Raw genomic sequence first — 72,089 nt, 5'->3', positions numbered from 1 at the left:
TCAAAAGTGGTGACCTGACATCCACTCACCTAGCTATGAAAATAAGTGCTCAGTTCAGCAACATATTCACATACATTTTCATCTGCCTTGTGTCTATGCTCACAAAACTTAGCAAAATTCATTTAAAATGGGTGGTGAAAGCCAAACACACTCTGGCTAGGCTGGTAAATGCCCTAGGGCAGATAGCCTAGTATGAACCTATGAACCTATACATTTCAGGTGTTAGCTTAAAACAATCTAACAGACATTTATTTACAGCAGTATAATCGAATTATGTATCAAATTCTATTTGACTAGGCTGGCAGCCTTCGCCCATCTTTCCCCAATCTTAACAATCACCAACATGGGTGAGCAATGTTCCACACCGGAGGTCAACCCCTTGCTGGTTAGATCTGACCATAATCAAATTACTCTGGATATCCACATTCCGCCCCCACCCCCGTACAAGGAAACCACCGTGAAAAACTTTTCAAAAGCAAACTTCACGTTACTTAAGACCGAGGTGGAAAGTTTCAAAGCCCCCATGCTAAAGGATAATGCTGTCCAAGCTGAAAAATCCTTTACTAATGCATTCTATAGGCACCTACAAGACTGCATGGATCATGCTATCCCAAGCAAAACCAAGACTCACTCCTCCAAGAAAAGGAAACCAGTCTGGTGGACCCCTGCCATAAACACGCTATACAATAGAAGGAGGAAACTAGTACAGAAAACAGTAAAATCCCAAGAAGGGAAGACATCCCTGATCAGTATCAGCAAGAAACTACGATCCCTTAGAAAATCATCCAAGGTGAGCTTCTAAAGAAAAATTGCCAAGGTCTCCAAAGATAACCACAAGGCATTCTTTAGCTATGTCAAGAATCTAAGTGGCAATGCTCAGATCTGCTCAGAGTTAGTGTAGAATAGCACAAAATACACTGAACCAACCGATATTGCCAGAATCCTGGCAGACAGGTTCAGTGCAAACTTCACCCCCCTCTCACCCCCAAAAGGGCCCATAACCATCCCAGAAGAATGTAGAGCCCCTGAAATCACACTCAGGTTAAAACAGCCCTCTCCAAAGCCAAAAACACAGCATCAATGGGACCAGATGGTGTCCCAGGCTGTGTCCTACTTGAGCTCAAAGACGAAGTAACCCCTCACCTAAACACAATGTTCAAACTCAGCCTCAACACAGGCGCACAACAACGGTTATTCTGCTCCACAAAGGTGAAGCCACAAAAGGTCCCGGGAACTATCGCCCTATAAGCCTGACTAGCTTGGTCTGCAAGGCTATGGAGCGCATCTTCATGGAACTCATTAACAGAGACATTGGGAACCTCCAAACACTGGGCCCTACCCAGTTCAGCTTTGTTAAGGGCAGATCATGCCTCCCAAACCTAGTGGACTTCTTTGAGACAGTTACCAAGGCTATAGATGAGGGAAAGGTGGTACACACAGCCTACCTAGACCCTGCAAAGGCCTTCGACACCATTCCCCATTCTGGTATTATAGACAAGCTCACCAGCCTGAACATAAACCACTACATCACAAGATGGGCTGCCAACTGGCTCAAGGACAGAACCCACATGGTGAGAGTTGTGGGAGCTAGTTCTGACTCTAAACCAGTTACAAGTGGTGTTCCCCAGGGCTCAGTCCTAGGACCCCTCCTATTCGGCATATATTTCTCAGAGGTACAGGCAAGCACAGGAGGACTATGGCTGACCAAAGTCGCAGACGACTGCAAACTAGGGGCTATAATTGACTCTCCGGCTGACACAGGCATCCTCCAAAAGGGTCTCACTGAGATGGATACCTGGTGTCAAAATCATGGCCTCAAGCTAAATGCCAAAAAGTGCATAGTCATCCCCTTTGGAAAAAACAAGGTACACGCAAACTACCACATAGGTGGTAGTCCCCTAAACACAGAAGACATAATAAGGGATCTGGGGACCCAAGTAGATAGTAATCTCTCCTTTGATAATCACATTGCCAAAGTGGTTAGAAAATCCTTCTATGTGGCCCACCTAATCACAAAAGAGTTCGCATCCAGATCAAAAGAGGTCATTGTGCCCCTCTACTCATCACTCATCAGACCCATCATAGAGAACAACTCCCCATTTGGGATGTACCTTACAAGACACCTACAACAGCTGGAAATACCACAGAAGTACCTCACCAAGAGGATCACTGGCCTCAAATAGATGCTCTATGCAGCTCTACTGAAGAAACTCCAGCTGTGCTCAGTTGCATACTGCCTACTCAGAGGTGATCTCTGCCTAACATACAAGGCCATGTCCAAATCAGAATTGATGGACATGCTCCACCTAAAGAAAACCATATCCCCTTGAGCCACAAGCTCTAGGGATCTAAACCTCACCACAACAATAAATAGGACATGCTGGAGGGATATATTCCTGTCCCAGAGACTTCCCATTCTTTGGAACAAGATTCTAATCTACATTAGGCAGAAGAGCTCGCTAACACTCTTCAAGAGAAACCTTGGCAAGTGGATGGGAAACAGAAAGTTTACCTCGGGGATCACTTCAGTGGCTCTCCTGGACAGAGGCACAGGGAACTAATCTAAGGGGGCGGCGAAAGCCAACACATTCTGGCTAGGCTTTTAAATGCCTTCGGGCAGATAACCTAGTACCTACCTATGAACCTATGTGGTGGATCCTGGCACCCAACAGGCAGCTGACAGTAACTTTCTCCTTGATTAGCCTGGTGAGTGGAACATCAATGTGCCTGACTATAGAGTCACCTATGACTAGAGTGTTGGGTACGTTGTTATGCCTTATGGGCTGTGGTTGGGTGTCACACTGAGTTTGTGGGCTATGTGTCATTTGGGTTATGTTGGGGGGGGTGGAGGTTGTTTGTGTTTCTGATTTGGAGGTGTCTGTTGCTTGGGCAGATTTTTATTGCGAGCCTCCGTGAATGTAGGTGTGTGTTTTGTGTTTCTATGTGTGTGTGTTTTGGTGGTGTAGGTTTTGAGGGACTATTGTGATGAGTGTTGTATGGTGCAAGTGTTTACCCTCTCCTCTTGACTGTCTAGTCCAGTCTTGGGTGACGAGAGCTTTGCTTCCAGTTTGGCTATATAAGTGCATCTCTCACAGGTTGTAGTGTTGGGTGGTAGGAGCAGAGGGTTGTCTGTGTACATGAGGCAATTGCTGCATTGCCCCAAGATGCCCAGATTCATCAGGTAGACAAGAGAAAATACCAGGAGCTGACCCTTAGACATGCCTGGATAGGTGCTTATTTATTAAGTACTAAAAACTGTTTTCCTCTAAATAAGTGAGGAAAGTTGAGTGCTGTAGTAATTTGTAGCTTATTTAGTGCTTACAATGAGTTCTGAAAAAGTGCTGAGCTCAAAGAAACAGGTTTGAGTGCTAAAACTAAAAAACTGGCTAGTTCTAAGGGAAAATTTGAAGAGCAGACTTTATGGCACTGGGAATATTTTAACCCTAGCTAAGCGGCGATGCATAAAGTGTATTTTTTTTTTATATATAACAGTAGCAAATGAGCAAACTGATTTAAACAAATTAACCAATTAACCAATAAAAAGCTAAAAACTGAGCCCCATTCCAGCGAGTGGTGTGGAACCTCTGACATTTACTGGTATGGAACCTGTGACACATAGTGGTATCAAACCTCAGACACATATTGATATGGAACCTCTGGCACATAGTGATATGTTATCTCTGGCATATACAAGTATGGAACTTCTGACATATAGTGGTATGGAACTTCTGACATATACTGATTTGTAACCTCAGACACTTAGTGGTACGGAACCTGTGACACATAGTGGTATGAAACCTCAGGCACATACTGATATGGAACCCCTAGCATATAGTGGTATGGAACCTGTGACACATAGTGGCATAAAACCTCATACAGATACTGCCATGGAACCCCTAGCACATAGTGGTATGGAACCTGTGACACATAGTTATGGAACCTCACAGACACATTCTAATATGAAACCCCTAAAATGGAACCTCTGACACAGTGGAATGGAACTTCTGGCACATAGTAGTATTAAACCTCTGCTATATAGCTGCTGTAACATACCATCTCACAGGCAGATTCTCCAGATGCTTTATAAGGTACTGACAGCAAATAAAACCTTCCACAGAATTTGCAGACCCTAAGTTTTTCAGAGTAGTGTGTCCCAAAGGAGAATGCCACCATTGTCAGTGACCCAAAGGAGAATGCCACCATTGTTAGTGACCGGAATAAATAGGACAGGGAATGAGCTGACAAGACTGCACCCTGCATCCATGGTGTCAAGCTAATGGATGTGTCTAATGCACTAAAAATTCTGCAGGGTGCTAAGGATGATTCTGACCTTGGCATTGGGCACATAGAGATCGGTGATGCCAGGAATGTATTTATTTACAGGTCTGTGGTTATTCATCGAATGATAAAAGCATCGAACAGCATTATATGCATTACATAATAAATGCTGTTCATCTAAACCTCCTCATATGGGGGGGCTGCCCTCCCCACACCCCCACTAATTATATATACCAACTCCGAGATCACACTACAGTGGGAAAAGGGGAAATTTCCTTATCTCTATCATACTGAGATCTTAGTCAGAATGGCTCAATGAACACTATGTTCAACGATATATACCCTTCGATGCTTTATTTTTTGATGAATAACCATAGACTGATACAGCATAGCCAACATGCTCCAACAGGGATACAGCAAAGCCACCATGCTATAAGGGTGATACAGCATAAAAAGGCTGCTCTCTCCACATCTTTATATAGGTTCATAGGTAGGTACTAGGCTATCTGCCCAAGGGCATTTATAAGCCTAGCCAGAGTGTGTCAGCTTTCACCGCCCCATTTATTTTATTAACTGAGCCTCTGTCAAGAAGAGCCAATTAAGTGATCCCAGGGGTGTATTTTCTGCTACCCATCCACTCGTCAAGGTTTCTCTTGAAGAGTGTTAGTGAGGGGCTCTGCCTAATGTAGTTAGGAATGTTGTTCCAAAGCATGGGGGAGTCTCTGTGACAGGAATCTATCCCTCCAGCATGTTCTATTTATTGTTGTGGCGAGGTTTAGCTCACTAGAGCGAGTGGCTCGCAGTGACTTGGATTTCTTTAGGTGGAGCATGTCCATTAATTCTGAGATGGACATGGCTTTGTAAGTCAGGCTGAGATCACCTCTGAGTAAGCGATATGCAACTGAGTACAGCTGAAGTTTTTCCAGTCGGGCTGCATAGGACATATGTTTGAGTCCAGTAATCCTCTTGGTGAGGTACTTTTGTGGTCTTTCCAGCTGTTGGAAGTGTCTTGTGAGGTACATCCCAAATGGGGCATTGTACTCTATGATGGCTCTGATGAGTGACAAGTAGAGGGGTACTATAACCTCTTTATTTCTAGATGTGAACCCTTTAGTAATTAGATGGGCTACATAGAAGGATTTCCTAATTACTTTGGCAATATGATTGTCAAAGGAGAGATTACTATCTACCTGGGTCCCCAGATCTCTTATTACCTCTTCTGTATTAAGGGGGCTGCCACCTATGTGGTAATTCATGGGTGTTTTGTTTTTCAAAAATGGGATGACTATGCATTTTTTGGCATTTAGCTTGAGACCATGACTTTGACACCAGGTGTCCATCTCAGTAAGGCCCTTTTGGAGAATGTCCGTGTCAGCCGGAGAGTCAATTATGGTTCCCAGTTTGCAGTCATCGGCGAACTTGGTTAGCCATAGTCCTCCTGTGTTTGCCTGTACTTCTGAGAAGTATAAGCCGAACAGTAGGGGTCCCAGGACCGGGCCTTGTGGGACACCACTTGTGACTGGTTTAGAGTTGGACCTGGAGCCCGCTATTCTTACCATGTGAGTTCTGTCTGTAAGCCAGTTGGCAACCCATCTCATGACATAGGGGTTTATGTTCAGGCTGGTGAGTTTTTCTATAATTCCTGAGTGGGGAATGGTGTCAAAACCTTGGTGAGGTCAAGGTAGGCTGTGTGAACTACCTTCCCCTCATCTATGGCCTTGGTGACTATCTCAAAGAAGTCAACCAGGTTTAGTAGGCATGATCTGCCCTTAACAAAGCTGAACTGGGTCGGGTCAAGTGTTTGGAGGTTCCCAATGTCTTTGTTAATGAGTTCCATGATGATGCGCTCCATAGCCTTGCAGACCAGGCTAGTCAGGCTTATGGGGCAATAGTTACCAGGGTCAGTTGTGGCCCCTCCTTTGTGGAGCGGAATAACCATTGCTATGCACCATTCTATGGGCACGTAGCCTGTGGAGTGGCTGAGGTTGAACAGTGTGTTTAGGTGGGGGGTTAGCTCATTCTGTAGTTCATGCAAGACGCGGCCTGGGACACCATCTGGCCCCATTGTTGCTGTGCTTTTGGCTTTTGAAAGGGCTGTTTTCACCTGTACGTCTGTGATTTTCGGGACACTACACTTTTCTGGTATTGTTGTGGGCCCTTTTGGGGGGGGGTTGCACTGAATCTATCTGCCAGGATGTTGGCAATATCAGTGGGTTCAGTATATTTTGTGCTATTTTGCACTAGCTCAGAGCATATCTGTGAGTTGCCACTTAGATTCTTGACATAGGTAAAGAAGGCTTTGTGGTTATCTTTTGAATCCTTGGCTATTTTTCTTTCGAAGTTAGCCTTGGAGAATTTTATGAGGGACCTTAGTTTCTTACTGATACTGTTCAGGGATGTCTTTCCTTCTTCGGATTTGCTTTTTTTCTGAACTAGTTTCCTCCTTCTATTGTATAGCCTGTTTATGGCAGGGGTCCACCAGACTGGTTTCCTTCTCTTAGGGGAGTGAGTCTTGGTTTTGTTAGAGATGGCATGATCCATGCATCCTTGTAGGTGCTCAGAGTGCATTTGTAAAGGTTCCTGCATCTTGGACACTGTTATCCTTTAGCGTGGGAGCTGTGAAACTTACCACCTCTGTCTTAAGTAAGGTGAAGTTTGCTATAGTAAAGTTTTTCACTGTGGTTTCCTTGGTTGGAGGTGGTGGTGTGATGTGGACATCCAGAGTGATTAGTTTATGGTCTGATCTAACCAGTGACGGGTTGACCTCCGGTGTGGAACACCTGTCGCCCATGTTGGTGATGACCGGGTCCAATATGTTTTCACCTCTGGTAGGGGAGTTTACCAGCTGATCCAGGGCATTTGAGTTGATAAATTCCAGGAAGCGCTGGACCTGGGAGTTTTTACTTGAGTAGTTTTCCCAGTTAATGGTAGGGTAATTGAAATCGCCCAATATCACAGTGTTCGGTAGGACCTTCATATTTTCCGGTGTCTCCAGAAAGGTGGAGTGGTGGTCCTGGGTCATGGAGGGTGATCTGTAGCAGGCCACAATTTGCATTGCAGATTTGCCTGATGTTAGTTGCACATGGATGATCTCGGAGGTATCATCCTGCACCACTAACCTGGAGGTGTAGGTATCCTTGATGAATATGGATACACCCCCTCCTTTTGTGTTTCGGTCCATGTTCTGTGGTATGTGTGGTATGAGTTGTAGCCCAGTAGTGCTGGGGTGCTCTGTGGAGCCTTGAACCAGGTTTCAGTTACTGCATAGATGTCGACGTTCTCCATACTGAGGAGTGCTTTGAGCGTGTGCATTTTGAGATTTAAACTCCTGGCATTGAGTAGCATAACCTTCATTTTTTATTTGTGCTGTTTACAGAGGTGGGTTTGACTTTTGAGCCTTGCCTAAAAAGGCACTATGGGGGCAGCAAGAGCCTTGGCCAGTATTCAAAAGCCTAGGGGTGACAGGTGCAAGCCATCTCTTGTGAAGCAACGAGGCTTGTCGAGCATGTCGTCCCAGGCTGAGAGACACTGGATCCCCTTTGAATGACACCAGAAGCTTAGCCAATTGTTGAAATTGATCATTTTTTTCTTTATACTGCGGTATCATTCTTGGTGAGGGCTGGATGCTACTCAAGGTCAGGGTCATACCTACCTGGGCTACATGATCAGAGAGCTTTTCCATGTCTCTTTTCATGTAGTCCAGGGAGGTACGTCTCAGGTCATTCACACCAACATGAACAATGACAGAGTCATATTTGTACTTGTTCTGGAGTGACCTGAGTGCTTGTGTTATGTGGCAGATTCTGGCTCCCGACAGGCAGCTAACAGTAACCTTGTCCTTGTCCAGCCTAGTGAGTGGGACGTCAGTGTGCCTGACTATAGAGTTGCCTATCACTAGTGTGTTAGGTATGTTATTTCGCCTTAAGGGCTGTGATTGTGCGGCACACTGATTTTGTGTTTTATGTGTTGTCTGGTTTGTGACGGGAGGTGCAGGTTTTTTGGGTGTCTGCTTTGGATGTCTGTGATGCTTTTGCAGGTTTTTATTTGGAGCCTCTGAGTATGATTTTGTGTATTCATGTGTATTTTTTGCCAGTGCTGGTTTATTATGTCTATGTGAGGCTAGAGCTGTGGTGCAAGTGTTAACCATCTCCTCATGACTGCCTTTTCCAGTCTTTGGTGGAGAGACCTTAGCCTCCAATTTAGCTATATAATTGCATATCTTGCATATGTTAATGTTTTGTGGTAGGGGAAGAGGGTTGTCTGTGTACATGAGGCAGTTGTAACATTGCCTCAGGATATCCAGGCTCACCAGCTGTGAAGTACACAAGACCCATAAATTGAATGGCACCAAAATTTGGAGGGTTAAACTAATTGCATAAAATAAGTGGTTTTGTAGATGATGCCTGACAAGAAGGATTCCGCTCACATATGCATTGGGGAATATATGTGAGCCACCATTCTGTATTGCAAGTGATAATTTTCAGCTCCCTGCCCAAGGGGTATGTATTCTGAATAGAAAATTTGTCCCATCTTTGGTGCAGTTTTTAGGCATGGATAAATGATGGCCATCCAAAACTGACATCTAAGTAAATTAAGTGAAGATGGTTCTCCTTAGTAGGGTCATAGGTCAGTTCATGGGTAATTACAAGGCTACTGGTCTGTGAGGATCTTTAGAAGTGTTCATAGGTAAGTTCATGGGTAATTACAAGGCTATTGGTCTGTGAGAATCTTTAGAAGCGTTCATAGGTCAGTTCATGGGTAATTACAAGGCTATTGGTCTGTGAGGATCTTTAGAAGCGTTCATAGGTCAGTTCATGGGTAATTACAAGGCTATTGGTCTGTGAGGATCTTTAGAAGCATCCATAGGTCAGTTCATGGATAATTACAAGTCTATTGGTCTGGGAGAATCTTTAGAAGCATAGCCACACATTCTCAACAAGTTCATAGTTCTTGTATTCCCCTTGAATTTTAAGTATGAATAACTTAGAATTAAGCAGATATTTATATGTTGTCCCCAGTCACAGGGGGACAAAGATGCCAGGAACTAGGAATGAATCTGCAGTTTCCCAACCATTTGACCAGATTACACTCGAATGGAATAGAATACATACTTTGTTTAATGAGCAGAGGAAGAGAATCCCACAAAAGTTGTATTCTCTGTGATACATATCTATCCCTCTCACATGTTCTATTTATGTTGCAGAAGAGATTACGATCTCTTGAGTGGCCACTTATGCCAGCATTGGTCTTGAAGATGTGCAGTAGGTTTGAAAGGATGGAGTCAGCTGAGCTCTGAAAGTGAAGCAGAGGTCACTCCTCAGTAGCCTGTAAAATATTGAGAAGAGAGACGGTGCTTTGAGGCAGCCAGTATAGCTTTTATGATTTGGGCCCTTGGTTTTCTTAGTTAGAAAGCACTGTGGCCATTTAAGTTGTGTCAAGTGTTTGAACAGGTACATAACAAAGAGAACATTATACTCAATGGTCAGCCTAATAAGTGCTGGACACAGTGGAATGATCATATCCCGTCACCTGGATGCCAATAAGCTGTGTAACCGGATGCATGGTGATTGAAGGACAGTCCATTGTCTACTTAGGTTCCCAGGTCACTAACTACTGGATCATGTCTCATGGGGATGCTGTCAATGTGATAGTTACAGGGTAAGTCATATTTTTGCTGAAGGATGCCATTAAACCTTTTAGGTTCATAGGTTCATAGGAGGTTACTACACTATTGGCCCTAGGATCTTTGTAAGCCTAGCCATGTTATACCCTTGTTCTTTTATTGACCAACTTGTATGGTCTATATTTGCAGCTTGAGTCAATAATCATCACTAAATGCCCTTATCCAAGAGGGACATAGGTGACACCCCCAGGGTAAATTTACAGTCTCCCATCCAGTTGTCTAAATTATGCTTAAATAGGGTCATTGAGGAGCTCTGTTTTACGTGAATTGAGAGTTTGTTCCAGAGGAGTTGCAATCTCTGGGAGACATACCTGTCTCTCCAGCATGTACTGTTAATGTTGCAGGCTAGGTTAGGATCCCTAGAGTGAGTGAATCTTTTCCCATTTGACTTGCGGATGTGCAGCATTTCCATAAGGGCAGGGGCCGAGACTGCTCTGTAGGCCAGGCACAAGTCGCCTCTCAGCAGTCTATAAGATACAGACTACAGTGACAGGGCCTTCAGTCTGTCCATGTACGTCATGTGTTGAAGGATTTGAATTTTCCTGGTGAGAAACCTCTGATGTCTCTCCAGCTGGGGTCTATATTATATGTTCGAAGTTTGAAAACTTTGAGCATTAAATAATCTAATTTAAATGTTCGAAGTTTCAAACATCGAGCATATAATAAAAAAAAAAAAAAAAAAACACAAACGTAACTTACCTAACCAGTCTAGGCAGGGGGGCAAGCAACCCTGCACCCCCCACACACCCCTGCTCTTTAAATATACCAACCCCAAGACCGCACTATAGTGCGGTAAAGGGGAGATTTTCCTTACTGCACTGTAGTGTGGTCTCTGAGTTGGTATATTTAAAGAGTGGGGGGTGTAGGGGGTGCGGGGAGGCTTGCCCCCTTGCCTACAGCCGTTAGTTTTGGGTTTGTTTGTTTTTTTTACATATGTTCGAAGTTTTATAACTTCGAACATTTAAATTCGATATTTTAATGTTCAAAGTTATAAAACTTTGAACATATGATATAGACCCCTCCAGCTGCTGCAGGTGTCTGGTGAGGTACACACAAAAGGGAGCGTTGTACTCTATTAATGGTCTGATGAGGGATGAGTACAGGGGAGTTATAACATCCTTAGCTCTGGATGCAATGCCCTTACTTATGAGATGTGCAATGTAGAAGGTCTTTTTCACCACCATGGACACATGGTGATCAAAGTTATGGATGCTGTCAACCTGTTATCCCAAATCTGTCAGCACAGGGTTTGAGCTAAGGGAGCTACTGTTACTATTGTAATTTGCAGGGACTTTCCCTTTGCCAAAAGGGATGATAATGTTTTTTTTTTCCATTTAGTTTAAGTTCTTGGCTTTGGCACCAGTCATTTGTCTGTGTAAGCCCTTTTTGTAGTATGTCAACATCGTTGGGGGACTCAGTGTTTGCACCCAATTTGCAGTCAGCTTCAAACTTGTTAAGCCACAGGCTTTCACCTGGACATATAGTTTTAGGTTTTGATTCTGACAACAGCTATTTTTTTTTGAGAACGGTCCTGTTGGAAGATCTTGGTGCCTTCCAGGGAGTTTATGGTACCAGCAAGTTTACAGTTATCTGCAAACATGTTCAGCCATAAACCTTAACATTAGCTTTGAACTTCAACAAGTAAATGCGAAAGAGAAGTGGTCCAAGGACTGAATCCTGGGGTACACCACTAGTGACAGGTCCTTTGAAGGAGGTAGATGCGCCCAGCCTAATTTCTTGGGTTCTGCTGGTGAGGCAGCTTGCTATCCAATGGGTTACATAGGCATTTACATTTAGTTGGGTGAGTTTCTCAATCATATCTGAGTGTAGGATGGTATTAATCACCTTTGTAAGGTCTTGATATGTGGTCTGTACTGATTTTCCCTCATCCATTGCTTCAGTAATCTTCTCAACAAAATCAACAAGGTTAAGCAGACAGAATCTTTTCTTGACAAAACCCAACTGGCCAGGGTCAAGAGTTTGTAGGTTGCCTATGTCCTTATTTATTAATTCTGTAATCATCCTTTCCATAGCCTTACAGATGAGGCTAGGCAAATGCATGGCTCTATAATTACTCAAGTCTGTTGGTGCCCCACTTTATATAAAGGGATGACCGTTTCTGTCCTCCATTTGTCCGGCACAAAGTCTGTTTGAGGGCTGATACTGAACAGCTTCTATGGGAGTTTTGACAGACCCTGTTTCATGCTGGACAGCAGGCATTGTGGAATATTACTAGCAGAAGCAGTGTGTCATGCTGAACAGCAGGCATCATGGAATATTACTAGTAGAAGCAGTGTGTTTCATGCTGGACAGCAGGCATCATGGAATATTACTAATAGAAGCAGTGTTCTTGGCCTTGGATAGTCATTTAAAGACTTGTTCTTGGGAGACTTCAGGGGTTGGTGTGGATGCCTGTACGTGATAGGATAATGAAGTGGGGAGGGGGTGAAGTTAAAGCTAAATGTATTTATTTGTTGATTGGCTATGCCCTCTGGGTCTGAGTATGGAAGACATTTACTATTAGCTCTGCACAGTGTTGAGTAGTATTTCTGAGGTTTCTAGTGTAATTAAAGAAGGCTTCGTGGTTGTTTTTAGCCTGGGTGGCTATTTTACCTTGTATCTAGCTTTGGTTGAACTGATCAAGGACAGGAGTTCCTTGTTAGGTTTACTAAGAGCATTTTTTGGTAACTTGAGAGTTACATTTATTTTTACATGCAATGAGCTTTATTTTTTCTTTTACTGTAGAGCATATTTATATTTGGGTTCCACTGTAGTGGTTTATTTTTTAAATTTGGAATTGTATTTACTCTGGGGTGGGGGGGTAGATACATGTATGTAGCTATTCACATGTACATAGAATTTGGCAGCAAAGGATTTTGCATATGCAGAGGGGTCATCAGGTTGAAAGGGGATGCTGAATTTAGCCAGGTCATCAGTGGATTAGCCTTAGCATAATATCTGAATGCAAGTTGTTGCAGGATGCTGAAAGATTAAAAAAATATGCGCAACTGTGATTTTTTTTCTAACTTTTGAGGGTGTGTGTATGTGTGCTGTCACAGAAACTTAGTTTAAGATATTCCCAGCATTACCAGTATCTCAACATATAACACATTCCACCCCTATAGACCTACTGAAACTGACATGGATGCATCCATTTCCATCAGTAATAATCTCAATGCATGGTCACTGTACAGAGACCACAAACAAGATTGCCAAGCACCCAGTATTACTGCTGCACAGGTTAAAACAGCACTGTCCAAGGCCAAGAATACAGCTTCTATGGGATTTGACAATATCCCCGGCCATGTTCTACATGAACTACAGAATGAACTGGCACCTCACCTGTGTGCCTTGTTCAGTCACAGCCTCACTTCAGGCTTTGTCCCTACCGAATGGCACACTGCTACAGCCATCACTCTCCACAAGGGAGGAGAGACTACAGACCCCGGGAACTATCGCCCCATTAGCCTGATGAGTCTGATATGCAAATCTATGGAATGCATATCATGGATCCAATAAACAAGGATATAAGGAATCTACAAACACTGGATGCTACACAGTTTGGTTTTGTGAAGGTTAGATCATGCCTGCTCAACTTGGTCAACTTCTTTGAGTTAGTCACAGCAGCTGTGGATGAAGACAAGGTAGTTCATATAGCCTACCTTGATCTGGCCAAAGCCTTTGATACCATTCCCCACTCAGGAATCATAGAAAAACTCACTAAGCTAGGCATCAACCCCTATAGCACTAGGTGGGTTGCAAACTGCCTCACAGATAGAACCCACAGTATGGAAGTAGCTGACTCCAAGTCATTCTGTCAACCAGTCACGAGTGGAGTCCCACAGGGTTCGGTCCTGGGTCCTCTCCTGTTTGGTATCTACTTCTCTGAAGTCCAGGCCAACACGAAGGGACTCTGGCTGACAAAGTTTGCAGACAATTGCAAGTCGGGAGCTATTATTAACTCCCCAAGTGATGCTGACATCCTACAGAAAGGCCTCAACCATGGTCTTAAGCTCAATGTCAAAAAATGTGTCATCATCTCCCTTAGGAAATCCCGGTTCCCTTGAATTACCACATCAATTGAAGTCCACTGAACACAGAAGGCATTATAAGAGATCTAGGAACACAGGTTGACAGCAACCTCTCCTTTGACCACCACATTGCCACTGTGGTCAGAAAGTCCTTTTGTGTGGCACATCTCATTACTAAGGGTTTTGCATCCAGGAAGAAAGAGGTTATTGGCTCCCTCTACTCTTCCCTCATTAGGCCAGTCACTGAGTACAATGCCCCATTTGGCATGTACCTCACTAGACACCTGCAACAACTGGCGAGGCTGCAAGAGTACCTCAGAAAGAGGATCCTAGGCCTTAAACACTTGTCCTATATGGACAGACTCAAAAAACTCCAACTATTCTTTGTCTCATATCGCCTACTTAGAGGCAATCTCTGCTTGACTTACAAAGCCATGACTGACCCAGCTCTCTTAGAAATGCTACATCTAATGAAATCCCAATCCCTCCACACCACATGCTCCAGAGACCTCAATCTCATTACCACAGTCAATAGAACATGCTGGAGGGACAGGTTCATAACCCAGAGACTGCCCATGCTATGGAATAGACTTCCCATACATGTCAAGCAGAGCACCTCACTTGCCCTCTTCAAGAGAAATCTTGATGAGTGGATGGGAAATAGAAAATTCACCCCGGGGATCACTCCAGTGGCTCTACTTGACAGAGGCACTAGGAACTAAGGTTGGGTGGCTCCTATGGGCTAGGCTTGTAAAGCCTCCCGGGCCATTAGCCTAGTACACACCTATGAACCTAAAAGAAATTATAGCATGTGCATTCACATTGCATATATCTTAGTGCATCTTTAAATGAGAATTGACAGTAACTTGTGATGAAAGCCATGTGTCTTCTCTATCAGAGTGAAGTTTAGTAAAACTCTTCTTGAGTAATTATATTTATGCTACTCAAAATCAGAACTAAAAAGGAGCTGGAAAGTGTATGTTAGCTTACATTTAAACATGGCCCTCTCTGTTAATACTTCACTTGAATCAATCCATTTATGCTGTACTGATGAGCTCAAAAAAAGGTGAAACATTACATGTTTACATAGGTTCATAGGTTCACAGCTAATGGGGTCTGGCTATACTGACCTGAGTGTGCCAGCAAAGACTTAAAAAGTGAAAAGTCATGGGTACTCAGAAGCCATGTAGCTGAAACACTGGTGACCTTAAGTGGTCATTTGCATATATCCAATGGGCATCCACCACAGCTGGTTTAAGGTATTACACAGTAAAAACTCTAGCTTATCTGGGTCTTTCTTGGAGTTTTTATATTTATCTCTCTTGCACTTACTTGGGTCTACTGAAGTAAATCAAAAGACCCAAACATTGATGTTAAAAACGTTGACCACAAAGCATCAAAAGCACAAACATTGACATAGAACACATGCACCAGACAATAACCTCAGCGCAAGCAAAAAGTAAAGTGAAAAAGATCAAAATAATCATTTTTTTCAGGGGCAAAAAGCCCCCCTGCTAATTGTATATACTAACTCCAAGATCGCTGAATATCAGGAAAAGGCATATTCCTCAAGAATTGTGCAATTTCACATACCTGTTGACCATCTGCTTAGTCAACCAAATTTTTTCGACCAAACAGATGTCGACCAAAGATAGTTTCCACTAAATTCAGTGCTCCCATACATAGCTAGATAAACAGAGAGAGAGCGATTCCTCCTCTCCATGTAAAGCAGAGTATTGCTCCTACACTTTTCAAATGCAATCTGGGCAAACGGATGGGTAACTTGAAATTCACCCCTGATTTAGCACCCTTGTCTCTCGTCGACAGAGGCAGCATGTAAATGTTCTGCCCATTTCTGGGTTATTTGTACTTAAAATATATGGACTATCCTTGGTCCTTTACTTTTCTCTGTTCTGAGATAGGAAATTCACCCAGGGATCACGTCAGTCGCACTGCTAAACAGGGTTCCAGGGAATTAAATATTGTGGGAAGAAATAGCCAGGGAATTGTTATGGCTAGGCTTGTATAGGCCCTAGGTCCGATAGCCTAGTACCAGCCTATGAACCTATGAACAACCTCCATACCTCAACTCTGCATGCCTCAGTCATCCAATATGCTGACTCAACATAAATTTGTTCCTGTCCTTCCCTCGAAGATCTGCAATTACAAACTCAGGCCTCATTCCTTTCTGTAGAAGAATGGCTTACCAACTCTCAACTAATACTAAACCTCAATAAAACCAAACTTCTCATATTCCAGCCTACTAATCACTCCCATAACCAAATTTACTATCATTTCTGACAATAAAACAACAGTCTCTCCTGCAACTCACACCAAACTTCTAGGTGTTGAGATAGACCACAACATGAAATTTGACACTCACATTTCATTCACCATAAAGAAAGTATATAAAAAATCGGGGGACTATATATATAGAAACAAACAATTCCTCACAAACAGCACCAGGGCTAAAATAGCACAGATATATCTCATCTCTACACTTCTATATGCCTCCCCTATCCTCACCAATCTTAGAAAATCAGCTATAACAAAACTGCAAAGTTTGCCACCAATAGCCCACATCAAACACACCACTGCTCAGCCCTTAAACAACTTAACTGGCTTGAACTTCCCCAACTTCTCCTTTACAACCAACTTATACTTACCCATAAGATTCATTACAACCCTGATAAAACCCCTGCATTACAAAACCTAATATATACTTACTCCAGTACCAGGGTCCTATGCTCTAACAACAAACCTCTCCTTCATGTCATTAAAACCTACAACTCTGCAATAACCGCCCTCTATTCAAACATTATAGCTAAAAAAATGGAACATTCTGCCCACTAATATAGCAGCCACAATGTCCTTAGCTCAGTTTAAGAAATCTCTAAAAACATACCTACAAGCTAATTGGATCTGTAACTGTGGCTCCCCAGGCTAGTCTAACTCCATCTCCTTCTTGTTTACCCCAGGGGTAAACTCTCCTCCCTTATTTTCAGGCTGTAGACTTCTCCTTATCTTGCAAGTCTCATTCCTCATATCTCTCTCTTCCACTCAACAGTTACTGCTCCTTCTAGCTTTAGAAATTTAGTGTACACTTTATATTATTACAATACTATATCATACTAAATGTTATTTGTTTGTACAATGTAAGTGTTTCGTCTTTATAGCTTTAGAAATTTAGTGTACACTTTATATTATTACAATACTATATCATACTAAATGTTATTTGTTTGTACAATGTAAGTGTTTCATCTTTATAGCTTTAGAAATTTAGTGTACACTTTATATTATTACAATACTACATCATACTAAATGTTATTTGTTTGTACAATGTAAGTGTTTCATGTTTATACCTGTATAGTGTATCACGTTCAATTAAAGTGCATGTTGAACTGTTGTTATCCTTGTATTATTTGATGTAAAATGTATAGTGTTATTCTTCTCCCCTGAAAACAGGCCTCATATTTAGAGAGACTAACACCATCAATTATTCCATTGGCAGAAGTCGACATACGTACATACAGCATACATCCACTATAAACATAAGAAGCAGATTCCTAAAAGTAAGTGTAACATACAATATCTCTGAGTGTGCTGATAAATTAGTCCCCACTTTGGTCTCTCTGGCACTGCTGTACTGAAGCCCCAGTATAACCATAAGATTGTTGTGGTTAAGGGATACACATACTGAGCCCCCATCTACCTGCCAGTGAACTCCTATGAGCATGCCCTGTCAAATAAACCTGCACACTGTAGTGACCCAGTAGCCCTAGAGCTATATTTTAGATCATGTTTTTTTTTCCATTTCACTACAATTACCTCTGACCTCAGCTTGTCTCTTGCTATCAGGGTGTTCTTCCTGTTTAGTGTTATGTCACCAAGGATCCCACATATCCAAATATCCTTTTATCCTTTCATTGTCAGTCCATTTCTGTCCATATGCTTCTTCTTCATACTGAGACTCCAGTTTTCATCATGTACTTTCTGCATTGCTACCCACAATGAAATCCCTCAACCATTGTCCTTTTACAAAGATTTATACTTCTGTGCATTTAATCAGAATTTGTGACCACTTATTTCCGCATAGCCAGTCTACTGATAACAGAAAAACACCATGTACCTTTACAGTTTTACTATTGAAATGGCTTTTATAATCTAACACTGGTTACTTTTACTGCCAACTATCAAAACATCTGTTCTGCAGTCTTGTACCCTTGTTACTTGCTATGACGTTATTGTCAGATGCTAATCTGCTTTATGTTTGTCTTTTTGGTTTTTCCCGGTTAGGGGTTGCCACAGTGGAACTCCGGTCCGCTAATGATTGGCAGTAGATTTTTATGGTGCCGAGTTGCCAGCCTGACACCAAACCTTCAGTGAAGGCACGCCCATTCACGCATGTGTTTCGAACGCCACTCAACCATGGGGAGGACATGCAGACTCCACACAGAAGGCACTCCAGCCGAGAATTGAACAGGGGAACCTCTTGCTGTGAGGCAACAATGCTAACATTGCACCAATAATGCTAAATAATCTACTATTTTATGTATTTTCACACATTATGGAGTTTTTTCTCCAGTGCAAATAGGTTATGTTCATGTTCACTAGGTGTTTCAAATTGACAAACATACACTAATGCAAACTTACAACAAATAAACAAGCCATACTCATATTTCAGTAAATTTCATTCCGTAAATCCAGTCTTGGCAAATACAGACAGATTAAAGAAATCCATTCAGCAGATATAACTGGAACCACTAGGAAAGTCAAACCACAAATACAGACAGATCTACTGCTTCTGCGATACAGATACAAATGTCATTACTTCAAATTAAGATTGAATATGAAAATAAAAGTAAACTCAAAGCAAAATTCAAAATGTGGTGCTGTAGCTCCTTATATTGATTCTTAATATTAAAATGCTCACATGTAAAACATATGACATTATTAGTTTAAGCACATAATTGCTTGCATGCAAAATAAGTGTCGATGCATCTAAAACAACTAAGAAAACATTTTTTGAGTGCAGACAAGCCCTTCCTTCTCCCATTTGAGAATTAAATTATGCCCCTTGGGTTGGTAATTTAAACATCTTAACCATTATGCCAGTCCTCAATGCCTTACCAGAGGTCAGAATCAAACTCTGTACCTGGTATATTTGATTTAAAAATTTTAACCATTATGCCAAACTTTCCCCCATGGAAGGTTATGGCAGGGAGTGAAGCTGTCTCTATACTTCTCAGATGTGAGGATGATGCAGTGTGGCATTTTTCACCCCACGGATCATTAAGGTTGATTTGGTTGATCTGGCTCCATAGATTGGTGTCCCCTTCCTTCTGACCTGTTCATGTACTTCATTCCTGATGCTCAGAGCTCAGCTGAGTGACTTGGTTGTTCATCAGTCTTCAGTGTTTCTTGGTGTAGAAACAGCTTTGCTCCCTGCCATAACCTTCCCTGAGGGGATTGGTATAATGGTTGAGGTCTTTACCTCACAGGTACAATGTGCAGGGCTTGATTCTGCCCTCTGACAAGGAATTAGAGGCTGACATAATGGTTAAGGTGTTTACCTTACAGATACAAAGTGTGGGGTGTGATTCTTCAATGAAATAACTGTTTAAGCTTAAAATGTCCACAAGGACAATTAGCCTAGTACTATCTTATGAACCTCAGATAACCCTGAGAAAGCGCAAAACATAATTTAAGGTACAGTTTCCTGTTCCACTCTTTCTTCATATCTGTTCTGTTTATAATCTAAGAGTGTGAACGCACTTATGCCCAATAATTGGGCATAAGGGCAAAAGACACGAGAGGAAATACAACCTGAGTGAAAGGAATATGGGCAAAAAATTTCAAGCAGTTTTTTTTTTTTTGAGGACTTAAAGGAAACTGATTTCATCTAGAAGCAATTACTCCATGCAGATGGCTTCACCCCATACACCCCATACTAAATATAGTCAGCTTCAAGATCACTGTATTTTAGTAAAATATTAATATGTACAGTACCTCATAAATACAAGGTACATGGCGTGTTTTTCACCTTTGAAGGGAAATTTTCTGGGTTTAAAATTGCCTGCAAGGGCAGTTAGCCTACTACTTATCTATAGGGTTGGGGGTTAACATAATGGTAACTTGTTAACCTGCACATACAGCTGAAACAGAATCAAAACAGGTTTTCTCACTCCCGTGTGTTTGCATTAATGGCATTAACAATGAGCATACATTACCAGATCTACTCAGTCAGAACAGACTAATAAAATGTGTTCTAGGTACAACCATTTATACAGTCATATTATAGAATGGTATGAGAACTTGTCAGAGGTTTGAAATGCTTTGCTAGGCTTAAAAAGGCCCCAGTAGGTGCTCATCAGCCTAGTATACACCTATAGACCCATGAGGCCTGTGCTGTGTAGCATACGTCACATTAAGATATTCCATTGCATCCACTCATCCAATTTCTAAACCCTTTCTTCTAAATTAAGAGATCTCTCTACCTCACAGTGAATATTGTCATGCTACAGGCCCAATAACACAAACAGAGTACATAACTTTAAATCTATATGCCCATATATATAATGTGCATGGCTCATTATGTAAATCAGCTTATTAGCAATGATGCATCATTCTGCTCATTAAATAGCACACCTGTTTACTACACAGTATAATGTTAGATAAATTCGAGTCTCCTGAGATAGACTTAAGTTTCACACATAGTAGAACCCAGTGCTAATTGCTAAGGCATCATGGGTACATGCAGTATTCTGATACACTTAGCCCCTCCCCCATAATCACATAATCACATAAACCATATACGTGGATTTGGAGGGCGTGTTAAGGGTGTTGTAGCTACCCCCATCAATGGAATCAGCCAACAAGTTGTAAATGGTTTTGAATTGTGGTTTTCCACAGAACAGTTCCAGGTCATAAATGGTTTTAATTTGTGTTTTTCCATAGCACAGTTACAGCTGTACATTATAGTTGCAGTCAGGCTCTGTTGTCACTATAGACATTTCTAGTTGTAAAGGCAGTCAGTCTGGAAGTGTGAAATGTAATCGTTATGTCAATTAACACATAATTAACTGAAGCTTTTGCACTTTGCATCTCAGCAGACAAATATTGGAAGTAATTTGAGCCTCACGTGTAACAGTAAAACATGGCAATTTTCCAGAGTTATTTGTTGTTTCAGCTAGCAAAACATATATTAATTTGTTGCAGGTCTTGGATAATACCATGGAAATGTACACTGACTAATCCTAAAACAAGAATAAGAATTGTACAATTGTACATTAAACAAATAGTATACTAAGTATACTAATGCTGTTCATTGCCACATCCATCTGATGATGAAATATTTATTGGTTTCTATTTATATACTTAGCACAAAAGATTCAATAAATACATTAACAATGACTAACAATAAATAGTTATTTTCAGGGTCTGTGTTACTTCCTGAATTGTATTTATTTTATTTATCCCTCGTTCACCAGGTTACTCCCACTAAGCTAGTAGCTTCTTTCCAGGGGAGACACGAGGAGGTATTTCTACTGCTAGGGGAAAATTTGGCCACTACATGTTGATTTAAGCAATCTTTTTTCTTTCAAGTATTTATTAAGATGAAAACATCTTATGAGGGAAACCAGATCCACATTTAAATAACAAAATAGTGGGTCATATAACAAGATATTTTTTTGTCTCTGACTCATTTGTGCCTCTTCCAGTTTAAAGCTGCAGTAAACAGATTTATGTATAAACATGGGTTCCTCCATCTCAAATTCCAACCCCAGAACTGTGAGACATGAGAAGATGCATTATGCTTGTACTCACTGTGTACAGCATAGTGACAGGCCTGCAGTCTGCATTCAGTTTGTACCAAACCATTAATCACGGACAAGGTCACTAGTTTAGAATTGGCAAAATAATATAATTTTATTTTCATTCATTGAAATTTCAGGACTTATACTGGTGATTCTTATTCTAGTTTCCAGTTAACACTGGGATGACAGGTTGGCATAATGGTTAACATGTTTTCCTCACAGGCACACGGTTCAGAGTTTGATTTTTGTCTTTCAGGGAAATTGGTTACGCTTAAACTGGCCCACAAGGGCAGCTAGTCTAGTATTAGTACTACGAACACAATGATTCTATTATAATTTTTATGGTTATATAAACAGATCAAAAGCAGAAATTTGTAGCCAGCTACATAGTATAGAGGGCTAAAACTCAACCAACAGTACAGGACACTTGATGTCAAAAAGTGCCTCGAGCATATGTAGGAGTATGGGAGGATGGGAACAAGAGGATGCCACTTCTTTTCCCATCCTGGAGGGGAGATAGTCACCTCTGGCTTTCCATGTGGGTGACACCTACTGGGAACATTGCAACAGAGCTCAGGGTGAGTGAGCATGTGCTGTCAGTGAATGCAGTGTGTAGAAGTAAGCTTCTCCTCAGAGGGCAGCCAAGACCATAGGATGAAAGATCTGCTGAAGCAGGGATGCTCTGCTGTGGAGAAGGAAGTCCGTCCTCCAGGACCGGCAAGTTGGCCCACTCTCTATCACTTGCCTCTTGCTGTGAGATGGATGAGCCAATTGCAGTTCCCTGGCAGGAATGGATAAGATGTGGTGGGAGGGTGGCATAGTGGTTAAGGTGCTTACCTTAGAAACACAAGGTGCAGGGTTTGATTCTCACAGTGGGTAATTGGCTAGGCTTAAAAAATGGTCCATGGGGGCAGTTAGCCTAGTAATAATCTATGAAATCTATGTAGGACTCTTGAATAATCCAGTGATATTTGTTTCCTATCTCCGCAGACTGAATGGTTTGATTGGAGAAAGGAGTCATTGGGCAGATCTTGGATTCGTAGAAAAAAAAGACAGATTCTTGTGTGTCTTTATATAAAGAAATTAAAGCAGATTTTAAATACAGAACACTAAATAAAAGAAACTGACAGGAAAAAAATCAAGCTCAAGCTTTGTTGAACAAATCACCATTATCATAATCATCAGCCTCTTTTTTCCCATTTCCTACATGGGGGTCAGGGGGCCCCATCAAGTGTCACCACCTCTCTCAATCCATTGTGCCAGTCTTGTGCCTGTCTTTCACAGGTCTTCTTTCAAGCAATCCATCCAAGTCTTTGCTGGACATCTTCATTTCCTCTTGCTGTCTTCTTGTCTTTCACAAATCTTTTTCACCAAATAACCTTCTACTTTCTTCACATGTGCCCAAACCATCGTAATCCATTCTCTTTGACCTTCTCTACATTAGGAGCTAGTTTGGATTCTACTCTTAGGTCATCATTTCTTTGTCTGTCCCACAGTGTGCATCCTACCACCCATCTCAGGCACCTCTAGCTTCTTCATCAGCCCTGCCTCCACTGCATGGGTTTCTGTACCATACAGAAGTACTGGTCGCACCAATGGTTTACACACCTCACTTTTCAGCTTATTTGGCATTATTCTGTCATAAACTACCCCTGATACTCTGTTCAAGTTGGCTGCAACCCCTCTTATTCCATCTTTGACTTTCTCATTCAGGCTTCCCTTCTTCTCAACCATCCCCATTCCAGATACTTGAAACTGTTAATGTGTTCATCTGTTTTCTCGTCTATCTCAATTTTCATCTTCTTCTGATTTCCCCCATTTACTGTCATGATAATTATTTTGTCTGTGTTTGGTTTCATTCTATGTGCATTCAGTTTTGCATTCCAGTCCTTTACCATTTGCTGAAGTTCCCTTTCAGAATCAGTTTGTAATACCACACAATCTGCATACAGCAACTTTGTTGATCTGTTCATTTCAACTTGTTTTTCTGATGCTTTTGCTCTTCACCATTGTGACTGCTCTCTTACATTCTTTACTAGTCAATCAGTATTCCTTTTTAGTCTTTTCCATTCTTATTTCTTACTTTCTCTTACATTTTCTTTCTCTCTTTCTTTTTCTTTATTTTTTCTTTCTTTCTTTCTTTCTTTCTTTCTTTCTTTCTTTCTTTCTTTCTTTCTTTCTTTTTTCTTTATTTCTTTTCTTTCTTTCTTTCTTTTCTTTCTTTTTCTTTCTTTCTTTTCTTTCTCCATCTCTTTCTTTCTTTTCTTTTCTCTCTTTCTTTTTCTTTCTTTCTTTTTCCTTCTTTCTTTCTTTCTCTTTTTTTCTTTCTTCCTTTCTTTCTTTCTTTTCACTTTCCTTCTCTTTCTTTCTTCCTTTCTTTCTCTTTCTTTCTTTTTCTTTCTTTCTCTCTTTCTTTCTTTCTTTCCATAAGTATTGTCAAAAGAAAAATATACTTTAAAAATGATCAAAACACGGTAGGTTCAGGTTAAGGCACTTTAATCTTGCAGCAAGGAGACAAAAACGTGCTATTACAGAGTTTGTCTAACTAGAAACAGGAAATACTTTCATTTTTATACATTCTCTAACTAGACATGGCCTACCAAGCTGACGTAACAGATTACCACCTTTTTCATCATCGTCTGTTGACCATCATTCCCATGAATTTCTGCTGATTTATCAATTTTTATGTGAAACTTCCTGAGGAAAACAATATGGCCTTGATTACTACCGGTTAGATACATGTTATGTTACCATTCAAGGTACTATGGCTAATTCAAGCACAATGCTAACAGTTCATTTCTCTAATAATCCTTTGTCTACTTTATCTCTAAGCTACTGCAGCTGCACATGTTCTCATGCTTCGAACAGAGCTGATTGTTTAAAATCATTACATTTACTGAATATAGTATTGTTCATTCAGTCGTTCCTGACCTAGCAGATAAGCACCTGCTTCTCAAGTACATTTCCAAAAGGCATAAACATGAATATTGCTGTGCTAGCAGTTACTAGGTCAGAGGGCATCTTGCAAGTTTCAGAAAGCATACTGCAGTTTTCATAAAGCATCTTTTTCAGTCTCATATGAAACTCAATTTATATATAACACAGTGCATGTAAAATAGAATGAAAAGCGTATTAATTCATTTGATTATTAATTGGCATTAAGCATACACACATTAATACATATTTTTCTAACATCTCCTTCCTGTTAATACTTTTTAATTCTATTTTAAAAAAAAGAATAAACAGTTTACTTCTTTTCCTAACCTCTTCCAATCAGGATTTGCAGTTAAGAAAGTCATTCAGTTTAAACTTTTATGAAAGTGTTTCGCATTCTAGCAGCTCTTCAAATTCAGTACTTTGATACATAGTCTCAGATACTGATATATCTATGAATTCTTTGATTAATTTCTTCATGCAGGGGATTCCACAACAAACACAAACTCCTATTAGGAGTAATCCTACTCCAATGGCAATCAGTATGTTCATTAGGATGGAACCCCACCCCCCCAAATACATTCTGGAAAAAGTCTGTCAGAGGGTTTGGGCCTGGTTTGGTCATGGCCGACACTTGCTGAATCACCTCGAAATGATCGTTAATCTCATGCTGATGATCAGGAATAAACACACAGCATTCTTCTTTGATTAAAGCACACGTCCCACCCCTCACCGCTAGGGTGAAGTCAAGAGCCATTCGGTTTTGGAGTACTACAGTTCTCATGGCATTCAGTTCATCAGTTATCAGTTCAAGAGCAGAAAAAGTCACATTACTCATTACTTTGAGAAGTTTTGACAGTTTTTGCAGCTCCCATATCGATTTAACTGCACCATATGCAGGTAATATACCTGCCCAGGATATGACAGCATCACTCAAGTCCATGTGCGCAAGTTTGGTTCCCACATTACAATGGTCTTTCCAGCCCGCTTCGATCTGTCCCACTGGATTCTCAGGTTTCTTAACAGTCTTTTTGGTCACATCTCGGGTATTTCGAATATTTCCCTGAGGCAAAACTGCAGTGTGTCAGATGGCCGGGACCAGGTACCCCAAAAAACAACTGCCAGACCAATTCTCAGGTAATCATTTATATGCTTTTTTACCACACACAAAATAACAGTCCTCTACTTTAGTTGTTACTTTGTTATGAAATGACTGCCCTGCATGAAACATTTTCCTATCTATTACAGATAACTGTTTAAAAAGTACAGGATTACGTTGTACCTGATCAAGAGTCTTATGCATAGATTTCAAAAATGAGTCATAATCTGTACTACAAGATCCACCTAAGTCATTTGCTTTTTTATAACATTTATACTGTACGGTGACATTACACTTACTCCATCCCACTTGGATGGTATCATTTTTGTAAAAACATACAATTCCTTTTAGTGTTACAGGCAAATACAGTGCTACCTTATCATGTGCTTTAATAGCAACTGTGTCAAAAAACAGATTTTCCCAGGTCTCATTGACCCCTAGGGGGATAGCAGCCATCAATAAACCCCCGTATGCTGTTGGTATGGCCGTGCAGACCCAGCAGTTCGAAACATTAAAAGTCTCAGCATACACACGTGTAATTGCCTGATAAGTGTTAAAGTTCGGATGCCAGTCAATATTTGGTTCATTACGTTTAATCAGTTCAACTTTCGTGGCAGGAAAAAGGAGTAGCCACAACAAAAAGAACAATGTGATTAGCATAGTTATCAAAATGATCATACAAGTTTTCTGAGGTTGCTCAATGTCTCTATTCACTCTGTACCTGGCCATTATGTTCTCATTGTACAACAGTAACAAAGTTTTTGTCCAATTCAAAGTTCTTAACCAATTTACAGTGCGTCAAATGAATCCAGAAAGCTCGCTCCGTGATCTTGACTGCAGTGGGTGTCGACAGTAGTACCTGGTACAGTCCTTCCCACTTTGGAGAACTCCAGTTCTTTCGCTTCACAATCTTCACCCAGACCCAGGTGCCTGGGGCTACTGGTGCTTCCGATTTCGGTTGCTCTTTATCTGAAACAGAATTTAACTGCAAAAGTTTGTTATTCAAAAATCGTCTCATATACCCTGCAAGTGAACTGTCAGCCTCTTGCTCTGCAGACATGAGAGGTTTCCACTGAGGTGTATAATATGCCCTCCCAAACAAAGTTTCAAAAGGAGTTAATCCCTTTGCATTTGGAACAGTTCTCATGCTCAACAGTGCTAGAGGCAAACAGTGCACCCAGTTCTTTTGTGTCTCACTCATCAACTTCCTAAGCTTATTCTTCAACACCCCATTATGCCTCTCAACTAACCCTGCAGATTGGGGGTGGTAAGCGCAGTGATTTTTTAACGATATTCCAAAATAGCGACTAAGTTGCTGCACTGTTTGGTTCACGAAATGTGTACCGTTATCACTATAAATATTTTCCAGTATGCCAAATCTGGGTATAATTTCTTTAACAAGGACCTTTGCAACAGTAGCTGCATCTGGATTTTTAGTTGGAAAAGCTTTCACCCATTTGGAAAACATATCTATAATGATAAGGCAATACTTTTTATTCTCGCACTTATTCAGTTCTATGAAATCCATACAAATAGTTTGAAATGGATACGGTGGTGTAGGGAAACTCCCTTGCTTAGGCTTCAATGCCCCTTGTGCATGATGCTTGTTACAAACATGGCATGCTGCACAACATTTTTTTGTGTAATTTGTAAATCCATATGTTGTAAACACTCGATTCACTAACTGTACCATCCCCCCTGTTGAGACATGGCTCTGCCCATGGCTCAACAAAGCTGCATATCTAAATAAGTTAGATGGCAAAATTGGTTTCTTTTCCTTGGAGATGTACAGTCCCTTTTCAAGGATTGCTCCTCGTTTTATCCACTTCTGTTTTTCTACATTTGTAGTAAGTGTCTGCATTGTTTTTAACATTTCTAAATCTAAAATCTCAGAGGGTTGTAATTCCTCACTCAAAAGAAAAGCTTCTGAGGCTGAAGCTGCCTGTTTCGCAGCTGTATCAGCCCGCGCATTACCTTTTGAAATCCTATCCTGTTGCTTGGTATGAGCTACGCATTTGCAAATAGCTACTTATTGAGGTAACTGAATAGAGTCTAATAGATCTAAAATGAATTGCGCATGATTAATTGGTTTACCAGTAGATGTTATTATTCCTCTATTTTTCCACTGCTGAGCAAAAACATGTACAGTAGAAAAAGCATACTGTCAGTATAAATATTCACTTTCTTACCTTTTGCTAAGGTACATGCCCTCGTCAAGGCAATCAACTCTGCTGCTTGTGCAGATAAATTGTTTGGTAAAGATTTTGCTTCTAAAGTTTCAGTATCGGAAACGACTGCATACCCCACTAGGATCTGTCCTGTAGGACCCCTCCTGCATGAGCCGTCCACATAGTATGTCACCTCGGCATAATCCAAGGGAACATCCATAAGGTCTTGTCTAGGTAATGTCTTTTGCTCAATCTCCTGCAGGCAGCAGTATGGTTTGCCATCTGCAGGGGTTGGGAGCAAGGTTGACAGATTCAAAGTTGTGCATCGTTCAATTGTCATATGAGGTTGGATCAACAGTATAGTCATACAGGAAAGATGTCTAGCAGGAGAAAGATATGCTACATTTTCTTGCAGTAAAATAATTGTGACTGCATGAGGCACTCTCAATGTGAGAGGGTGGAATAACACTACTGAGGCCGAAGCCTGCACTGCCATTGCAGCTGCAACTACTGCTTGTACACAGTGGGGCAGGGACCACGCCACTGGGTCTAACTGTGATGAATAGTAAGCTATGGGGCGTTGCTTGTCCCCATGCTGCTGTGTTAATACTGATGTCATATAACCTTGCTTACAGTCTACAGTTTGAAAAAATTGCTTATGATAGTTTGGTAATCCTAAAACTAAGAATGATGCTATCAGTTGTTTCAGCTTGCAGAAAGCTGCTTCTGCTTCTGGTGTCCATTGTAATAAATCCTGTGCTGCCATCGGCTTTTTGAATATTAAACTGGCCAGTGGAGCAGAATCGAAAGCATAATTCGGTATCCAACTCCGACAAAAGTTAGTAGTTCCCAAGAAGGACATCATTTCCTTCTTGGTAGTTGGTCTAGGTGCTTGTAATATTGCTGTTCTTCTATCTTCGTCTAATATCCTACCTTCTTTGGATATTACATATCCCAAGCACTTAACTTGTTTTCTCCAAAGTTGTAGTTTGTTCTTGTTTACTTTGTGTCCTTGAGTAGCTAAAAACTGTAATAATGCTATGGTGTCCTCTTTACATTCTTGCTGGGTGGGGGCTGCCAGCAGAATGTCATCTACATAAAGTAAAATCTGACTACCTATCGGTGGGATAAATCCCGCCAGGCTGCTTGCCATTTCTTGTGCAAATATTGTTGGACTTTCACAATATCCCTGTGGTAGTCTGGTATATGTATACCGTTTCCCCTGAAATGTAAATGCAAACCAATGTTGGCTGTCTGGGTGTATCGGTATTGAGAAAAATGCATTACTAATATCTACCACAGCAAAAATACTTTTGCTGAGGCTTTAAATCATTCAGTAAGGTGTGCGGATCTGGCACCGTTGGTGCTCTGGGTATAACTGCATTATTTACAGCTTGTAAATCTTGGACCATACGCCATTCCCCGTTTGCTTTCCTGACAGGAAATAAGGGTGTATTACATGGTGAATCAGGAGATTCTATTAAGACTCCTTCCTTAAGTAAGGCTGCTATTATAGGTTTGATCCCTATCTCTGCATCCTTCCTCAAGGGATACTGTCTTTTCTGAGGTCTAAATGCTGACTTTGGCGTAATAGTAACTGGTCCAGCTGTTCGTATAAGTCCTACATCTGATTTCCCTGTTGACCAGAGAGTCTCTGGTATGTTTTGCAAGGCTTTCTCCTCTTCCTCCAATAAGAGTAATACTCAGCTATTCTCACTAGCCTGTGAGTGCACAGCTGGGTGTGTCTGTGTTATCCAATTCAATTTCTGTTTCTGTACTCCTTGTTCGGAGAGTTCTAATTCTGTCTGTTTCTCCCACTTTGTGACTTTTTCTCCTAAGTCTGCCCATTTCAAATTTCTATTCTTAGTTAAGCTAACATGTAGCAATTGATTAGATTTGTAAAGTGCTAAAAATTCCTGGGGCAATGAACAGCTTACTACACTGTTTCCTTCTGTGTCCCAGTACAAGTTTCATAACACTAGTCTGTTTGCGTGGTTCTGAAACAATTCCTGCTCATATTCTTTATCAGGTCCTGGTCTATTATAGTAATATAGAGTACAATGCAACAAATGCTGTTTGTCAATGTCGAGGGAGGGGGATTTACTGATGGCTACGTTCATCAGTTCTTCAGTTACTGCCCCTGGACCAGTCGTAACCAAGTCCTGGCTGTACCAATAATATGTCCCACCCTCCGGTCGCACTACAAAAGTATCCATTTGTCACTGTGCTTCCATACCCTGCATGGTTAGAATTACGGCTATGCCATATATCTGCATTAAGTCTCTACCCAAAAGGTTTACTGGGCATTTTGCAGAAACTACAATTTTACTTCTCTGGGTCATTCCTGAAATGGGGTCTGTTATCGCTATGTCATGGGAGAGTGGCTCTTGATACAGCTGTCCATTAGCTGCTTTCACTAGTATATAATCTGGTGATTCTGAATCTTCCGGTAATTTGGAAGGTTGTATCAGGGTCCGTGAAGCCCCTGAGTCACACAGAAATGTGACTTCCCTCCCCTCTAGCAGAAGCGTCACTTCCGGTTTTGTATCTGCTAAGTAAAGCTCTAGGCTCAATAAGGCTAAGTCCAAAATTTAATTTTCTTCAATGTCTACAAATTCATGTTCATCCTCTATCCCTTCTGTCAATCCTCTACCCTTGCTATCACATTTGCACTTGTCTTTCCCTGTTTATTTTCGTTCAGTGATTCCTGACTATCATATAGTCATTCCTCATCCTCCTTATTTTCTGTAGTCACCTTCTTATTTAGCCTGCAATCCCTTGCTAAATGTCCTTTTTTCCCACATTTAAAACATTCACCTCTTTTCTTCCTTTCCTCAAAATCTTCTGATCGCTTGTCAGATTGTTTATTTCCCTGGGTATTTTTCTTACCCTTTCTCCCAGTTTGTACTACAAATACTTCTGACCCATCTTCTGCTGAAAATACTTGAGTTTTCTTTTTCTTTTTACTATTAAAATGTCTCTCTGCATGTCTAGCATATTCAAGTAATGGCTGCAATCTACTCGTACGATGATCTACCATGTGCTTTGTAATAAAGCTGCTAATGGGAGTTATACTACCCTTCAAGAATGCATTCTTTAGCTGTTGTTCATATGGGGAATCTTGTGTCTGGTTTTCTGGTATCTGCATTCCGCAGTGGTTATTAAAACACTCTAATAATCTAGCATAATATCTATCAACTGTTTCACCTTCTTATTGAATGCACTGATTAATGTAAGTCCAATCAGCCCTAGGCTTCCATTTTTCAGAGATTCGGTCTGTCAGACCTTTCACTCTGCCATCCAATTCTGCATTAGTATGTGGGAGTGGTCTAAGCTGTGCGTCACGAGGATTCCAGTCGCCACTGATCATGTGCCAATCTGGACCTACAATTTGTCTAACTACTTTTTCTACTTCTTCTCCATTCAAAGGTAACTTAATCTCATACCCTGTAAGTCTTCTAAAAATTTTCAAAAATTCACTTTCGGATGGGGAATTCCCTCCGTGGCTTTCCGGATATCTTCCGGTGTCCACGGTCTATAAACCAAAAGAGTCGGATCCTGTCCTGCCTGTCCCACCTGAGGATTTGGTACTTCTATGAGTGGACATATTTCTTCCTCACTCATACCTTGTGATTTTCTATTTATTTCACATAGTTCAATCTCCCTTCTCAAGTCGCGTGTTCGAGACCTTGTCTCGATAGGATCCCTGACAAATGGTTTTGATGCTGTGGAAACAGCTGGGTATAGCGGAGGTGGATCAGCTTGTCCACTCGCTTCATATTCTGGTAAGGGAAGCGGAGGGGGCGAAGGAGGGGCCGTTGCTATTACCAAGTTATTATCTTCTTTGTCTAAGAACATCATTTTTGAATTCTTTATCTTTTGTTCCCTGCAATTTGCTTCCTCAAGCCACCTATGCGCCTGAGGGACTCCTAATTGTCGTTGCATTTTTAATTGACCTTTTGCGTCTGTTTTTAATTGCCTGACAAGTTTAATAAGTGCGAGTTTATTTAAATTACCATTGAATTTATACTTAATTGCTTACTAAATGTAAGCGATTTGGTATCTAGTGTGTTCAAGGAGAACTCACACATATATACATATGGTATGATATACTTGTACTTTGCTACTCTAATGCTATATTTTGATGAACGTAATTGTATAGTTCATAGTTCATAGTTCATAGATTAGTACTAAGCTAACTGCCCTTGCGAGCCATATTAAGCCTAGCCAGTTATCCCTTGTGAGACTCAAACCCTGCACCTTGTGCTTATAAAGGCAACACCTTAACTTTAGATAGGCGAGATATACACTCTGTAGTTGTATGCGGTCTACAAGAAGGCTAAGACCTGCAATGTTTTAAGTGTGTTTCATCAAAGGTTACAAATATATATTTTTGGGGTCTAGGATTTAGTCATAGTAATAATGGATATATGCGATCGAGTGTCTTGATTGTCTTTGAACATAATGACCAATATATTGTGGTCTGTTTGATTTGCACAAACTTGACTTTGAAAGAGTTCTTATAAGTATGGCTTGAGTTCATTGTTTTTAATGTTTGTGAATGTGATGCTCTATCAATGTTTTTATGAGATGGCTTTATTCACAGCTATAGTTGTACAGGAACATAGCATATTTGTTGATTATTTGGTGATTATATGCATATTGATGTATTTTATGTTTACATTTATACAATGTTTGATACATATACTATGCAACAGTTGCTTAGCAGCAAGTTCACTAATTGATTAAATGGTTTAACTAATTGATGTAAGTTCCCGCCTAGTGCGGAATATAAGCTGGATCTTTGCTATGCTTTAATGAAATCTGAAGAAGCGCGGTTGTACCGCGTGAAAGCGCTTATTCCTTTTTGTTCCTGTTTCTGTTTTGATTAAAGGATATCTATTTTTACAACGAAGAGCCATCGTTTCTTGTCAGCACAGGTGCGGCAGCTCTGTGTATGGTTTTTGGTCTGTTTAGATCAATAATTTGGTGACTTACTATTGCCAGTGTCAACGGCTGAAAGTGCAGGAGCATTTCACTGAATTGTCCTAAGTGGCTGGTTCACCGCTTCTGTCGTTTACTGTGGTTTCCTGTTTTTGGTGAGTGAACCACTTGACAATTTGTACCGACTCTTTCATCCACATCGTTCTTCAGTTTTTTGGTCGGTTACTTTGTACACTATGGACTCCACTTTTCACCTTGGGCCGGAGTCGAGGGATACAGCATCTACATGGAAAAGTTTGTTCCATTCTAATGACAACCCTTTATTGTCTCTGGACCTTATGCAAGACACGAATGTGATACAGACACAAGCTAATGGTGAGAACCTTACAGAATTTTTTCCATTGTTGAAAAAGTTTGAAGACAATCTTTACCAACTACAGAAATATGTTTGGCAGCGGCTTCACTTGGAAGCATGTTTACACTTTAAAATAGTCCCCAGGGGGATGAGGGTATTTTGTATGCCCACCTATGGGGACTCACATCCCCAACTGCTTAAACGCTGGCAAGACTTGAATATTGAACTTGGGTTTAGCTATGCTAAACTCTTGATAGATTATTTTACACCTTTGGAAAAGGAGCTAAGGGATAAAATTGATACCATGTATAAAGAACTAAATGAACACTTCATTTCGAGTTTTTGCAAAGACAAGGTTAAACATCTACTAACACAAGTTAACTTATTCAGTGATAGATTAAAAACCACTAAGCAAAAGAAGTTAACAAGGGACTTCAACGATTTCAAAAGAGGTCAGGTTTTTATTTGGCCACGACATCAGGCTGAGCAAGGAGCTCAACATACAACTGCTGCTGGTCATCCAGATAAGGCTTTTCCTTCCAGCTCCACATATGCTCGTGCTGTTCAGCCTTTACCTTCCTTGACTTCCACTTCTTTTCATGATGGAGATGTGCCTTCGGCTGCAGTTGCTAATTCCTCAGCAGTCATTGAACTATCTGGTACACCTCCACCCAATCAGGAAGCCCTCAATGCTCATCCCCTGGCACATCCGTCTGGTACCATTCCTAAAAATACTCTCACAATGACTTCCTCTACTGGTGCTTTTTTACCATATCTGAAGAAGCAAGTCAACCAATACAACAGGGGAAGATCCCGAAGCAGAGACACTCGCAAAAGAAAGAACTCGGGGGAGCAATATCCTCCAAACAGAAGGAAGATAAATTGACAGATGATATCTTGTTTAATTTTTCTAATGTACCTCTGGATTCTCATAGCATTAGTGTTTTGAGCAGAGGTCTCAATTTTATACCAGCTGTAAATGCTAGATTAACAGAAACTTTGTTTGATCTGAGAATGTTCTGTAGGAATATAAGTTTGAGACTTTTCTTTAAGAATAATATAAATGATGAATCAGATACCCCACATCTATCATGCTACAAGACTAATAGTACTTTCATACCCCCCATGCCTCCCCATGTAGAAAGTTTTTTGAAAGTGTGTGAGCATCAGTACTATAAAATATTTCAATGTAACATAAAAGAAGGAAGGTACTTCAATCTTAGCCCTTGTGAGTTCCACAGTTTGAATCACCTTATGAAAGATCCGAGGGTGGTAATTAAACCAGCAGACAAGGGAGGAGGGGTAGTAGTGCTTGATACCAATGACTATCTAAGGGGTATGTCAACTTTACTGTCTGAAGAAGAAACTTACACTATTATACATTACAGAGATGTTTCGCAGATCATAGATAGGGTACATGACACCATTTATGATTTGCTTATGTGTCGTCAGGTCAGCCAAGAGATTTATAACTTTCTCCACATTGAGTTTCCTGTAATACCCATCATCAAGGGCCTCCCCAAGATCCACAAGAATGTTACACCGATACCATATAGACCCATAGTATCAGGTGAACATTGGGTAACAGCTCACATATCTAAGTTCGTTGAGGACATGTTGAGACCGGTTGTTAATAATTGTTCAACCATATTGAGAGACACTTATGATCTCCTTGACACCATTAAGGACATCAAGTTAGACATGAGCCAGGAACACATATTCATTACTTTGGATGTTAAAAGCCTGTTCACTTCAATACCTAATACTGAGGGATTAGAGAGCATTAGGCAGCTTCTGAGTAAAGAACCTTCTTATAGTAATGACAGGAACATCCTTGTAAGCCAGTTACTTGAACTTATTCTTTATAATAATGTGTTTTTATTTGGCAATAGGTATTATTTGCAGAGATGGGGGGTAGCCATGGGCACCCCCTGTGCTAATACCTATGCTAACTTGGTTGTCCTATGGTGGGAGAAACAGTTTCTCTTTCCACATGAGAGCTTTAGACATGTTAAATTGTATAGGCGTTTTGTGGATGATATTATTATCATCTGGGCAGATGATATATCATCTTTTAACATCTTCCTCAGAAATCTGGAAGCTACCAGTAGCTTCTTAAGATTTACTGTTGAGTCATCCACCACACACATTGACTTTCTAGATGTGACCTTATGTTTTACACCTGAAGGAGGCGTTACATCTACTTTATACAGGAAACCTCTGTGGCGCAACTCACTGTTAACTTTTGATAGCATGCACCCCAGACATGTCTTCAAGGGGATTGTTGGTAGTCAATTTTTAAGGGTCAAGAAACTTTGTAGTAAAGAAGAGGATATTGTTAAAGAGGCTTCGATTCTACAAGATCTTTTTGTGAGCAGAGGATATGATCTAGAAATGATAGAAAGTATTAAATACAAAACATTGGGTGATGTCTCACCCAATGAGGTGCCTCCCATACATAAATTAACAACTCGAGTGAATCCACATTATAGTAGGAAAGGTCCCATTTCTAGTGGTTTTGTTAGATTCTTAATTACATATACCAGTGATATTAACAGGATACAGAATGTCATTCGTGATAATTGGCACTTGCTAACTATGAACCCCCCAACTAGTAGATTTGTAGGGGAGCATCCCAGCTTTTTATATAAGAATAGCAAAAATTTGAAAAGGATGCTTTGTATGGATGCTCATACTTCCATAGAGACTCATATGGTGCCTACAGTTGCTTCACACAAACAAGGCACCTATCCATGTTATAATTGTAAGAGATGTAGTTATATCACAAAGGAACAACCCTTTAAACATCCAACCAGGGATTATGTCTTCATACCGCACTTTTATGCTAATTGCAATTCAACTAATGTTATATATCTTGCTACATGTATTAAATGTACAACGTTCTATGTAGGCTTAACCAAAAGAAAACTACATGAACGGATATACAATCACCTCTATGATATTAGAAAGAAGGTAGAAACCAATGCACTTGCAAAACATGTCATAGAATACCCGTCACATTGTTTCACCTTTAGGGTTTTGCAATTGGTGATTGACAACAATAGAGGAGGCAATAAGGATAACATTTTAGCCACCTCAGAATTGCAATGGATCTTGAAGTTAGGAGCCCATTTAGCACCAGGGGTTAATAGCTCTATATCCTTAAAACCAGTGCTGTTGTCTCGATGACAATATACTAAATTTAGTTTATTGAATTCATCATTCAAGTAATGGTGATGAGACAAACATAAAATAAATGCATATTAAGTTGTTATTAGTGGGCCCCCTTAATAACTTCTGGTTATAATACATATCATATTATGTTATATATATAGTTGTCAATGCTATGTATATAGTTGATCATTATTCTCAGATATTACCCCTGATTATTGGGTTATATATCTACATTCTCTTGGGTTGTTTCATCTTTGTATATATCTTTTTATATTTCTACACACATTTTCCCACATTTGTATATGGTCACATTCATGCTTGATTTTTTAGAATGTATATTCTGCTATTTTTTATCTAGTATGTTGTTCGACTCTCTTTCAAGCATGACCTCGAAGAGCTGCCTTCTCCATTTCTTTTGTGTTAGCCATTATGGCTCATCTGATTAAGATGTTTGCCTATGGCATTTATGACCATTATGGTATGTTCTTGTTGTTTTACAGAGATTTTAAGTTCATTTTATAGATATGTATTTAGTTCATGCATTAATTCGTTTGATAAGATGTTATATGGACAGTCGTTCTTGATTAATAGAGATTTTCTATATCCAAAAGAGCGTGTTGAGCATGGAGGTTCATATTACATAGATATGTGCGCACATGTTTTAATTCATATGTTTTAATGCAATAAGTACCTAATGTTTAATGCAGACAGGGTTTGCTATAGATACATGTTAATATTGATACCATACCTATAGCGTATTATGAAACTAATGGTAGAATTTATTTTCTCACTGTTGCTTTAAATATCTTGACCTGGCAGCCATAGCGTTATGGCGTCAGAGTATTGCACAGCGGTTTTACGCTTGAACTTTTAGTTCTATACCGCTATGTTTAGTAAGGCAGATGATGCTAAATGTAAGCGATTTGGTATCTAGTGTGTTCAAGGAGAACTCACACATATATACATATGGTATGATATACTTGTACTTTGCTACTCTAATGCTATATTTTGATGAACGTAATTGTATAGGCGAGATATACACTCTGTAGTTGTATGCGGTCTACAAGAAGGCTAAGACCTGCAATGTTTTAAGTGTGTTTCATCAAAGGTTACAAATATATATTTTTGGGGTCTAGGATTTAGTCATAGTAATAATGGATATATGCGATCGAGTGTCTTGATTGTCTTTGAACATAATGACCAATATATTGTGGTCTGTTTGATTTGCACAAACTTGACTTTGAAAGAGTTCTTATAAGTATGGCTTGAGTTCATTGTTTTTAATGTTTGTGAATGTGATGCTCTATCAATGTTTTTATGAGATGGCTTTATTCACAGCTATAGTTGTACAGGAACATAGCATATTTGTTGATTATTTGGTGATTATATGCATATTGATGTATTTTATGTTTACATTTATACAATGTTTGATACATATACTATGCAACAGTTGCTTAGCAGCAAGTTCACTAATTGATTAAATGGTTTAACTAATTGATGTAAGTTCCCGCCTAGTGCGGAATATAAGCTGGATCTTTGCTATGCTTTAATGAAATCTGAAGAAGCGCGGTTGTACCGCGTGAAAGCGCTTATTCCTTTTTGTTCCTGTTTCTGTTTTGATTAAAGGATATCTATTTTTACAACGAAGAGCCATCGTTTCTTGTCAGCACAGGTGCGGCAGCTCTGTGTATGGTTTTTGGTCTGTTTAGATCAATAATTTGGTGACTTACTATTGCCAGTGTCAACGGCTGAAAGTGCAGGAGCATTTCACTGAATTGTCCTAAGTGGCTGGTTCACCGCTTCTGTCGTTTACTGTGGTTTCCTGTTTTTGGTGAGTGAACCACTTGACAATTTGTACCGACTCTTTCATCCACATTTATTTCACATAGTTCAATCTCCCTTCTCAAGTCGCGTGTTCGAGACCTTGTCTCGATAGGATCCCTGACAAATGGTTTTGATGCTGTGGAAACAGCTGGGTATAGCGGAGGTGGATCAGCTTGTCCACTCGCTTCATATTCTGGTAAGGGAAGTGGAGGGGGCGAAGGAGGGGCCGTTGCTATTACCAAGTTATTATCTTCTTTGTCTAAGAACATCATTTTTGAATTCTTTATCTTTTGTTCCCTGCAATTTGCTTCCTCAAGCCACCTATGCGCCTGAGGGACTCCTAATTGTCGTTGCATTTTTAATTGACCTTTTGCGTCTGTTTTTAATTGCCTGACAAGTTTAATAAGTGCGAGTTTATTTAAATTACCATTGAATTTATACTTATCAACCCATTTTGTATAATACTTAACATTGTCGGCACGCTGTAATTGCATATATTTCACGTCTTCAGTTAGGGGTGGGTCTCGGGAACTTTTCGTACACTGATTTCCCATTGTTGCCTTAGCTAAGCTGTAAATTGTTATGTAACCCTTTTTATCACGTGGTACCACAGTTCTATACCCTTTCACAGTTTATCTAGAATAACTGCCTACCTATTCTGTTTCCCTGATCTATGACAAACAGTAACCCCTTTTTTGTCCCTGATCTGCACATGCAAATCTCCCTGACAAAAACAGTTCTGTAACTAGTCCCTGATCTTAAAACAGAAATAAGGTAATTCCTCCTTACCTGACCCTCCGTGAGTTGATCCACCGGATCGTTGACTCGTCCTCCAATCCCAGATCAAAAACAGTGGCTGGCCTCTTTCGAACGACAATTCAGTCGGAGGTCTTTCAAAACAGAAGAGCCGATTTGGCCTCTTCTCCGTACGGATGCATGCCACCGGGCCCAATTTTGACCTAGGCCTAGAGCGAGAGGTACTTTCCGGTCCAAAGGACCAAACTGTCAAAAGAAAAATATACTTTAAAAATGATCAAAACATGGTAGGTTCAGGTTAAGGCACTTTAATCTTGCAGCAAGGAGACAAAAATGTGCTATTACAGAGTTTGTCTAAGTAGAAACAGGAAATACTTTCATTTTTATACATTCTCTAACTAGACATGGCCTACCAAGCTGACATAACAGATTACCACCTTTTTCATCATCATCTGTTGACCATCATTCCCATGAATTTCTGCTGATTTATCAATTTTTATGTGAAACTTCCTGAGGAAAACAACATGGCCTTGATTACTACCAGTTAGATACATGTTATGTTACCATTCAAGGTATTATGGCTAATTCAAGCACAATGCTAACAGTTCATTTCTCTAATAATCCTTTGTCTACTTTATCTCTAAGCTACTGCAGCTGCATATGTTCTCATGCTTCAAACAGAGCTGATTGTTTAAAATCATTACATTTACTGAATATAGTATTGTTCATTCATTCGTTCCTGACCTAGCAGATAAGCACCTGCTTCTCAAGTACATTTCCAAAAGGCATAAACATGAATATTGCTGTGCTAGCAGTTACTAGGTCAGAGGGCATCTTGCAAGTTTCAGAAAGCATACTGCAGTTTTCAAAAAGCATCTTTTTCAGTCTCATATGAAACTCAATTTATATATAACACAGTGCATGTAAAATAGAATGAAAAGCGTATTAATTCATTTGAATATTAATTGGCATTAAGCATACACACATTAATACATATTTTTCTAACAACTATCTACAATTCTGCATTCCACCACAAGCTTTCCTATGTACCTTATTTTCATATGTAATTCAACAGCATACCTTTCCCATTGTCTTCACACATGATGTTTTGAGTTACTGTCATTCTTCTTCAGCTCCTCATATTTTCATAGGTTCATAGGTTCATACTAGGCTATCTGCCCTAGGGCATTTATAAGCCTAGCCAGAGTATGTTTGGCTTTCGCCACCCATTTTAAATTAATTTTGCTATGCCCTTTTTCGAGGTTAGTATACTGTGCCTCTGTCTAAAAGTGACACAGAAGTGATACCCGGGGTAAACCTATGATCTCCCATCCACTCATCAAGATTCCTCTTGAAGAGAGTCAATGAGGGACTCTGCCTAACCTGGACTGGGATTTTATTCCAGAGTGAAGGTAGCCTCTGGGTTATGAATCTGTCCCACCAGCATGTCCTATTTACTTCAGTGCTGAGGTTCAAGTCTCTCGAGCATGTAGCTCGATGGGATTTGGATTTTTTGAGGTGCAGCATGTCCCTTAATTCTGGGTTGGACATGGCTTTATACGTCAGGCACAGGTCGCCTCTGAGTAGACAGTATGCCACTGAGTAGAGCTGGAGTTTCTTTAACCGGGCAGCATATGGCATCTGTTTGAGCCCTTTGATCCTCTTGGTGAGGTACTTTCGGGGTCTTTCCAGTTGCTGCAGGTGTTTGGTAAGGTACATCCCAAAAGGGGCATTGTACTCGATTATGGGCCTGATGAGTGATGAGTAAAGAGGCACGATGACCTCCCCTAATCTAGATGTGAATCCCTTCATGAATAGGTGGGCTATATAAAATGTTTTTCTAACCGCTTTGGCCATGTGGTTGTCAAATGAGAGATTGCTATCAACTTGGGTCCCCAGGTCCCTAATTACTTCTTCTGTACTTAATGGATTACCACCTATGTGGTAATTTGTGGGCACTTTGTTTTTGCCAGAGGGGATGACTATACACTTTTTGGCGTTTAGCTTGAGGCCATGGCTCTGGCACCAGTTGTCTGTTTCTATGAGGCCCTTTTGGAGGATGCTTGTGTCAGCTGGAGAGTCGATTATGGCGCCCAGTTTGCAGTCATCTGCGAACTTGGTCAGCCACAGTCCTTCTGTGTTGGCCTGTACCTCCGAGAAATATATACCGAACAAGAGAGGTCCCAGGACTGAGCCTTGTGGGACGCCACTTGTAACTGGTTTGGAGTCTGACATGGCTCCAGCAATTCTAACCATGTGGGTTCTGTCCTTGAGCCAGTTTGCAACCCATCTAGTGACATAGGGGTTTATATTTAAGCTGGTGAGCTTATCTATAATGCCCGAGTGGGGTATTGTATCGAAGGCTTTTGCGAGGTCCAGGTAGGCTGTGTGGACTACCTTCCCTTCGTCACTGGCCTTGGTGACTGTTTCAAAGAAGTCGACCAGGTTTAAGAGGCAGGATCTGCCCTTAACAAAGCCGAACTGGGTAGGATCCAGTGTCTGTAGGTCCCCAATATCTTTATTTATGTGGTCCATGATGATCCTTTCCATAGCTTTGCAGACCAAGCTAGTCAGGCTTATGGGGTGATAGTTTCCAGGGTCCGTTGAGGCACCACCTTTGTGGAGAGGGACCACTGTTGCTGTACGCCACTCTTTGGGTACATATCCTGTAGTAAGGCTGAGATTGAACAGTAGTTTTATGTTTGGGTTTAGCTCTTCTTGGAGTTCATGCAGGACGCAGCCCGGGACACCGTCTGGTCCCATTGATATTTTCTCTTCTTCATGAGGTGCCACAGCACTGAGTGTTTCATTGAACCTCCATTTAGTTTCCATATATTCAGCCTAGGCTTTGTTCACTTTAGAACCTTCCCTGGCCACTGTTTGCAGTTGATTGCCAATGCCAGTAATTTATATTGGGGATGACTTTGTGATATCTGATTTCACCCCATTGCACTTTTCTTATTAGGAGGAAATCTACCTGAGTTCCATGCTGCACACTCCTACATGTGATCTTGTTTCTCTTGCTGGACCATGTGTTAGCCACCATTAGCCCATTTGCCAGACAGAAGTCTAGAATGGCCTCTACTGCTTTATTCCTCTTGCTCCTTGGACCTAGGGATGTCACCAGTTGCACAAAGTATATTTGAGATGTGTAGAGATGCAGCAGCAGAAAGACAGAGGGCTATAAATAGCTGCTGACAGAATATTGAGGCTGGTAAGAGATGCAGTAGCAGAGTGACAGGCTATTAATAGCTGCTGAGAGCATAAACAGGCTGTGTACAGATGCAGTAGCAGAAGGGGAATGGGTATTAATAGCTGCTGGCATCATACTGGTGCTATGTAGAAATGCAACGGCAGAAAGAAGATGGGATATTAATAGCTGCTAAGATCATATTGGGCTATGCAGAAATGCAGTAGCAAAGAGGGGAGAGGGGTATTTATAGATGCCTGCAGCAGGTAAAGTAAGATATGCAATTTAATCTGCAATCTGCATTTTTTTTCAGTGACACAGAAAGATGTATGAACTTGTGAACTTTTTCTGTACAATGTATGAAAAAGTGGGAAGAGTTTAGTCAGTAAAAAGGTCAGAATATCTAAAGTTTTTTATGCCAGCATAAATAATCAAATAATCAGATTATGGCAGTATGCTGGTATCAGTTTGTATAAGATGAAGGTACAGCAGGATTAGGAATTTGCCATATCCTCACTGCTATGTGATTTCATATTTGGTATATATAAATAGCAGAGAGTGGGAGAGCACAGCCCTCTACATGGAAGGCGTAGGGGAATTTGCCCTCTGCAAAAAAAAAAAATTTAGATATTTTGAGTTTCAATTTTTTAGATTGATATTTTTGCTTTTGAGATTTTAAATGTCTGTTTATATTTATGATACTCAAAAAGTATATCAAATGTTTAATTGAGGTGTGTAGCCACATTATGGTAGGAGATAAAGTAAATATAAGTAATGTGCAAAATGTTTGGCAGGCATGCGAACCAAGAACTGTAATTGTTCTGCCATTTGATTGCAAGATCTGAGACTATTCCTAGCTCCGGAAATTAAAGAGCTCTAGTAGAACAATTAGACAATTATGGTAGATAAGGAGTCACGATCAGGAAAAAGTCATATCAGCTAAATGTGAAACTTTGTTTAACTGCATCTGTGATTTCTGCATGCAAAAGATATAAATCACCCAGCTGAATGAACGACAATCAGAAATAAGAAAGAAAATTAAAAAGAGCTGAGAGCTATCCTGGAGCTGATGATGTACAGAGAAAAGAAGAGACCTTTGAACTCTTTGCACTTGCCCTTACTTCTAATATTTCTGGAAATGTAGGCAGTTTAGATTAGAGATTAGTTACTCTGGTAGTTCAAAGTTAGCTAGAAAAAAATGTCAGCTGTAGATAGAGATGATATTCTTTGTTGCTATCTGTTTAAAATGATTTTCTGTTTCATTTTATATTTCCATAATTCTCTGTATATTTAATGGTTAACTGTATTGCTTAACATATTCTTTCTTAAGTAAAGTATTTTTATTTATTAACTTTTGAAAATATTGTGTCTGGTAACTTATTTACATATTTATTAATTGATAAGATGGTAGGATTGCTAAACTTGTTTTATTTGTTTATTTATTTATTTATTTTATTCATTTATTAACAGTTGATAGCCAGATAGGTAACCTGGCCACTAGACCCTTTTCAGCCATGACCTGTGCCTATAAGGGCAAAAAGTAACAATCTGCTGGCATCCATCTTTAATTAGCGAAGCACGCCATAATTCGCCTTTATAGCTGCATGGCTTATTAACAAGAGTGAAACACTAACAACAAGGTCCCTAGCCTGGTAGTCCGAGGTGGTGGCATTTTACTACATTAGGTGAAAACAGAGGGTTATAGTGTTGCAGAATATTGTCAGCGATGTGTGTAAGACTTTCTTCAAAGTACAGTTACTGTTAGCAAATGAGGAATGGAATGTATTAATTCACAGTGAAAATGGTGAGAAAGGGTCTGGAAAGCCAGGCCAAAACTGTACTCAGTGAGGTGTTCAGTGTGAAGCCCACTCTTGTGAGTGAATAGTGTAGGCCCGTACCCAGAGAAGTAGTACGTTTCCTGCATGCTCTTGCTGTTAAGATGCTAGCGAATTGTTTAGTGGTTCATATATGTGTGAAGAGCCTTTTTATACTTTAATCTGTTTAATACAAGTGGTGTGACTGAAGAGGTTATACCTCTGGTAGCCATCAGGTTTAAAGATTTTTGTCTTAAAGATTAATCAATGGTAGACAGTGGAGCTGGTCAAAGTACAAACCTCTGTACACTATCCTTTCATCATAAATAAGACATAAAATAAAACACTGTTTCAGACAAAGTCCAGCATCATACTGTATTTCTGACATTATCTGTTATACCTGTGATTTTATTGCCATACCTGCAGCTGCTTACTTCTATTAACTGTCAATGTATAAATCACATACATTCATCAAAAGGTTGGAAAATGCCACACAGGAGCATTTAAAACATCATGGCACCTGGGATACCCCTAGACCTCCAGTAGCATTTAATTATCTCCTCAATATAATTTCAAACAAAAGTGATTTATCTCTTGTACTATAGTCTTCTCTTCTTATCTCCTCACCCTTGGACTTCATCACTTTCTTGGTTTATATCACTAACTGATATGCTGCTTCTCCTCACCCTTGGACTTCATCACTTTCTTGGTTTATATCACTAACTGATATGCTGCTTCTACTCACCCTTGGGCTTCATCACTTTCTTGGTTTATATCACTAACTGATATGCTGCTTCTCCTCACCCTTGGACTTCATCACTTTCTTGGTTTATATCACTAACTGATATGCTGCTTCTCCTCACCCTTGGACTTCATCACTTTCTTGGTTTATATCACTAACTGATATGCTGCTTCTCCTCACCCTTGGACTTCATCACTTTCTTGGTTTATATCACTAACTGATACACTGCTTCTCCTCACCCTTGGACTTCATCACTTACTTGGTTTATATCACTAACTGATATGCTGCTTCTCCTCGCCCTTGGACTTCATCACTTTCTTGGTTTATATCACTAACTGATATGCTGCTTGTTTTGTTTTTCTCATTTTTGTCCCTGTTGCCTATTGGTCATCAACCACCCAGTCAATCGTCCCTTTTGTTTCTCATCAGTGGGGTAAGGATTGACTGAGAGGGGCCATCAGCCCTTGAGGGTTGTTTGAGATTTTTGTTTTGCAGCCCTAACCCACACATGCCTGATATGTAAGGCTATGGAGTGCATCATCATGGATCTAATTAACAAGGATATAGGGAATCTCCAAACTCTGGATCCCATGCAATTTGGTTTTGTGAAGGGTAGATCATTCCTGCTCAGCCTGGTTGACTTCTTTGAGTCAGTCAGCAGAGCTGTGGATGAGGGCAAGGCAGTTCATACAGTCTACCTCGATCTGGCCAAGGCCTTTGATACCATTCCCCACTCAGGAATTATTGATATACTCACCAAACTAGGCATCAACTAAATTGGCTCACAGATAGAACCTACAGTGTGAAAGTAGCAGACTCCAAGTCAGACTGTCGACCAGTCATGAGTGGAATCCCACAGAGACTGGTCCTGCATCCTCTCCTGTTTGGCATTTACTTCTCAGAAGTCCAGGCCAACACGGAGGGACTCTAGCTGACCAAGTTCGCTGACAATTCCAAGCTGGGAGCCATTATTAATTCCCCAAGTGATGTAGACATCCTACAGAAAGACCTCACTGAGACCAATGACTGGTGTCGAAACCATGGCCTTAAACTTAATGCCAAAAAATGCGTCATCATTCCCTTTGGGAAAAACTCAGCTCCCACTAATTACCACATTGATGGTAGCCCACTAAACACTGAAGGCATTATAAGAGATCTGGGGACACAGGTTTACAGCAACCTCTCCTTTGACCACCACATTGCTACTGTGGGCAGAAAGTCCTTCTATGCACCACATCTCATTACCAAGGGTTCTGCATTCAGGAAGAAAGAGATCATCTTCTGTCTCTACTCTGTCCTCATTAGACCAGTCATAGAGTATACCGCCTCATTTGGCATATACCTCACTAAATACCCGCAACAGCTGGAAAGGCCACAAAAGTACCTCACAAAGAGGATCCTAGGCCTTAAACACATGCCCTACATGGACAGACTCAAAAAACTCCAGCTTTTCTCTGTCTCATATTATCTATTAAGAGGTGATCTCTGCTTGACTTACAAAGCCATGTCTGAACCAGCCCTGTTAGAAATGTTACAGCTAAAGAAATCCCAATCCCTCCACACCAAATGCTCCAGGGACCTCAACCTCATTACCACAATCAACAGAACATGCTGCAGGGACAGGTTCACAACCCAGAGACTGCCCATGCACTGGAATAGACTTCCCATACATGTCAAGCAGAGCACCTCACTGGCCCTTTTCAAGAGAAATCTTGATGAGTGGATGGGAAATAGAAAGTTCACCCCAGGGATCACTCCAGTGGCTATACTTGATAGAGGCACCGGGAATTAACAGCGGCATGATGCCAGGACACTTCTATGGGCCAGGCATGCAAAGGCTCTAGGGCTGTTGGCCTAGTGCACACCTATGAACCTATGAACATATTCTGGTGAAGTGCCAGGAATAGATAATCAGTGGGCTGGCATGCAGGATGTTCCATGACTTCCAAAAGGAGTGCTCCAGCCAAGCATTCCCAAAGCATGAGTGGTCTCCACCAGAAAAATCACACTGATCAGTGTACCCCTAAATGTGTGCAATCCCCCCACCTCAGCCTCAGATAGCAAGCAGGTCACAGGCTTTCACTCCATTCCCTCACTGCCTGGCTTCTCCGGTGATAGGAGCACTAATCAAATCCCAGTCACCTTGGTCCTAGTCGGGTCTCCATCCTTCTGCACCAGGAGGCAGGCAATGGTTGTGATAATTGTTAATAAAATCTGCTTTTTATAATCCAGGAATGAGATGCTATTTGGGGTTTCATTTCTCTTATTGTTGTTTTATGGCAGCCAAATGCACTGTTTATGTTTGCATCTATTTCCAATAATTACTACTGACTTCTATAAATACCCCTTAATTTTGTGGCTCATGGAAAATTTTAATCCATTGGAAAATCTGCTGATAGCCAAAACTGCAGTGAAATCAGCACTAGAAGGAGGAACTTGTGCTACTGAAATTAGGATGCCACTAAACAGCTGCCTTTTCAGTGCATCTGAAAAATTTGACATTAATAATATGAGTAATTCCTTCATGTCAGAATAATATCACTACAGAGAAATGTCACCTCTGCCCAATACCTCTTCCAAGTAAGGACTTTAGCTGCTGTAGCTAATAAAAATGTATCTGCAAGTTAAAAAACGGGCTTTCCATCTGATGACAGCATCCATCCCACGTTTCTGCATGACCATCAGACTATTTATACACAAAATCTTAGGGTACAGTGTACCAGGTATGATTGAAACTGGATTAGTCAGTTGCAATTAACTGATTCCCATTTGTATCAAGAAAAGGAGTGTTTAACTGTGACATCACAGGACTGTTAGATGAAGAAATTGTCTGACCCCCCCCCACAAAGTTGCATGTTCTTGAAATCAGTATATCTAGAGATACAATGTGTGTGTGAGTGTGTGTGTGTGTGTGGGGGGGGGGTCCATTGCCATGGGTGAATAAAGGGAATTTAACTCCTGTACAAAAAAACATTTTTGTAATGTTTTTAAAGTTGATGTATGATTTTGACTTAATTTTTCATTATTTTTCAATTCAATGTAAAGCCATTTGTAGAATTACTATGAATCCCAAAACCACTAAAGTGGTTTAAGGGTCCAAGAGTAAGGAAGGAAGCAGTTACAGTACCAATCGACAAACGATATACCATCAACAGAGTAGATGCATCAGCTCACTGTCATTTTTAGCCGTTTAGCCATGATGTCAAGTTGAAACATTCCAGTATACACACAGTATTCCCATCTCATGAACGCACTACACAGTTTTTGCCAGAGGTGTGTAACTGACAAAGCTGTGTAATAATTCACATAGTACATACTGGATGGTCAGATTTAAAGCTGTCATGAAGGGGCATTATTCATAAATATCACTAAAGTGTTTGACTTGGCTCTGGACACCTGTAGAAGGCTTGGTAGCTACTGAAGTGACAACAAAGACAAAACAGATATCAAAGTCCAAAATGCACCTGCTGGAACCAGAAGCCATTATGTATCACTATCCATACCCACAAATTTAAATGTATCTGGTGTAAAATTGTCACTTTCAAGTTCCCAATATTCATCAGTGTAAGACAGCGAAAAGCATAGACATTGCAGTGTCTCACTTGTACAACAGCAACAATTCGCCTCTATATCAGCTTTTCTCTTTATTCTACAGTTTGTGTGCTGAACTTAGTACGTGTAAGTAATGGAGGTGTGGAATTGTAAGGAGTTTTCCCCTACCAAAAATGCTTTAGGGAATTTGATGAGTTATAGCGCTGAGTAGTCTGTTCCATCTTATTGAAGCTGCATCCAGTTTAAACTCATGGAAATGTAGAGGAGGGGGTATCATAATTAGAATACTGAAGAGTCTGGTACAGAGTCCTCAGTGATACCATAATTAGAGTACCAAAGATTTTGGTACATTGTCTTCAGTAATATCATAAATAGAGTACTGAAGAGTTTGCTACAGGGTCCTCAGTAATATAATTACAGTACTGAAGCATTTAGTACTGAGTCCCCAGTGGTAACATAATTTGAGTACTGAAGGGTTTGGTACAGAGTCCTCAGTGATATCATAATTAGAATACCAAAGAGTTTGGTATGGAGTCATCAGTGGCAACATAATTAGAGTACTGAAAAGCTTGGTACAGTGTCCTCAATGGTATTATAATTACAGTGCTAAGAGTTTGGTATGGAGTCCTTAGTGGTATCATAATTACAGCACTGAAGGGCTTGGTACAGAGTCCTCAGTGATATCATAATTAGAGTACCAAAGAGTTTGGTATGGAGTCATCAGTGGTAACATAATTAGAGTACCAAAGAGTTTGGTACAGAGTCATCAGTAATATCATTAGAGTACTGAAGAGTTTGGTATGGAGTCCTCAGTGGTATCATAATTAGAGTAATGAAGAGTTTGGTATGGCGTCCTCAGTAGGAACATAATTAGACTACTGAGGTATTTGGGATAGAGTCCTCAGTGGTATCATAATTAAAGTAATGAAGAGTTTGGTACAGGGTCCTCAGTGGTATCAGTACAGAAGAGTTTGATACAGAATCTTCAGTGCTATCCTAATTAGAGTACTGAAAAGTTTGGTATTGAGTCCTCATTTTTAAATATATTCATCAACAAAATGCATTGTGGTAAAGCAAAACTGACATAACACACAGACAATCTTGTGCTGTTTCACTCTTGCTAAGAGTATAAAAAATATCTTTGAGCATAAACTGAAAAAAAAAAAAAAACTTGCCCAACGTTTCCTGGAATTCATTAATTCAAATGCCCTGGACCAGATCATTCCTACCCCTACTAGAGGTAGCAACATCCTTGACCTGGTCGTTACTAACCAGGGTGACCGTTGTTCTACACCAATAGTCAGCTCCTCCCTGGTTAGATCCGACCACAAACTAATCACCCTGGAAATCGACATCCCTCCCACCCCCCACAAAGTTAACCACAATGGAAAACTTTTCCAAAGCTAACTTTGGGCTCCTAAAAACAGAGATGGGTAACTTCATGGCACCCATGCAAATGGCGAATACCTGCATGACCACAGAATCATACACCACTGCACTGTACAAACACGTACACAAATGCATGGATCTCTCCATACCCAATAGAACCAAGATGCTCTCCTCCAAAAAAAGGAAGCCAATCTGGTGGTCCCCTGCCATAAACAGACTACAACAGAAGGAAGAAACTGATGCGGAATAAGGTGAAGTCCCAAGACTGGAAAAACTCCCTTATCAGCCTCAACAAAAAGTTGAGATCCCTCATCAAATCCTCTAAAGGAAGCTATGAAAACAGAATTGAAGCAGATAGTAAAGACAACCACAAGGCCTTCTATAGTTATGTAAAGAATCTCCATGGCAATACCCAGATTTGCTCTGAGCTACTGCACAATGGTACCTCCTATACCGAGCCAACAGATATTTCCAATATACTGGCCGATATATTTAGTGCCAACTTTACCCCTCCCCCCAAAGGACCAATCACAATACCAGTAGATTGCCAGGCACCCAGTATTACTGCTGCACAGGCTAAAACAGCACTGTCCAAGGCCAAGAATACAGTTTCCATGAGACCTGACAATATTCCTGGCTGTGTTCTACATGAACTACAAAGTGAACTGGCACCTCACCTGTGTGCCCTGTTCAATCACAGCCTCACCTCAGGCTTTGTCTCTACCAAATGGTGCACTGCTACAGTCATCCCTCTCCACAAAGGAGGAGTGACTACAGACCATGGGAACTATCGTCCCATTAGCCTTACGAGTCTGATACGCAAAGCTATGGAATGCATCATCATGGACCTAATAAACAAGGATATAGGGAATCTCCAAACTCTGGATCCCACACAGTTTTGGTTTTGTGAAGGGTAGATCATGCCTGCTCAATTTGGTTGACTTCTTTGAGTCAGTCACCAGAGTGAATGAAGGCAAGGTGGTTCATACAGCTTACCTTGATCTGGCCAAGGCATTTGATACCATTCCCCATTCAGGAATCATAGAAAAAGTCACTAAGCTAGGCATCAACCCCTAGATCACTAGGTGGGTTGCAAACTGACTCACAGAACCCACAGTGTGAAAGTAGCGGACTCCAAGTCAGACTGCCAACCAGTCATGAGTGGAGTCCCACAGGGTTCGGTCCTGGGTCCTCTCCTGTTTGGCATCTGCTCTGAAGTCCAGGCCAACACAAAGGGTCTCTGGCTGACAAAGTCTGCAGACGATTGCAAGTTGGGAGCTATTAACTCCCCAAGTGATGTTGACATCCTTCAGAAAGGCCTCACTGAGACCAACAACTGGTGTCAGAACCATGGCCTTAAGCTCAATGCCAAAAAATGTGTTGTCATCCCCTTTGGGAAAAACCCGGTTCCTGTGAATTACCACATCGATGGTAGTCCACTCATCACAGAAGGCGTTATAAGAGATCTGGGAACACAGGTTGACAGCAGCCTCTCTTTTGACCACTACATTGCCACTGTGGTCAGAAAGTCCTTCTATGTGGCACATCTCATTACTAAGGGTTTTGCATCCAGGAAGAAAGAGGTTATTGTTTCCCTCTACTCTTCCCTCATTAGGCCAGTCATCGAGTGCAATGCCCCATTTGGCATGTACCTCACTAGACACCTGCATCAACTAGAGAGGCCGCAAAAGTACCTCACAAAGAGGATCCTAGGCCTTAAACACTTGTCCTATATGGACAGACTCAAAAAACTTCAAATATTCTCTGTCTCATATCGCCTACTTAGAGGCAATCACTGCTTGATATACAAAGTCATGTCTGATCCATCCCTGTTAGAAATGCTACATCTAAAGAAATCCCAATCCCTCCACACCACATGCTCCAGTGACCTCAGCCTCATTACCACAATCAACAGAACGTGCTACAGGGACAGGTTCATAACTCAGAGACTGCCCATGCTATGGAATAGACTTCCCATACATGTCAAACAAAGCACCTCATTGGCCCTCTTCAAGAGAAACCTTGATGAATTTATGGGAAATAGAAAATTCACCCCGGGGATCACTCCAGTGCCTGTACTCGACAGAGGCACTGGGGACTAAGGTCGGGTGGCATGATGTCAGGGTAATCCTTTGGGCTAGGTCTGTAAAGGCTCCAGGGCCATTAGCCTAGTACACACCTATGAACCTATGAACGTATGAACCTATTGAGACTTTGAGGAATGAGTATTCAGTTTAAATATTATTCCAATCACATATGAAACTATAGTAAACCTCTTTAAGGGAAACACATTTTTGAAGGACTGAATCTTAACTACTTATATCACATGTGATTGTGGGAACATCCTTCCAGCCAGCTATTTTGTAAACTTCTTACATTGTTGAAATCTGCTGTGGTAGCAATGTGATTAGTGCAAACTGAACTTCGCAATCCCTACCAGCGGCCAAGAAATCTTCCGGTGGGAGCCTCAAACATTCCCAGGACAACTGATATAATCCTTCAAGTATATCCTGGATCTTCCAAGTGGTGTCCTGTCAGTGGACCATACTTAGTCTGCACACCTTGCACTTGAGACACCAAGAGGGGCATCCTCACTCAGTGCTGAAACAATTTCATCTGATTCCTTTCAGTGCAAAGGTGTACCGACTCTACTCTTTCTCAGATTCCCTCAGATTTCCAATTTCCAGTCTCTGCCATAGAAAGTGAACACAACTGACCGAGAAGGAACCTCATTACCACAACCTGTATCCATGACCTTATCCTTTAGATCACTACCCAAACCTCATGATCATAACTGAGATGGTGATCATGCACAAACCAGTAAATTTACAGCTTTGATCTATGACTTGTCTGTTGAGGAATTATTATGATTTAGTAAAATATCTACAGTACTGTGGCCATTAAACTCATCACCTAGTTAGTTTCCTGTTCCTCCCAACCCTTATACATGAACTACACCTGAGAATACTTAAACTCTTCTAAATGAGTTAGTTGCTCCCACGTCATCTGCACAAAACAAGTCACATTTTACCAGGAGAGAGGCATGGCAAAAGTCGAAAAACAAAAACAACAACAATAAATCAATAAATAAATTAAATAAATTCAGTAGATGCACACAATTTAGCTATAAGGCTAAAGTAAGACAAAATTGAAAACAAAAGCTACAAAAATACTTACAATAGATGCACAACATTGTACAATTGCATATATGATACAATAATTCCTATATCATTGTGGTGGAGTTTGTTGAAAAGAATATGAAAGGAGGGAGTTTGCATGATGGAGAGTCTGCTATTAAGGAATGAGATGGAGTTCAGGTTAAATAGTTTGAAGAGAAGCGAGCCAGAGGTTAGTGAACTGACCATAATACAGGAATGGGTGAGATCTGGCAGGAAATGCAGACAGCAGTGATAATTTCCTGCTGGAACTCAATCACACCTGCATCACCATACCTTTTTACTTTATTTTATTTTATATTTGATTAATTATTACATTTGATAACTATTTAATCACTGCAATGATGTCATCAGTATAAAGTCAACCTGGTCCCACAAGTTGCTTCTGGGACAGCCTTCTTAAATGAGGGAAGGTCTACCAGATTCTGAAGTTCATGAAGAAGATATCAAGGTACAGCCAATGCTTGGAAAGCATCCAGGCTGAGGACATGAGAGCTGCATCTGTGCTGCTTGCAGACTGTGTTGATCTCTTGTTCTAAAATTAAAACAATTTCTGGAATCAAACTGATCAGTTTGCAGTTGAATGTGAAATGTAAGGATGAAATCATTTTGATTAAAACTCCACCTTACTGAAAATGCAAAGAGAAAACGCCATAATTACACGAGGTTTTACCTTCTCCTGCATCATACTTTTCATTCTCCAAATCTCTGCATATCTACTGGAACCGTAACTTTTCTCTTTGTTTTGACATACAGTAAAAACCCGATTTACTGTGACAATCCTGAAACTAACAATTCTGAAAATCAAAATCTCATAAGCATAATGCTGAAAGACCAAAATGCTAAAGACCACAATATCGAACTCCCGGACTTGCTGTCCTGCAGAACCCCTGTTGGAACTTGTTCCTGGATCCACACTGGTAGGGTTATTCAGTATTTAAGATTTTTAGACAGTTTGGTCTTTCAGTATTATGCTTATGAGATTACAGGATTTTGATTTTTCAGGATTGTCATAGTAAACCTAAAAGCCCTTCCTTTTTCAGTCTGCTGCAAATGCGTGTAATTTTTCTCTGCTGTACATATGAATGCATACTCAAATAATTTTTTGTGTTTACATTTTTATTATGTGTTCATTTCTCACAATTATTTACTTGCTTACTTATTTATGTATATATTTGTTATGCCAGGAAGGTATCTGGTCCAAGGACCCTTTTCAGGTAAGACCCAGGCTTTAATGGCTAAAATACGATAGCATGCAAAAGTCGAAAAACAAAAACAACAACAATAAATCAATAAATAAATGAAATAAATTCAGTAGATGCACACAATTTAGCTATAAGGCTAAAGTAAGACAAAATTGAAAACAAAAGCTACAAAAATACTTACAATAGATGCACAACATTGTACAATTGCATATATGATACAATAATTCCTATAGGCTGAAATACATTAAATAATTGCTGTGTAAAGAACATATTAAAGAAAACAGAACTGAATTATTTAAAATTTATAGACAGGAAGGTTAGTGAAATGCAGTTAGTGAATTTGAGAAGGAGCATGGTGGTTGGGGGGCTAGAGCAGAGCCTTTATTGTACATTTGTTGATCACGTAAGGAGAGGAGAGGAAGTGAAAAGGACAATGGCAGTTAGGAGATTGAGCACTGATGTTATCGAATATTTGTACTAGAAAACAACTGGCCACATACTTGCCTAATCTTCTTTTTTATATATATTTATTAAGGTTTACTATCAAAATGTGGCAAAGCAAAACAATTTTCCACTTTTTGTTCAAATTCTTTATCAGAATTTGGTAATGCAGAATTACCAAAATGTCAGAAATGGTTAACACAGAATCAACATTCGAACACCGGAAGTTCCAATGTCGAAATTCCATGTTACCAGTAAGGTTTTTGCAGGGGGGCAAGCCCCTTGCACCCCCCATGTGGGGGCTGTGCCCCCCACACCCACTGCATATTATATACTCCAACTCTGAAATCACACTACAGTGAGGAAATGGGTAAATTTCCCAATCCCCACTGTAGTATAATCTGTTATCAGAATGCCCATTGCATATTAGCAAATAGACACAACCATTCACTAATGAGGATTCAAAAATTTCCGGATCAGCATTACAGAAACTGGAAAACAAGCATTCAGCCATCGCAGTTTTACGTAAGTGCCGTTCCACATTTTGATAGTAAAACATTTATTTATATATCTTAATTTGTATCATTCTGTTTTTACTTTATCATGCATGTTTATGCATGTGAACAAATTACTTATTTAAATGATGTGTTTATTTCTGAATGCACACTCTCAAAATGCATCCAAAATGGTTCATTCACATCAGTGCACTACTCTGGTGAACAAATCCAAATAAATAAATCTGGTTGTCAAACGAATAAATTAACTGTGCAACTACACTGCTTGAACATACTGCTACTCAATAGTATAACTTATAAAAACACATTTGGCCAAAGTCAGATGATCATCTTTACAAAAGCGTCATCATAAATGAGGCCAAGCTAAGTCAAAAGCAGTGTTTAACTGCCAAATGATCTCTACTTGGTGGCACATGGAATCTGCACAGACCTGCAAAAGATCAAGTGTGCCCTGGAATACCTATCAGATGTTTTTCTGGAAGATGAGTTCCCTCCCCTAGAACATTTTCTCCCCTATATTAAGATAGGTTGGAAATGTGAATCTCACAAGGACTCTGTTCAAGACCTCAGAAGTTACGGTGGAGGCAAGCACTTTTGGCCAAAAGGAAGTTTATATTGTCATGGCAGTAACCCTAGAATCTGGGATGCCAGCAATGAGGGTCACCATCAGATTAAACAAACAGGCCATCCATACAGCCATAGCAGGAATGATATCTAGATCTGACAAATACCAAGGATTCCCCAAAATTCAGTTCTAACCCTGCTCAGCAGCCAAGTATCAACACATCCATTTTCACCTTCAAACCTGTGCACACATCCTATATAAAACTACTCGTAAATTAACTCAGACTCGCTCTACTTCAACTGATGACCTTCCAAATGAGTACTTTAAAATAGCAGCCCATAGCATTGCCTACTCTGTCTCAACCCTTATAAATGGGTCAGTCCAGGAATCCCACATTCCCCCTCTCTGGAAAAAGTCACACATTATCCCTCTGCACAAAGGAGAACATTCAACAGACATTACGGACTTTAGACCTATAGCAATCTTATCTTCCCTCTTCAAAATATTTGAAAACGTATTTAAAAAACACTTGCTAAACTATCTCCTGCAGGAAGAACTCCTATCCCCCACACAAAATGGCTTCCTTTCTTCCCATAGTACTAACACTGCACTTCTAACCTATATAGATACTGCCAATAAAGCTAGAGATAATGGTAAACTAGTCTACATCTTATTTCTAGACTTGTCTAAAGCTTTCAACATAGTTTGCCACATCAAAGTCTACTTCAAATATCCTCATTAGGTCTCTCTCAACCCACCCTTTGATGGTAAAAAAAGCTATTTGTCCAATAGGTGTCAGTAAGTGAAATGACACTTCACCCTCTCTCCATACATCCCAGTCACCACTCTGTTGTTGGTTCACTCCTCTTTAACATTCTCACCAACATCCTCTACATATCCACACAACCAGTCTCCCTAATACAGTACACTTCCAAAAAAAATACTCAGAAAGCTGTAACAGCAACTGAAACATGGCTTTATAAATCACAACTCATGCTTAACCCTAAAAAAAAAAAAAAAAAAAAAAGAAAAAATAAACTACTACTTTTTTCTCCCAAATCTCTCTGCCAGGAGAAAACTAAATTTAAAGTCTTCTTTTTATTAATGTAACCATTTAAGTCACCTTTCATAGCAAATTATTAGGGATGATAATCTTTAATTCGGCCTGTATATACAAAATTGCGGATTCACTTTGAATCATCGAATGTTCAGAACATTGACGTTCCGATCATCGAGACCAGAACATCGATGTTCAGAACATCAAAGGTTCAAAATGAACCATAAAAACAAAAATAAAATCACAAACGCTATGTTATGCAGGGGGGGCTTCGCCCCCTGCACCCCCCACACCCCCCTACTTTAATATTCTAACTCCGAGATCGCACTACAGTGGGGTAAGGGAAATCTCCCGTTTACCACTACATGTGGTAGCGCTAAACGGGAGATTTCCCTTACCCTACCTGCAATGCCAACACTTAGATGGCACACACACACAACACGCAGGGCACCTTGCTGCCCTGCATAAACACCCAACATTCCACAATCTCACTTACCTGGCACTTCCACTTTAAACCTTCGATGTTCTGAACATCGATGTTCTGGTCTCGATGATCAGAACGTCGATGTGCTGAACATTCCATTATTTAACGTGAACCCAAAATTGCATGTGAAAAATACATCAAAAACTAGGGATACTTTGTAGAGCCAAAAACTTGTTATTGACGCAACTAAAGCTATACTTGCCACTACTTATCTCCTCCCCACACTTCTTTATGGTTCTCCCATCCTTACTAACCTTCAGGTATCCCAAAAATCAAAAACTGGAGCAATGTTATAACAGATTTGCTAAATTTGCGGCCAGTACCCCTTTAAAAACCCACCACTGTATAGCACTAAAAAGCCTAAATTGGTTAGAACTACCCCATCAACTAACATATTCACAGTTTCTTACCACCTATAAAATTATCCAGAATCCATCCGCTTGTCCAGCACTAAATAACATTCTACACAGCTATGTTCTTAGTTGGTTATTACAATCAAATGGCCAAAAACTCCTGTCTGTCCACAAACCTATCAAATCTGCTGGCCATTGTCTGTACTCGTACCATGTTGCTAAGACCTGGAACTCCTTATCTCTATCCATTAAGTCAAAACCCTCCCTCCTATCCTTCAAAACCATTCTGAAAGGTTTCCTAGCCAAAAGCTGTCTTGTTTTTGCTCAACACCAGGATAAACTATATCCCCAAGTGTGAACAAATACCTATTCATACCTTACATCTCCTTATTCTGCCTTCTTTACTCGTTTCCTTACTTCTATTAATTTATCTCCCCTGGCTCTGTCTCTAAATATACCATAAGCCTACCTTTCTCTCACTTCATACTGAATTTGTTGTTTTTATTATGCTAACTTACCTTTTATTTCTCTATAAACTGGTTAAAATTTCCATAACTATTAAATCATTGTCATATAACTTGTATCTATTCTTAACCAATGTTTTCATATTATGTCTATTTTGGTATAATTATTTAAAGTGTATTTGTCATTTATATTGTTTTTAAAGACCGCAAAAGTATTGTTCTTAAAATGTTTTGCAATAGTTTGCAGTTTTTCTCCCAGGGACTCAGCTGAAAATGGGCTCCTACCTAGTCAGACATTCCTGGTATCTGAATGTGAAATATCAACATAACCCGGTTAACTCGTACCCTCAAAGATAATATTCTTCAACTCTTTTATTAATTATTGTCCACCATTTCTCCTCTGGTTAGTAAAAATAGGCCCGATCAATTTATAAAACAAAAAGGACTCAAAACATTTTCACTGCTTGTACCGTTCTATCCATATCCATAAACAGTTTCTCAGTTTTTCTACTATCTTTAGTTTAGTCTCCTACCACATATCCTTAGCTACCATAACAGAAGTCTTTGTAATCCATACTCCTAAATACTTCTTATTGTATCCCCATAAATATGGGTATTGCTGAACGAGTTCATGTGTGAGGACATAATTTACAGCTATAATCTTTATCTTCATTAATTTTATATCCTGAAAAGCCTTGAAAGTGTCTCAAATTCATTACAACACAGAGTCATTTTCTAGATTTATCTGGTACAAAACAGTAACATCTACAAATAAAGCCAACTTTCCTTGATTGCTATACCAATTATATCTTCGAATTTGTTGAGCAAGAATTGTATGTACATTCCTAGCATTAAATCATAATATGATCAGGTAATGTCACACTCTGTTAAAAGTACATTTTCTCTCCCCTACTGTTTGGGATCTTTTTATGTACAAGATATCAAGGCACAGAAAAGGTCTGGAAAGTATCCATTCTGGAGATGTGAGGTTTGCATATTTGTTGTTTCAGGATGATTCTGCCCTCTTAACAGCAGAGGACTTTGATGTCTGGGAAGCACTTGAATGTTCCACTGCTGTGTCTGATGTGACTAAGATGAAAATCTTTCTTGGAAAATAGAAAAACAAGGGAATGGTCTCTGCATGTGAGAGAGGATCAGTTTTCGTATTCGGATATGTTTAAATATCTTAAGATCTTGTTTAAGAGTGAGGGTACACAGGATCAAGTGACTGACCAGTGGATGTGGGCAGTGGCAGCAGCACTACAGGCATTGCACTGGACTTTAATGATGAAACAAGAGCAGAATTATAGTTCAAAGCTGTCCATTTGCTAAAAAAAAGTTCACCGAGCTTGTGACTAATCTGCCTTTTCAATGTTGCATGACAGGTGGGGGTAGTGTCTTTCAACTGAAAGAAAATGGATGCTGTCTAATAAGTTTTTATATACCATCTACTCATAAGAAAAAATGATTCAAAATGGATTCAGGTTGGAATCCATCTTGTTTTAAAGTGCAGTCTGCCACATATACATGACTTCAAGTTTCATATCATCAGGATGGCATAGCATTTATTGCACTTGTATTTAGTTCATTTAAATGAAACACATTTCCTTTCATGGTTAAGGATGTGATAAAGGGGATGAGAATCAGCTGTCAGCATTAACTATTTTATGATGTAATGTCTTTATTTAAAGCTACTAGCCATCATCTGGTAACACTTACATTTTCGTTAATTATGAATATCAGTGTTCTTCTTTTGTCCAGGGGGAGTCAAGCAAATGTACTTGGTCTCCCATGATTGTATATAATAAATGTCTCTCTGCTTTAATGAATATTGTGTCCAGTGTTATTCTTTTAGTGAAAATCACCACCTCATGAGGGTTGCAGTGGAGCAGGTAGGATCAGGACGTACGGTAAATGTCCAGGTAGTTAGGAGCAGAAGACGTGGTGGGACTGCTGGTGGAATGATGAAATGATGTAGTGGATTATCCCTCAAATACATCAAGGGTAGATAATGGGATACATGAAGGGCAGATAATAGGATACATCAATGGCAGATAATGGGATACATCAAGGGTAGATAATGGGATACATTGAGGGCAGATAATTGATACATTGAGGGTAGATAATGGGATACATTGAGGGTAGATAATGGGATACATTGAGGGTAGATAATAGGATACACCAATGGCAGATAATGGGATACATCAAGGGTAAATAACGGGATACATTAAGGGCAGATAATTGATACATTGAGGGTAGATAATGGGATACATTGAGGGTAGATAATGGGATACATTGAGGGTAGATAATAGGATACACCAATGGCAGATAATGGGATACATCAAGGGTAAATAATGGGATACATCGAGGGCAGATAATTGATACATTGAGGGTAGATAATGGGATACATTGAGGGTAGATAATAGGATACATCAATGGCAGATAATGGGATACATCAAGGGTAGATAATGGGATACATCGAGGTCAGATAATTGATACATTGAGGGTAGATAATGGGATACATTGGGGGTAGATAATGGGATACATTGAGGGTAGATAATAGGATACATCAATGGCAGATAATGGGATACATCAAGGGTAGATAATGGGATACATCAAGGGCAGATAATTGATACATTGAGGGTAGATAATGGGATACATTGAGGGTAGATAATAGGATACATCAATGGCAGATAATGGGATACATCAAGGGTAAATAATGGGATACATCGAGGGCAGATAATTGATACATTGAGGGTAGATAATGGGATACATTGAGGGTAGATAATGGGATACATTGAGGGTAGATAATAGGATACATCAATGGCAGATAATGGGATACATCAAGGGTAAATAATGGGATACATCGAGGGCAGATAATTGATGCATTGAGGGTAGATAATGGGATATATTGAGGGTAGATAATGGGATACATTGAGGGTAGATAATAGGATACATCAATGGCAGATAATGGGATACATCAAGGGTAGATAATGGGATACATTGAGGGTAGATAATGAGACTAAAGGAAAGGATGACTGGGGAAGGATGGAGATTTTAATCCTCATGCGGATCTGAATCTGTCAGAAGCAAACTTGTGGATCTGAATCTGTGAGGAGCAAACTAGGAGATCCCATGATCCAGGGTAGAAGAGGGAACAATATTACACAGAGATCATGGATCATAAAGGGTTCACTCCTTTGCTGCAGAACTACCAGAAAAGATGCAGTTTTGGATGTGCTGCTAACTAACACAAAGAGGATCAGGGCATTCAGCTGGATGTGCTATTAGCCAACACTGATCATGACACTGTGCTTTTAGAGTGCAGAAGTGGGTACGAAGCTGGTCTGAGATTTTAGGGGAGTGGTTTAGGATGAGTGGTGGGACAGGGTCAAAGTGATTCAGGAAACTGGGAGCAAACTGATAATGTAAACAAGGCATGGGAATGAGTCAGGAAATGAATCAGTCATGGTTATGCACTAGGGCTTGAGAAAGAGGAAAACCGTCAAAAATAAGAGAAGGTCAATGTGACCACAGTAGAATGTGAGGCAAGGAATTATAGCAAAAAATAGGGTGTACAAGAGGCAGAGGGGAGGCAGAGGGGGCCACAGTAAAAGGAGCCTAGCAGAATGGCAACAAGGACAGTGAGGGCATAACTTGAAGGGGACTTGGCAGATGGGGTCAGGAAGAGGTCCAAGAGCTTTCAGGGATACAGCAGCAGCATCAAGAAGAAATAAAGGGAAGGATATGACAAGTCCAAGCAAAGATGCAAAAAAGTATAATACGAGTCTGGGGAAGCAAAGATATTAAATGTATGTTTTGCTTCAAATATATGAAGAAAACCAAGGGAAAGGTGCTAATGGGCATACCAGGAAAGGGGTAGGACATACTAAGTGCAGCGGTGGCTATACACCAGGACAGAGGAGCAGGAAGAGGGAAAGAAACTTGTTACCCTTACAGACACTAAACACAGGGACCTCTACTTTCTAGGGCCATCTAGAATCTGCTCAGTATACTGGCAAATCCCCTGGCACAGATATTCAATGGCTCTCTGACCACTTTAGATGTGCCTGAGAGATGAAGGGCAGCAACTGGAATACCTCTTCAGAAGGAGGGGACAGGCATAATCCAGATCTATTACCTTAACGGTGGTGTCAGGGAAAGCCAAGGATAGAATCCTGAGTGAAAGATTGGTTGCTTTCCTAGAGAACTACAATATTCAGAATAACCACTGGGGAGGGGGTTCATGTCCAGAAGGAGCTATGACAAACAAATCACTACACGCCACCTCAATCCTTCCACCCCTGTTACTCAACCCACCTGCTATTTAATCACCAGACTAATAAGCCACTCCTAAACAAGTTAGTCATTACACCAACTCCCTCTCTGGTTCTGCTCTTCCCCACTTCCTTATCCTACCCCTCCCCCCATTAACACATACACTCTGTCAGCTATATTCCATTTTCAAAGCTCCCTACTTGTCTTATCAGTACAATAATCTGCCTAATAATAACTTCCTACATCCTTCCTTCTCAACCATCCCACAAAAACACCACCTATCTGTTTTTCATACACTACAGCCTTCTCTGCACTCTGACCCCCTTTGACCTTTGCACCTTTAGTATAACTCCAGTACCCACATCAATAAATATTTATCTGATTTGTGTCAGATGATCGGGTTTTCAGAAACAGGACAAGAAAATAGTCTACACACATTTCCTGAACTCCAGCAAAAACAACCCAAATCTCTTCTGATCCTCTATCAAGCATCCCCTACACTCTGGCCATGTCACCAAGCCAACACCCTCCTCAAGCTCATAGATATTATAGCAACACAGTTCAACTCATATTTCATCCAGACAGTTCCTCAGTCCTATTCACACTTCTACCATCAGAAAACTTTTCCAACTAAAACTTACTACTGAAGCTCCTGATTATGTACCTGCGGAATACATCAAAATGGCAACTGGCCCAATAGCTTAAACAATATCCATTCTAATCAACTGGTCCATAAAACAAAGCTGTGTACCAGTCCTGTGGAAAAAGTCCTATATCCTACTACTTTATAAAGACAGAAACTCTACTGACTTCTCCAGCTATAGACCCATCGCCATACTGTCTCCCATCTAAAGTGCTAGAAAAATGAATTAAATCTCAACTTCTCATATTCAGCACTGAAATAATCTTCTACCCCACCACCACCACAACATGGACTCCACCCACATCACAGTACTACCAGTGCCCTTCTCAGTCTCATTTCTAATATAAACCACAACAGAACTATAGGCAAGGTTGCCCAGCTGTTAACAAGCTGCTTCCTGTGGTACAACGTTTGATTCCCGCAGCCCTAGTTTATGTGCTTTGTGACCGTCAGTAAGTCACTTAATGAGCCAGTGCTTTGAGGCAGTTGGGAAATTGGCCTAGGCACTTCAATGGTCTCCTGGACCACATCTCCAGTAACTACTTATGAACCTATGTACCTGGCATCTGCTGTATTCCTTGACCTGTCAAAGGCATTGAACACAATTTCACATGCTAGATTAAGACAAAAACTAGCCCACCTAGGATTTACTACATCATCACATTCATAGTTTAAAACCTACCTGTCCAATAAATCATAGACTCTACAATGGCAAAACACATTTCCCTTCTTTCTTCCCTCATCAGTAGTTGCTCCCCAGGGATTAATTCTCGGATAATTTATGCATTACGTAATTATTCTCCGACTTTCTATCGCTCCTTCTTACCTTCCTCCTTACGTCTTACCTTCATCCCTATTTCTTACCTTCCTCCCTACTTCTTACCTTCCTCCCTACTTACCTTCCTCCCTATGTCTTACCTTCCTCCCTACGTCTTACCTTCCTCCCTACTTCTTCCTACTGTCTACATGCTACAGTTATGGAAACTCCTCAGTTGATTGCCAACTGAGCCCAAATTATTTATGCAATTTAAGCTTGCTAGGAACAAATCTACTGTAGATGTGTATTATTTCTTGTGTGATTTTTGCTTGCCTTATAACTTTTTGCTATTATTATTTAATTAATGTGGATCTTTTCTCCCCGGGCCTCCGCTGTAAATAGACCTCGTCCAGTCAGACTATCCCAGTCAACAAATGTAAAATAAAATAAAATAAATAACTATTCTTCAACTTATTCATAAATTAACTCCACAGAGCTTGTAAGCATGCCACTATTGTGCAGTATGCTGATGACTCTATACTCATCTGCACCGACAAATGCCTAGATGAACTGCAAAAGCTAGCTCAGGAATTCCTCATCTCTATTGAAACTTGTATCTCCAACCCCCAATTGTCCCTGAATCCCCCAAATCAAAACAAAAAGGCCTTCAACGACATCCCCCATTCTGGAATCATAGATAAACTTACTAAGCTGGGCATAAATCCCTACATCACTTGATGGGTTGCCAACTGGCTTACTGACAGAACCCAGACTGTAAAAGTAGCCGACTCCAAATCCAGCTCCAGACAAGTGACAAGTGGAGTACCTCAGGGGTTCAGTCCTGGGACTGCTCTTGTTTGGCATCTACTTCTCTGAAGTACAGGCCAGCACTAAGGGACTCTGGCTAACAAAGTTCGCAGATGACTGCAAACTGGGAGCCATTATTGAATCCCCAAATTATGTAGATATTCTACAAAAGGGCCTTACAGAAACATATGCTTGGTGCCAGAGCGATGGGCTCAAGCTTAATGCCAAGAAATGTATAGTTATCCCCTTTAGGAAAAAACATGTACCCATGAATTACCACATAGGTGGCAGTACACTAAACACCGAAACTGTGATGAGAGACTTAGGGACACAGGTGGACAGTGGTCTCACCTTCGATAACCACATCACCACAACAGTCAGGAAATGCCTCTATGTGGCACACCTCATCACTACGGGCTTTTAATCCAGAAAAAATGAGGTCATTGTCCCACTATACTCATTCCTCATTAGACCCATTATAGAGTACAATGCCCCGTTTGGTATGTACCTTACAAGACATCTGCAACAGCTGGAAAGGCCGCAGAAATACCTTACTAAAAGAATCACAGGCCTAAAGCAGATGCCGTATGCTGACCATCTAAAAAAACTCCAGCTATACTCTGTGGCATAGTGTCTACTCAGAGGCGATCTCTGCTTAACATACAAGGCCATGTTAAACCTTGAGCTGTTGGACATGCGCCACTTAAAGAAATCCCAATCCCTCAGAGCCACACGCTCCAGGGATAGGTTCCTGACCCAGAGACTCCCCATACTCTGGAATAGACTGCCCATACATGTCAAGCAGAGCGCCTCCTTGGCCCTCTTCAAAAGGAACCTTGACGATTGGATGGGAGATAGGAAATTCACCCAGGGGATCATGTCAGTCGCCCTGCTAGACAGGGGACCAGGGAAGTAAATATTGTGGGAAAAAATATCCAGGGAATTGTTATGGCTAGGCTTGTATAGGCCCTAGGGCCGATAGCCTAGTACCAACCTATGAACCTATAATCATATTTATCCCAAAACAATTCTTTGAACAGCAACTCTCTTTACCGCAAATTTTTCAAACAGCATAAATTTGAACAGGTATCCCATTAAAAGTTTTAGGAGACACTGCTTACAAAAATCTGAAATTTCACTACCATATAAAAGAAGCAGTAAAGAAAACAAATCAGAAACAAGGTTCCCTGTATATAGACTCTCTTTACTTAACTAATTCTGCAAAAATACATTGTTCTCACCTTGTTTCCACCAATGCTTTATACAAACACCTGTATAACTGCATTAGCCCAGCCATACCTAATAGGATCAAAACAAGCTTCTCAAGGACCATTAACAGGTTTTAAAATAAAAGGAAGGAATTGCTGTCTAAGAGTAAGAGGGAGTGAGCCCTCCTAAACTAGAAACACTCCCTCTTCAGCTTAAACAAATAAGACTTCCTGTGAAGTCCTCCAAAGCAAACTATGAGTTTAAATTAGCTTCCTCAACAAAGGACAACCACAAAGAATTCTATAGTTACAACATTAACCTAAATAGAAAGGCCCAGATTTGTGCTGAATTGGCAGTTAATGAGCCCGTGAACATAGCTAACCTGTTGGCCAACAGGTTCTGTGAAAACTTCACTCCCCTGTCCCCACCACATGTACCCCATGACATCCCTATCACCTGTCCCCTATCTTGTCTCTCTAAAAAACAGGTCATAAATGCCCTCTCTAAGACCAAAAACACAGCATCTATGGGACCTGATAACACCCCAGCCTATGTCCTACATAGGCTCCAACAGGAATTAGCAACACCATTGGATAGTGTTTTCAATCATAGTCTAAGCACCGGCTTTGTCCCAGCTGAATGGAAAATAGCCATCATTATTCCCTTGCACAAAGGTGGTGCTTCCACTGACCCTGGGAACGATAGACCTATTAGCCTGACTAGCCTTATCTGCAAGGCCATGGAGTAAATCATCATGGACCTTGTCAATAAAGATATAGGTAATCTTCAAACACTTGACCCTACTCAGTTTGGATTTGTCAAAGGGAGATCATGCCTGTTAAACCTGCTGGACTTCTTCAAGACAGTCACCAGGGGCCTGGATGAGGGAAAATATGTGCATACAGCCTACCTGGACTTAGCCAAGGCATTTGACGCTATCCCCACTCAGGCATCATTGACAAACTCTCCCAACTAGGCATCAACCCTAATATCGTTGGATGGGTCGCTAACTGTCTCACTGATAGAACTTATAGAGTCAAAATAGGGGAGTCCACCTCCAAAGCAGACCTGTAACCAGTGGTGTTCCACAGGGTTCCGTCCTGGGACCACTACTGTTTGAAATCTACTTCTCCGAAGTACAAGGAAAAACTAAAGCTCTGTGGCTGATAACTGATAACTGGGAGCGGTCATAGAATCTCCAAATGATGCCAACATCCTACAAGAGGGTGTTACACAAACAATGATTGGTGCCAAAATCATGGCCTTAAACTCAATGCAAAAACATGTATTATCATTCCTTTCAGTAAATGCAATGTTCCTGCCAACTGCCACATCAATAGCAACACCTTAAGTATGCACTCAGTGGTGAGAGACCTGGGCACACAGGTTGACAGCAACTTTACCTTTGACCATCATGACTCCACAGTGGTTAGAAGGGCATTCTATATTGCTCATCTCATAAGTAAGGACATTGCCTCCAGAAAAAAAGAAGTTAAAATCTCCCTGTGCTCTTCCCTCATCAAGCCAATAATTGAGTACAATGCCCCTTTTGGCATGTACCTTTCCAAGCACCTGCAGCAACTGGAGAGACCACAAAGGTTCCTCACAAGGAAAATTCAAGGTCTTCAGCATCTGTCCTATGTGGATCATCTGAAATCACTGTCACTTTATTGTGTATCATACAGACTACTCAGAGGTGATCTCTGTCTTGTATACAAGACAATCTCTGACCCTGCTCTATTGGAAATGCTGCATATCTGTAAATCAAATGGTACATGGGTTACTCACTTTAAAGACCTTAACCTGGTATGTGACATTAATAAAACCTGCTGGAGGGACAGATTGGTCTCCCAGGGATTACCACATCTTTGGAACAGACTCCTACTTCATGTCAAACAAAACACCTCATTGGCCTTCTTCAAACACAATCTGGATGATCAGATGAGTAACCGTAAATTCACTGCAGGGGTTCCACCTGTGTCCCTCTTGCACAGGGGCAATAGGTACTGATCGTGGGAAATAAGAGTAAGAACTTAGCTAGGCTTGTAAGGTCCCTAGGTCCATTAGCCTAGTAACTTCCTAGGATCCCATGATCTTATGATCCTTCCTGCTCCCAGTTCTCCTTTATGCTGCTCCTATATTGATTAAGTTAAAAGCATCCCAAGCCAATATTCCTGAGCAGTGCTATAAGAAAGCTGCCAAATTTGCCACAAACTTGCCTTACAAAGCCCATCATTGTCTTTCCTCTAAAACGTTTGTGGCAAGAACTACCCCAGTCCTTATCTTTCCTAGAACTTTTGGGTGAGAGGTTGGCATAATGATTAAGGTGTTTACCTTACAGACACAATGTGCAGTGTTTGATTCTCACATGAGGTAATTAGCTAGGCTTAAAATAGCCCACAAGGGTAGTTAGCCTTGTATTAATCTATGAACAAACACAAACCTGAGCAAAGCCTTATACTAAGCAATGCTTTCCAGCTACACCCCCAAATAGAGCTTTGAACTCCACTAACAAACACCTTCTCCACATAAGTTCATCATGCAACTCTGCTGGTGAATCTCTGTACTCTTATATCTCTAGACATGGAACAACTTATCTCTACCTCTTAAAATAAGAGCAACAAACTCTGAAATCCAACTAAAAACAACACCTTCTGGAAGCCTAGTGTAATTACACCTACTCTACATGGCTTTGCCTCCTTCTCTCTCTCTCTCATACACGTTTGTTGAAAATACTGTCCTTCGAATGAGAAGTGAATCTGCCTGAGCTGATGGTAGCTCAGGTGGATGGATATAAAAGATCCGACAAAACATCAAAAAGGGTAGGGGAAGTTCCCCGGTGTCGTAGTCAGTATGAATACCACCTCAAGTCCCCCATGAAAGAGATTATTGACTTATTGAAACTGACCTGGTCAGCAAAGTATTAATTAAATAATTAATTAAATATTTTAAATGTATTTTATTTTCTGCACTGCATACCTTACCCTACACTATGTTTCTTTCTTCTTCCATTAAGCTGTCTCGCTCATTTTCTAAACTGAGAACTGTTCCCTCAATACTTTACATTGCATTGGTTTTCCTTTTTCCTCAAATGGTCTCTCCTGCTGACTTTTCAGCACTCAGAGCTGTTCCCTGTCTACTTTGTTATCTAATATACTGGACTAGGACTTTCTCTGCCTGTATCTCTTACAACACTGAACTATCTATCTTCACAATTTGAAATTTCTCCTCAAACTCCCCTGATTTATATTTCTCAACTGTACAGATTTTCGCAGAATTTCCATATTTTGCCTCAGAATTTTGGTCTGTTTTTCATAAAATTGTGGTTTTATGGCAAATTTGTGGCAAATCATCAAAGAACGAAGGTAGACAATAATGACAGGCATTTGAGTTTCAGACTTCATATCTTTCAGAAAATTCATGCTAATGAAAAACCTAACTTCCACGGTAGTGCAGCGGTAGTGTTGTTGCCTCACAGCAAAAGGTTCTCCAGTTCAATTCTCGGCTGGAGTGCGGGGAGTGCCTTCTGTGTGGAGTCTGCATGTCCTCCCTATGGTTGGGTAGGCATTCGAAAGACATGCATAAATGGGCGTGCCTTCGTTGAAGGTTGGACGTCGAGCTGGCACTCAGCGTTCGTGAAAATCTACTGCCAATCATTAGCGGACCAGAGTTCCACTGTGGCGACCCTTAACCGGGAAAAGCTGAAAGACAACAACAACATGCTAATGAAAAATTTGTTATTCTATCAACTTTTTAAGTTGTAAGAGCAATATTTAAAAATTGTCCCTATTTTTGGGTCTTTGTCCCACTTTTATTTATGGCTTTGTACAGATTTCTTGCTCTAAGAGGGTGAGAGATATGCTCCAGATGTTCTCTATTATCATCAGACACTGTGTATAAATGTATCTGAATTTGTGAAATATTGATTTGCCATGGATCTGCATTGTATATGTAGTCATGTCTTCATTTTTGTAAGATCATTTGCATTGCATACTTTGGAACATTTCTACCTTGTTGCTATGAATATGCTCTACATTTTATTATAGAATAACCTTAGAAAACCTTATAACTTTTCTCAATGTGTAATTTATATACAATGCTTCTGTACTGTCTGTATTCCTATTGCTATATGGAGATTTTCTCCCTGGGCCTTAGCTGAAAAAGGGTTAGTTGAATGTCTAGATGGATCATACAGGTAAACAAATGTCAATAAATAAATAAATGTAATAGTCCACAGAGAGGGTTGTAGACCCTTTGAATGGACTGTCATAATGGGTGGTGAAAAGGGAGTCACAGAGGCAATCAAGATGTGAGACAGATAAGGAAATAGTAAGGGAGAAGGCAGGGATGGAGAGGGGACAGAAGGTTTTATATATATATATCCACGTAAAGGGCAGACTAGCCAGGCTTATTGTCTCTTTCTACCATCAAGAAAATAATATGTAATGCAATGCACTGGTCAGGCTGTGTCCCCGTTTATGTCAGTGATTATGAACTTTGGGTAGTGACCCCAAAGGAACACATCACAGGTTCAAGACAAGAAAATGAAGTTCCTTCAAAAGTTTGCTAGGCTTACACACACACACACACACACACACACACACACACACACACACACACACACACACACACACACACACACACACACACACACACACATGCACACACACACATGCACACGCACATACACATGCACGCACGCACACACATGCACGCACATACACACGCACACGCACATGCACACGCACATACACATGCACATGTGTGTGCGCGCACATGCACACACACATGCACATGTGCATACACATGCACACATGCACACACACATGCACACGCACATACACATGCACACACTCACGCACATACACATGCATGCACACACACACATACATGCACACATGCGCGCGCACACAGACATGCACACACACACACACATGCACATGCACATACACATGCACACACGCAAACACACATGCACATACACATGCACGCACACACACGCACGCACATACACACACACACACACACACACACACACACAAACACACACACGTACACACGCACACATGCGCACGCATACAGTCACATGGACACATGCTCATTTAAACCAATATAGAGTTTACAGTGGGAGTCATACAATTTCATCAAGGGATGGGTTTGGCATAATGGTTAAGGTCTTCACCACAAAAACACAAAGTGCAGGGTTTAATTCTGACCTCTGGTTATTGACTAGGCTTAAAATGGTCCATCGACTAAATGTGAAAATCCCATATGACTGTGGCTATATTAACCACTGACTCTGTGAAGTTACTACACTACATTTTTTCCCAGATGCAGTATCGTCAGAGATGATCATATTTAACTGGATGTTGCAGGGTTGTCTTCCTGCATTGGGAGAATTTAACTGGATGTTGCAAGGGTGTCCTCTTGCATGGGAGAGTGAAGCCTCCCACAGGAAAAAAAAAATTAAAAATGTGATTTTTTTTTAATGTCCATATAATGGCCATAATGGATGATCAATCATGTCCTTGTATGGCACCTGGCTAACAATGTTTAATAGGCAACTGAAAATACTAGACACTAGAAATGGCATCAGTTCAAACCAGATAATTCCTCTATGAAATTATTGATGTACTTATCTAAAAGCCATATATAACTATGTACCACTCATATGCAATGTAAAAAATGTTATTTTAATGGACAGCTTGTAAATACTATGTGCATGTAATGTAACTATCTCTGGACCAATTATGTGTAATGTATTCAGCGCTAATTTTGCTCTGGAATTTCTTTCCTGGGCTTCCACTGAAGAGAGGCATTGCCCAATTGGACTATCCCAGTCAACAAATGCAATAATTAAAATAAATAAAAAAAAAATACAATACTGAGGTTTGCAAAGTTAGTCCAAACTATACCTTCCAACTTATTTGTTCAAAAGCCAAACATAATGGGAAACAAAGGCCAAAAATCAGGGGCAATATTTAAATATGACTCTAATTCACATAAAGGTTTATCTAACAACACAATTTGCAGCATTGTGCATTTTATACTCAATAAGAAGCATGGAACTCTAATGCTGGCATTATTGTCTGACTGTAATCTTCAGTAATTTACCAGAAAATCAAACATTTTATGAGGGACAAGTAAAACATGTCAGACAAAATCATAGATGTCCTGCAAAGTCAGGGACGGCTGGGAGATATAGTTCAGAAAAAAAGCTTATGTAATCCAAAAACTAACTAGAATCTATGTTATCTGGTCAGTAAACCAGATTAATTGCCGCTTCAAAATTCTCGGAATATGGATAATTCTTGAAGTACAATTAAACGGCAAACATGCAGACATACTCATGTAAATTAATAAAATAGTTTAAAGAGTTTTCTCA

The sequence above is a fragment of the Protopterus annectens genome, chromosome 1.part1 (assembly GCF_019279795.1).
Source record: "Protopterus annectens isolate FY-2018-M chromosome 1.part1, PAN1.0, whole genome shotgun sequence".
Taxonomy (NCBI): Eukaryota; Metazoa; Chordata; order Ceratodontiformes; family Protopteridae; genus Protopterus; species Protopterus annectens.
Note: the sequence above shows the minus strand (reverse complement) of the source record.